The 72,089-nt window shown below is 39.5% G+C and overlaps 3 protein-coding genes and 2 long non-coding RNA genes across 5 annotated transcripts; 4 read left to right on the top strand and 1 right to left on the bottom strand.

Annotated features, from left to right (window-relative positions):
• Nucleotides 1-7,282: 7,282 nt before the first annotated feature.
• Nucleotides 7,283-9,574, top strand: LOC146596310 (interleukin-8-like). The gene is made up of 4 exons (XM_085304146.1): nt 7,283-7,413; nt 7,891-8,026; nt 8,791-8,874; nt 9,415-9,574. The coding sequence occupies exons 1-4, from the start codon at nt 7,350-7,352 to the stop codon at nt 9,443-9,445; spliced, it is 315 nt and encodes a 104-aa protein (XP_085160272.1). The 5' UTR covers nt 7,283-7,349; the 3' UTR covers nt 9,446-9,574.
• An 8,290-nt stretch (nt 9,575-17,864) lies between these two features.
• On the bottom strand, nt 17,865-61,367 carry LOC146596308 (uncharacterized). The gene is made up of 4 exons (XR_014895765.1): nt 61,301-61,367; nt 21,506-21,617; nt 20,509-20,584; nt 17,865-17,917 (listed from the first exon to the last, which is right to left on the bottom strand). It is a non-coding gene; the product is annotated as an uncharacterized LOC146596308 (long non-coding RNA).
• Nucleotides 23,421-26,829, top strand: LOC146596309 (interleukin-8). Its single transcript, XM_085304105.1, has 4 exons — nt 23,421-23,586; nt 24,350-24,485; nt 25,269-25,352; nt 25,956-26,829. The coding sequence occupies exons 1-4, from the start codon at nt 23,526-23,528 to the stop codon at nt 25,984-25,986; spliced, it is 312 nt and encodes a 103-aa protein (XP_085160231.1). The 5' UTR covers nt 23,421-23,525; the 3' UTR covers nt 25,987-26,829.
• LOC146596307 (uncharacterized) lies at nt 60,803-62,873 on the top strand. Its single transcript, XR_014895764.1, has 4 exons — nt 60,803-60,893; nt 61,111-61,237; nt 61,320-61,403; nt 61,653-62,873. It is a non-coding gene; the product is annotated as an uncharacterized LOC146596307 (long non-coding RNA).
• Nucleotides 62,874-69,130: 6,257 nt separating this feature from the next.
• On the top strand, nt 69,131-71,146 carry LOC146596306 (growth-regulated alpha protein-like). Its single transcript, XM_085304145.1, has 4 exons — nt 69,131-69,221; nt 69,439-69,565; nt 69,648-69,731; nt 70,230-71,146. Exons 1-4 carry the CDS (start codon nt 69,164-69,166, stop codon nt 70,246-70,248), a joined length of 288 nt encoding a protein of 95 aa, XP_085160271.1. The 5' UTR covers nt 69,131-69,163; the 3' UTR covers nt 70,249-71,146.
• The last annotated feature ends 943 nt before the right edge of the window (nt 71,147-72,089 follow it).

Here is a 72,089-nt window from a genome sequence, read left to right as displayed (position 1 = left end):
CTAACCTCCTAGCACAGCATTAGTAATCAGAAAAGGCATATATATGCTGGAGGTGCTGCCATTGCTCTTCTTTCTTAACAAATGGGACTAATTGGGAAGAGAAAGGACCTGACTTTCCTGACTTCCATCTAGTGTTCATAACAATTGCAGGAGCAACTGGAACATCTAAGTGCAAGTGCAAATCCTAATTTGTATCTACTAACAGATGAAGCCAGGCTCTTCCACAGCAAATATTCAAAATCAACATACCACAGAGCAGAACAAACACAACTGTTAGTTAGCAAAATTTCAAGATGTTCTATGCTCAGATTTCAAAATACTGGCTTCATTCCTTTTTCCAATTTTCCCATAGACAGAGGGAGGAAATATGGACTTGAGGAAGAAACATTCCTGCCTTTAAGTGCCATCTTTTCAAAACTTCTAAATMCACCTTTCTGTATTTGTGTGAAGTCAGTTCTATACTTCTCAATTTCTCTTACCTCCGAATGTTTGCTCTTTCATAATCTCAGAAGGGGTGGAGTGTTTGCACCATGCTTAACACCTACCATCAGAGAGCAAGAGGTTTCAGAGATAGGCCAGGGGCGTCCCAGGAAAAAGGGAGAAAAAATGAAAGATAAGCTTAGTGATTATGAAACCTAACATCTAAGCTGTGAAGCTCCAAATTGGAGCAGAAATATTTGCTATCAGGTGAGTGTAAGTTCTGATGAACAGCTCTGGCAAGCCCTGCTCTCCTGCTGGAGATGTTCCATTTTGAACATTCCAGGTGAAATGTAAATAATTACTTAGACAAGGGTAATGTGTGACGGAGACTGGCTCTGTAGGCAAGGTCAATCTTACAGGAGACTCACATTCAGGATTGACTCACATACAGGATTCACATTGCTCCTCCATATCTGGCAAAGCAGGGATTTAATGCGAGTCTCCCAGATAACCTGGGAAAGCCCTCCTGAATAGCATGTGACTCCATACACACTCTCTGCTGCTTTTATGCTGCGTTTTTATCCCATGTTTTACAGACTGGTGGTCTGCAGTAATCTCTTTGGGTACAGGCTGATTCAAGTAACAGATTGTCAGCATGCTCTGGGCAAACACAAAGTCTGTGCCCCACCTGCCAGAGAGGTTTCTGTGGTCAGGTCTAAAGCTCCAAGCACTTCCAATATGTTAGCACTTACAAGTTCCCAAATCTGCCTACAAGATTTAGGTGCATTTTTTGCTTTGCATGTTCTGAATTGTGGTTTTGAAAGCAGCATGATGCTAACAGAGATGAATGGGAATCCCTGCCTTCTCTACCGCTTTCTTTCTTTCCCAGAAGGCATTCTGGTAAGATACAAAGCTTCTGCASTTGGTGAGCATTTGTTTGGTACTTATTTGCAACACTGGAGTGTTTTCCCTCAGCTCCAAAGTCAGAGATCTTTGTTTAAGGAACTAAAAACTCTGTCTTGGTTTCATATGATGTAAACATACACATATATAGTCTGCTTAATGCAGATCAGTTTCACAGGGAGCCAGAATCCAGTATGTGGCAGAGAGGGCCCTCGAGGCTGAAACGCAGTGAAGACTACCATTCCTTTCCTCTCCAAGTTTCTGTCTTCACCTTTTGCTCYCTTAGGTGCAGTCAAGAAGGATCTACATAAGCCCTCTACTTCCTGCTCAGACTAATTTTTCCTCCATACAGCTGAAACATTGGAAACAAAAAAATGCCTTGATGATTCACACACAGCAATTTGAGGTCAACACACCTTCTTCTGCCTCCTACTAGCTCTTACGCTTTCTATCTTCTTACTACATCCAAGTTCAGGATGTCTTTTTATTCATAATTCGATCCAGTATAGAAGTATGACTCCATTGATTTTAATTCATTCTTTTCACAGGGCTGTTAATTGTGCTTTGCTTTGCAAGCGTAACTAGCACTAGATTTGAAAATACAGTAGCTTGAGAAAAACTATCATTATTTCAGCCTCCTCTCTCACATTGATGATGGATACCAAGAAAATAGATTTCTGGTTTGGACACAAGTAAGGGGACACAAACTTTCAAAGAAGRGAAGAGGACATATGTGACTGACTGTGAGGACAGGAGCACACTACTCCTAAATATTCTCTGATCTCTTTCCTTAGACTCAACAACAGTTTCTGCTCAGTCCTGAGTTCACAGTACAAGATAGAAATGAGCCTACTGCAGCAAGTCCAGTGAAGGGCTGCTAAAATGATCAAGRGAGTGGAGCATCTGACTTACTTATGAGGAAAGACTGAAACTGCTGGTGTGACCACCAGGCAGGCAAGAGAGGGTTGGATGCTGGCAGAGAGAGACACTCAAGGTTAATAAGGAGTTAAACAGGATGGGTTTAATAAGGACTTACACTCCAAACTGCACAGGGAGCCCTGGGAACCATGAGGAGGGGTTGCCGATGGGAGACTGATGGAGGCACAGGTTGGATGCACAGGTCAGACGCCCCAGCAGGAATCGACTGATTGTTCATAAGGCCCCTTAAATCTACTAGTACTATTTCCTTATCTCAGCTGTGCTAACCTTGAGCAGCTTAAATGCTTAACCTGGGAAGCAGCCAGATGTTGCTGACAAAATGGGCCAAATTCCCAGGCCAATGCGTGCGTGAATGCTTGGCCCGGGAATTTGGTCAGTGGGTAGTTCCACACTGGGCCTGCTACCACATATTCTACCAGTCACCRACTCCTTGTCAGACATTCTCACTAGCAGGTGTTCTCACTACAGCTGGGATTTTTTAGTCTGGAGAAGAGAAAGCTCAGCAGTGAGCTTATCAGTGTGTATAAATATCTGAARGGAGGGTGTACAGAAGACAGAGACAAACTCTTCTCAGTGGTGCCCAGTGACAGGATGAGAGGCAACAGGCACAAACTGAAACACAGGAAGTTCTGTCTGAATATGAGGAAAAACTTCTGTACTGTGGAGGCGATTAAGAACCAGATGCCCAGAGAGGCTGTGGAGTCTCCATCCTTGGAGATATTCCAAAGTCATCTGGAYACAATCCTGGGCAACGTGCTCTAGATAACCCTACTTGAGTGGGGCTTTGGATTGGATGATCTCAAGGTTCCTTCCAACTCAGTCATTCTGTGATTCAGTAATTCCTGGAAGTCTTTGCTTTGTTCAGCTAAATAAAATATTTGTTTGAGAAGCTCTTTGGGCCATATATTGTAATTGGTTTTCTGTTACTTAAGATGATTAATAAAAAGCATTATTTAATACAAATATCTTGCAAGACAACATATGATAATACTGCCTGAAATACTGGAAAGTCCCTGAGTAATCTTACTGTAATTTTTTTTCTTAACAATGCAGTTAATGCAATTAAACCACAACGGTCACTTTTCTCTGAAAAAGTAGCTGCATGTTGATTAGCATGAATATCCTGATCACACTTCAGGCAGCATCCTGTCCACGTTTTTTTCTTAATACTACTTCCCTTTATGGAAATGATCTCATTTCCTATGCAATTACTACATACTCAGGGAAATCCCAGGAATATACAAAGGCAGATATTTTCCATCAAAACTGATATGTAAATGAAATTTGATTGTATTGTGAATAGGCCATAGGGCTCAGTAAGGATTGTAATTTTGGACTCCTTTAGATTGCTGAAGACTATGAATAAAGTTCTGAGTCAGCAATAAATATTCTGATTGAGGCACAGAGACTGATGAAGCAACACTCAATCTCRTCATCAATAAGTTTTAGGTGTCCAGGTAAAAGGGTTGGGAAAAAAAGTCCTATACAGGGAATGGGGAGTATTATATGCATTAGACTGAGATCTAGAACAACCAACAACATGAACAAGGGGAACTTAAGCTGACTAACAAAAAACGCAGAAGAGAGAGATGATTTTATGCACAGCAGGAAGTGATAGTGTTGGTTTCRGAGGTATTATATAATTGTCTGTTGCGGGAACATTTGCTTGTGCATGGGGAAGATCCACATTCCAGGTCTTCTTCTGAGAGAACTCAGGGGCACTTCTCCTGCMTCCAAAGCAGACACTTCTTCACCAGTGTAAGTAGAAAAAGACATTCACCAGCCTAGCTATTGAACATCTATTCCTCTGCAGCAAGAATCACAGGGCCATACAGAAAACACAGGAGGAGGGATCATTACCTCCTGCCGCATGCGAAAGAGTACAGTGGGACGGCAGAGTTCTGCCTCTGTTCCTGTTCTCAAACACTTTGTGCAACTTCATGAACAACTGTTAAGTCACTTCCACCCTGACCTTTGTAACACTTGCCCAAATAGAGGACAACTTGAGGAAATACACATTCTATCTATCTATCTCCAGCACTTTTAGAGACGAATGCAATTTCCACTCCAGTTAATGATTTTGAATGTCAAGTATAAAAAGCTTCAGGAAGAGGAGAACAGGAAACTATAGGAATTTCAAGGAGCTTTTCCTAAGAAGGGTTCATCAGAATGAGTTAGGCTTTCAGAATCCCATATTAATTAAACAACAACTAACGAAAGAAAACTAATTAATTGGGCACACATGTAGAAGGCTGATCCAAACACTCCTGAAGTACATCAGGAAAATCAGGTACTAAACAGATATTGAACATGTCAAACATGTATCTAGCATGTCAATTTACAGCAGTTTATCCCGTATCTTTCACACAAAAATCATTTAATGTTACAGTTTTCAAACTTGAAATTTTGACTTTTCTGTTGCTTTTAGATTAAGAAATAATTAAGTGTATATTTCTGGTATTTGTAACTATGAGATAAATGCTCTATTTGGCCATCTCAAGTCAGTCAAGTTGTCTTAGGTATGGTTCACAGTAGAGGCTATCTCACAGTCAAGAGAAAACACATATGAAACTAAAAATCCAGACTGTCAGACAAAGAAACAAAGAAGCTGAGACATTTTCTCCTTTGCAGGTCACAAGGATACATACATTTTGCATATAGGGTCACAAAAGTGTGAGAAAATAAGAGGAGGGATTTGTCAGAAGAAAACCTAAAGCTCAAGCAGAACTACCCTTTCTTGCTGAGCCTTCTTGTTAAAAAAAAACAAACAAAAAAAGTTGTCATTTTCACTGACTCAGCTATGCAGCTATTTCTAAATGACATATAAATGTTTGAATCTAAAATCATAGGCACAGAGGCAGAATTTCTAAAGACACCAGTGAGCGATCATTGAGGGAGATGATAAAGGAGTGAAAGGGGTCCCCAGGGAAGAAATACCCCAGCAGTCACAGGAGTATACAGATACGGAGAGCTCCAGGTTTACGTGCAAGAGCAGCATACAGAAAAAGATCTGAAAAGCTGCATTTTTTTCACGGTGAAATCTCACACCCTCTGCTGCCCTCTGCTATGYCACAATAAAACTATTGAAGAAGCCTTAATTAGTGAATTAGCTAATTTTATGCTTGCAGTAGGAATTACTGATCGGTTCARACTAATTTATCATATGCTAGTTTAYCAAGTGACTCAGACAGGGACTTCTATACCACACTGTACTGTCAACCAAGATGGATGCAGGATATTATATTAGTCTCTGGTCTGGATTCCTATGTGTTATATGTTACTGGTAAGTCCATCATTTCTCAGAAATCTTATCACCAACAAGTGATAAAACTCGGTAGGTGTTAATGAGCTCTTATGCCAAGAGAGTTCAAGCTTTTCAAAAGCCATATTTATGACACTTAGGACAAAGAAATTGTTTATTCAACTGGAGGCTGACAGATATAGTTTATGATACTCATATTATGGCTTATAAACTGCTCCTTTCAGTAAGWGCCTGTATATATTAAAATTCAGCAGCTTTTGTTACCTGCCTCACTTTTCCAAAACTGGAAATGAATCCAAACAACAGTTCCTTTCTTTTCCTCAAGTTACAAGTGTTTAACAAGAATACATATGCTCTTTTCATTCACAGTTCATCTTCTCTGACTTCTCTCTGTAACCATGAAAGGAATTTTGCATTTCCTGATTGTAGGTTTTCTGAAAGCTAAATGTTCCACAGAAGTATTCAACTATCTCTTGCTTTTGATTTTTAAATCACACATCAAAACACTGGCTCCAGCACTCTCTCTGCTCAACTGCTCTCACTGCTCCATATACTACTGTATCAAGATTTGTTATACTATAATCGTTTTATCATAGATAAGTAAGATATATAAGCCCTCTCTTTGTATTTGAGTAGTATCAAGATACAATAGCTACAAACTTATCTGTCTGGATCAAGAAGGTAGAAATAAAGTTTCCTTACAACAGGCAGCAAGTTTTACATGAAGAACACAATATCASCTTCGTTGCATCTATAGTCCAGAAGCAATCATTATACCTCTGAAATTAAAGGGAAAGAACATTTTCTTTTGTTCATTTTTTAAAGACTGTTCTACATGCCAGAGGCAATGGAAATTCATRCTTCCATTTTCTTTTCTGTATGTATGCATTTCCATTGATAGACTCATTTACATTTCTGTAAAATGTTTGGTGTTCGCGGTAATAGTTTGCTGGAAAAACAAGTCCAGAGGTAAGAATGAACAAGCCAAACCATGCTCCTACCAGGCAACAGGATGACATTTTGTAAAAACAGGTGATCTGCGGGAAATGTSATAGAGATCTATAAAATTATGAAGGGGCTAGAGATGAGGGATAAGGACTGATTGCTCACTCTCTTTTCCCATAAAAGAACTAGGGGGTATCAAATGAAACTAGGCTTAGAGAATGAGAATACTAGAGCTAAGTATCATTTACAGTTGACCTTTTCTTACACATTCCTAGACATCTAGCACTTCTATTATTTATCAGTTCCACAAAACAATATTAGTACATAGTTCTACTAGTTCTTGAAAAAAAAGAGAAAAAAACTTTTTCTCTCTTTAGAGAGACRGAATGTCACAGGTCATATGCCTTTCACTAGAACTGGAAAGTCATAAAACATAACATAATAATAATAGAAAAAAGTATGAAGGTACAGAGGAAAATAATAAATAATATCACAATAATCACAGTACTCAAGAAAATGAGTATTATAAAAATCTATACATTCCATGAAGCTAACTGCAGGGCAATATTATACTTAATGTTTTTATATTTCTTTAATTAATAAAGAATTCTCTGTTAATGAAAAGCAATTTCAAAGGTCATCTAGGGAGAGGGGTTTACCCACTTGAGCATGACTCATTTTATGATAGCATCTTACACGTTCAGGAGTTTCCACTGGTACTACCCACATGCAATGCTGGAGCACAGTCAGGAGGCCAAGCTAGCATATAAGCAAGGTAGGTTCCAGAGCACAGCCATCACCCACACTCCGGGCTACAGGAGCTCACCTCTCCGTATAACCAGAGCCAGAAGACGCAAGTGAGAAAAATTCTTGCACCATCATGAAGGGCAAGGTTGTTGCTGCTGTCCTAACTCTTCTCCTAATCTCTGTGGTTGGAACGAAAGGTAAAGAAGTCCTTCCTAAAACTTTCATGACTCATTGCTACTGTGAATGCTGACAGGGAGCTATATTGTGCTTTCTTAAAAATACAGTAAATAATTTTGTGCCTTAAAAATTAAAAGAATTGGGAGTCAGATCTTATTTTCAGGTGAAAGGATGTAAGTCCATACATAATCTGAYGCAGTAAAGACTGGACATAATAAAACATAGTTCTACAACTGCTGGCATTCGGTAGTTAGCATTTTTGCATTTCTCTGAACCACTAGCTGCTGTAACAGTCATTTTTGAATAGGTACTGGTTTTAGGTAGCCTAAAAGAATAAGTGAAGACAATTTTTTCAAGTACTCAGACTCCTAAAAAAGAGAATTATGACTACTAATACTGTAAGAAAAAGAACATGCTGTGCTTCCTGTGCCAATGGTGAGCTAGCCTACATATCCACCATTTTTTTTTGTTTTGTTATTTCTATTCCTGTTTTACAGGTAAGGCCTTGGCTCGTTCAGGGATTGAACTTCGATGCCAGTGCATAAGTACCCATTCCAAATTCATCCATCCCAAGTTCATTCAAAATGTGAACCTCATCCCAAGTGGACCACACTGCCAGAACGTTGAAGTCATGTAAGTACTTCTGCAATATTCTCTTCCTACAATCAGGAAATGCAATATTCTCTTTCTTAACGAGGAGGAAACAGCTTTTACGTTATTGATGATGTGGTTGTTCTCTGAGAGATGTTACAAGCTAGTAGGCCTGGAAACTCAGATTTCTATCTCCACATTTATATTTTCAATACTCAATGTAGTATGTCAACTTAAACCTTAAACTTTCTAAAATTCTGAGTTCCTCCAGCATAAGAGAGGAGAATTAAACACACTGAGCTGTGCTGATGAAGTGAATAAAACCGAATTTTAATGAACTAGGCCAAAAATGAACACACTTCTACCYCAGTCAATGAAGAAAATTCCACTAGCCTGCAAATCATAAAATCCAGTCAGTCACAATTCCTGAAGCCTTTCTGTGACAAAATTCCTATAGGAGAGCCAGCATGATTTCTGAGTGAAAATGGAAAGATTTATCCCTCAGTTAAAATCCATTATGAATACAAACAAAACTACATGAGGATTCGGGCAAATTTGAAACCGTAGAGAATCCTACAAGCAATCTAATGCATTCGAACAGACACAAGAAGACATGAAATAATTTAAGAAACCACACATTAGGCTACAGTTTCAGTTGACACAGCTTAAAGTAAAAGAGAACATGTCAGTGTACACCTGCTATCCTGGCATAAACTGAGAAAACTGCGATAACATTTAAGAGAAAAGGAGAATTGCTTTGGAATTCACCAAGTTAATCTTTTGCATTCCTTTTTTCTCTGGTGCAGAGCTACTCTGAAAGACGGCAGAGAAGTGTGTTTGGAACCCACTGCTCCATGGGTGAAGCTGATCATTAAGGCAATTTTGGACAAGTGAGTCTCTTGTTCTCAGTAAGAACTGCTTGTTGAAAAAAAACAATACTTCAGAAAAGGGAGCAAACACACACAGCACAAATTGTTCAAAAACTGAGCTCTAATCACACCAGTATGTTCAATCTCTTACTGTCAACAGGCCCCCTGTAAATGTTAGCTACGTATTTGGTAAGGCAGAAGCATATTGAAAACATGCAGCTTAGGTGCTCAGTTCTTTGGAAGTTCAGGCATTAACTGACTGGTTTTACTCTTGCTTGCAGTGGTTTGAAACAAGAACAATTCTTTCTAAATTAATAGCATTTAGATGAGTGAGGGAGAAATCAGCCTCAACAGTAATTAAGTGAGGTATTAAACCACAGAAGCCTACTGAGTTACTGAATACTTGCGGGAAGATGAGTATGTACCAGCTTCCCTTGGGTTCAGTAACAGCTTTTAAGGGGATTGGACACAGAAGCACAAACCTTTAGCTGCTGGTTTCACCTGATTCCAGGGGGTGATAGCAGCTCAAAGGGCAAGTTTTGATTGTCTCTTTCTTTGCAGGGCAAATGGCAACACTGAGACAGTGTCCTAAGGCAAAGAAGAAAAATGTCCTAACTCCTCCATGAAGGCAAAATGGGAGACATAGCAATCAAGCTTCTAGCAACTGACCTCATCTTACCTCCTATATTCACACTTTTAACAGCATCTGGATGGTATTCATTCCCTGTTTGCATACTTACTTGAAAGCAGTTCTTCAAGTCTTTTTAAGAGCTCTTATTGTRTGAAAGAGAAATCACTTAAATGTAGACGAAAAAATGACTTATTAAAGGACAGAGGGGTGATTTTGAAGCCATTTCTGCTAAACATGGCTGTATTAGTGCAGTGCACTCTGACACTCTCCTTTTTTTGCTAATAGATTAGCAACAGACTGGTGACTTGGTGAGAGAGAATGACTTCTCTCCTAGTACGCACAGTTAGGCAGCATCATTCAGAGCATGGACTATTGACCAGAARATGGTGGCTCTCTGAATTAGAAAGCCAAAATTCACGAGGCATTAGTTTTTGTGCCACCATTTTCAAGATATTATGAATTAGCATTGGGAAGGTTTGAATGCATATTTTGATGCTGTATTTTGTTTAAAAAAACCCACAAGTTTATTTATTTATTTGGATTCTATCAGATATTTAAAATTGTTTCTTTGATATTAATTACTTAAATTATACTTTTGTATAAGAATGTAGTTGCTTTATTTATTTATTTATTTATTTATTTATTTATTTATTATTTTTGGAAAAGATTGATGTTCATGTGCCTAAGATGCTTGTTTTTATTTCCATATTGTATGTTATTCATTTCCTTATTTAAATAAAGAATTAGAGGATGAATTTTTTTCTCATTTTGTATCTCTCGAATGGGTCTTAGAAGAACAAGTAGCAGCTGAGTTGTGGGGACAACTCATTACCTTAGCAACTCCTTGCATCCAATGAATACAGATGATTTTCAATACGAAGAAATATAAAGTAAAGTCATTGACCTGCTTCCTCTTTTTCTGCCAGATTCAGTGTCTTCAGTGGTCTGGGCTTTTGAACTGTCACTGGTAATAACCTTGAATACCAATAAAATTCACAAAGTAGTAATGAATAAATAACGGTTAGCCACAGAAATTCCTAGGTTATAGCAGTGGTAGTGCTCAGACAGAACACTACCCGAGAATTTGGCACTAAACAAGCTTTTTCATTAACTCAAGTATTCAAGGATACCTGGCAGACATTAAGGATGTCACTAAACATCCTCCCTAATTCAAAAGAGGAATGATCACACCAGGAGAAATTCTAAGAAATAGAGTTCAGATTCTACAGCCACGTGTCTGTGACACAGTGATGCAAAGAAACAATTGAAATGAAAGCAGCAAATTTCTCAGGGGGTCAGGAGTTGTTTGGACTTGTCTTAAAACAGGAGGATTTGCTGGTTTCTGATTGATTTTTACAAGCTGACTTTATCCAGAAATCTAATTCAGAGGCAAACATGTCAGAAATACCAGGAAGAGGTGGGAAAGAACCACAGACAGACCCACTTTATATGCATACCCATAACAGCATGTGTGTATCTTCTAGGATTGGCACCGATTTCAGTGTTACGTAGACGTATACAGTAAGTGCATACAGGGGCATCCCAGACATGTTACTGGGAGCTGAATCAGGGCCAAGGGCTCTTGTCACAAACGCTTCTGTCCAAAATGCCTGCAATGGCTGTGCTGCCAGGACCCCAGCCAGGACATCTGCCTGCACAGCAGCTGAATCATGACTCTTCTTTTCTCCATAGGTTTTCACTCACCACAGCAAAATGATTCACTGATTGGCTAGAAATAATTAAATATTGTATTTCTATTCTACATATACTTACAGGTTACATTTCTTATGAACATACTAACAATCTTCATGCTTCCAAAAATATGTTTCAGTGCTCTCGGACACCCAGCACAAAGAGAAGCACTGCAAATGTTCTGGCTTGATGAATGCCTTTGTCAAATGTGGGCTGAACTGTGTTGCCTCTTTTTTTGCCACTTCTTTCTTTTCAAAGTTGAACTTGGAATCTATGAAATGAGTAATTCACCAGGCAAAATATTTTTAAGTTGAGACACTTAGAAGTCAACCAGTTGGCTTTAACTACCTCCTGCCTCTAAGCAATATAAAAGCAATAATCATGAAACATATGCAGCCAAATTCAAGCCAATATCTGGTTATGGGTAATAGAACTGTACCTGTACTAGATGACAAAATCTAGTGCATGCACAGTATTTTTGCCCAGCCATCTTCCTTCTCACTAAATTCAGCTTACTTTTTTCCTCTACTTATTGCTACAGCCTGTGTCCACCCAAATTTTATGCTGGGCTACTGCTAAGCATTTAAATGTGCAGTCTTCAAAAAGTACAGATGGTATATAGATGTCCCACTACTGCATTATCAGGGTAAAAATGACTGTGCATTACCAATGGGATGGATGTGCAACACCATCTCAGTGTTTGAAATCACCTGCCATTATATCAAGTGAGATACTTTTGAGCTGTAACTTACCATTTAAAATATTCTGTCCTCCAGACTTTGCAGATTTCTGTGAATGGCAGATCAGTGCCATCACCTTTATGAAAACTTAAGTCTTAGAAGGGATATCCACAAGTTTAAGTGCATAGTTTGTATATCCTTCCCTCACATCCCTTCAAAATAGCAGCTTGTTTGTAAAACAGAAAACTTCTACCTTCATCTCAAAAGAAGTCTATGTAGTAAGACTATCGGTATGCTGTTCTAGCACAAATTCCCGTATTGCAAAGGAACCATAGCAACAATCATATATAGTAAAAATCTGCAGAATCAATTTATGAAGTCATGTTATCACAAAGATAGAGAGCTGTGAATGAAAATGTCATGGGAAATCAGAAGAAAGGGCTAAAGAAAGAGACTGGAAGGACAGTGAACTCTGAAGGTTTGCTTTATAACTGTATAAAAAAATCTCTTTCAATAGCAAAGACATTCCCTCTCTTCTTGTCTCGATAACTCTGCAACACTTATTGCTCAAAGCTCTGGGCAAATGGTACAAACCAGCTTTTGACATAATTACTTCTTGGACAGCTTTGAATATAATGGCGCCTCATTAATTCTAAGGGTTTTGAAGAATAATTCCATCAAGAATGCTTTTCTCTTGCTAATCATTATTTCTGTAACTGAACGCTACTACCTGAAGGGACATGAAACAAAAACTGAATGAGACAAAGAAAAAGGTTACATTGTCAAGCTATAGCACATTCCTCAAGTTGTTTTAATCTGATGGCAGTAATCTTGTTAAGAAACTAAGTGATACAGCAACTGACTGGTGTTCCTTCAAGGCAGCAAATTTCCTAACAAACTGTTATCAGGCCTGGCCTGGAAACAGCCCTTTCCTCACTCTGTTGTTTATTCTTGCAGGAGCATCAAAATAAAAGTCAGTCAACTGAATAATATGAACTAATGAAGCTTTGCCTTCACAAGACACTAGATAAACTGCTTTATCAGAGGCATATCAAAATACGGTCCACAATACTAGGATGAAACATATCATTAACTTCCATTGGGTCAAAGTTTTTGCTCAAAGCATTTAAATGCAAAGAATTCAACAGGAGTTTCTGTTGAATTCAGAGAAAAAATAAAGTTTCTATTTTGAGCTTTGGAGGATCAAGTTGTGCTGTACTGAATTCAAAGTGCAAGCTTAGCAATACTGGTTAAAATTAACATATTCCACAAATAAGCTGAGTAATGTCATGAATAATGATACAAAAGAATATAAAGAAATATTTGAGAAAATATAGCAGCAAAGTTAAGTTATGGAATTCCAAAACTTACTGAATGGACTACACAAAGATTTTGATTTGTTATGAAATAGTCTCACATATTAGGAAATTTCTTTGTAGAAAATCCACACAATATGTTCGAGTGTACTTGTTTAGTATTTAGGCTGGGAGGAGGCTGGGAGCTTTCTGATATAAAGCTAGATATGAAACAGGACCAGAGCAGAAGAGTCGAGAAAAAAACTTATGCACAATAATGGACAGCAAATTTGTTGTAATCACTTTGTTCTTTCTCTGGTCTTGAATGGCTGCATTAGAAAGTAAGAAAATAATTTCTTAAAGCTCTCATGACTAATGAATAACAACAAATTCAAGCGGACTTATACTATGTTGATGTCTACTTTTTGCAGGTGATCTGAATTTTAAATAAACTTTGTCATTCATAAGTAAAAAGCAGTGTTTGTATTAGAATGTGTTTGGATACTGTGGCAATTTCTGTGAGGAAAATTCACATCTGTCAGGAAAGCAGTATTTAATGTATGCCTAGACGTAGATTTTAAGAAACATTCGATTCAAAATAGGATTTTTTTTTTATAAATGTGTCCCTGTATCTCTTCCTTTCTGAATGGCAACTTTTTCCTACTAGTGCTTTTATTCTTGGTAGGTAGGCCAAGGACAGCACTTCTGAAAAGCAAGAATTAGGCAGTTTGGAGGAGGGAATAAACAATATAACAGATGATCATGGCAGAAACTAATAAAGAATATGTGGACATCACTGATGATGTTAATCTAGATTTTAAAGTGATTTAATTTAGGTGCAGAATCTGGCCATGCACACGTGCACTATGTACATATTATCACTTAAACAGGAGATGTAAATTTAATTTTAAATGCATCTGCATACCGGAAGCTCTGAAAATTAAACTTCTGTTGCTGTGCAGGTTCGGGTAATTCTTTTTATCTAAAAGTCTTCAGAAAATCATATTGTCTACAATTAGTAAAAACAGGATTGACAGAAAGTAATGTTCTTTGCATCATAGGTTCAAAAAATTGATAAGATCCATTTAACCAGCCATAACTGCATTTTTCTTTCACAGATAAGGGCTTGGCAAAGACACAGGGAAATGACTTCCCATGCACTCATGGAAACACTCATTCCAAGTTCATCTCTCCCAAAACCATTCAGAATGTTAAACTAAATAGAAGTGGATCTCACTGCAAAAATGTAGAAACCATGTGAGTACTTTTGCAAAATACCACTTTTCTTTCACCAGAAGAAAATGCCTTTGTATGTCGTACCTTTGTCACTTATATAGTTTGGATAGAATTATATATTCCCTGTGATGCCTCAATAGATGCTAAATTCAAAATTAGTCTTTTATCTGAAGGAACAAGCTAGTTTCCTGAAAATGTTACAAGCTGTCTCCAGGCACAATTTTAAAAGTCTCTCTATGCTAATATCTCAGTTATGACCAATGCCAGAGGACAGAATTAGTTCCCTCTACACGTATCTGGGGAATAATTAATAACTTGTACAATAAACAATCAAAGATACAATGCTGACTCGATTAAAATGAATTCAAATAATTTCCATTAATTTCATCTATACATGGAGAAGTTTTGAAATGCTGCAAGTCAAAATTCCACACTGAGCATTTTCTTGAGAGAAAATGTGCTGGTGTGGGACTTAAACTGGAACTGTAAAATCCATGTGGGTACAAATTAAAAACATTGTAAGCTTGCATACATATAAAATCATAGTAGGAAATATTCAAATTGCTTGAAAGAACGCACATACATAAAAGGAAGAAGGGAGCTTTCATGGGTTTTTTTTTTTTTGTATTCACTATGGTTTCATAAGTAAACAATACTTGTGTGATCAAACCCTCTGTGCAGAATTGTGCACGTTGTCCACTTCTACTGCACCAGCAATCAGTAATTTCAGGCAGGTTTGATAAAAAGAAAGATGTCTCCAATATAATAAAGTTCCTAAAAGATTTGCTAAACTATGGTCAGAGAGAAGAGAGAAACTGTTTAATAATTCCCCTAGATTCATCAGAAGAAGTTGCATTATAAGCTCTTACATTATTTTACACAGTTTACACTGAAGAAAAAAAAATTATAAATGCCCAAGAATAGAAAAAAATCTATTTGTAGTTTGTAATCAAACTATAGGACACAGATTCACATGAAACTATTTTTCCCCCAGTGCTCACATAACTACTAGGTAGAAAATACACACAACTGAAATAAACAATAGTTTGGATTGGTTCCTTTGCTTATTTTATTGCCAAATATCTAAGATATATAAAAATCGTTAGGAGAGTGGGAGGGATCCACTTACCTTGACCTTCTTTGTTTCTTTCTTTGCAGAGCTACTCAGAAAGAGGGCAGACAAATGTGCCTGGAACACACTGTTCCGTGGGTCTGGCTGACTGTAATGGCTTTTTTGGCCAAGTTGTGTATTCTTTGTTAGGCCAGTTTCAGGCAAAGCTATTTAAAAAGGCCAACCATGGAATATCTTGCTTGGCATGAAAAAAATGTTCTCCCTCTGCAGGCATTAGTAATTCTTTCCAACAGTTCTCTCTTAATCAATACTGTTAAACGACTGAGAATCAACCACGGGATTAAAATCATTTCCTGGCTCTAATACAGTCCCTGTGAGTTAAGCCACCCAGAAGACCAATGTAGCATGCACACACCCATCTGTTAGGAACACAGCAGGATCTGTAAGTGTTTGACACTTCTAGAAATCAAGCTCCCAAAGACTCATTTTCTCTCTCCATATATAATATAGAGCTAAGCTGGCATTTCTAAGTTAATTATCTTTCACTGGTATAAATGGGGACTCAACTGTCCTTAGGCTGGACATAGACGTATGTCCATTCCATTGGAGTAAAGCTGTAAACACAGGATGTTTTTGACTTTTATGTATGTCAGTTGGACGATAGAGTAAAAATAKGTCATTAATAGCCTTGCACAAGTGAGCACAAATTCCTAAGTAAGTGTTGATCTTCTTGTAGTTCCTGCTAATAGTAATGGTTCCATTAGTAAGTTTCTTTACCATTCACTTTGGTAACCTCCTTTACAGGGCCAGTAACAATATTGAGTCACAAATCTAACAGAAGTCAAGGAAAAATACCCTGGAGTTTTTCATGGAACAAAAGAAAGAAAAACTTCCTGATAAAAAAGCCAGGCAATAGATTTCCTCCTGCTACATTACTAACTCTGAGACTGTTCCTAATTCCATCTACTTCCTTTGCTGTGTCTGTTTCCAAAACCATATCCAAGATAGTTCAAGCAGCTCAAACTTATCTGATGTGTTAATTAGAGTTATAAGGATCATAATCAATGAGAAGAAATTAAGTTGTAACTAAATGGCCATACTTAAAGTAGAACTATAAATAATAAAATCAGTCAACATAAATAAATATCATATACTGAGGAAGCATCTATGCAGCTTTATTAAAGAGAAGTCTTCTTTCATGCACTTGTTGCACTTCTCTGAAGCCGACAACAAGCTTGTGGATGTGGWAGATCCAATGGGTATAGCTGAATTGGCTTTCTGAAATCCTTTCACAACCCTCACCAAACACTTCTGAGATAACTACACAGCAGGACTAAGAAGGAAGTCTTGCAATGGATAAACAACAGATTAATATATAAGAAATAGGAAAAATAAATGTAATTTTTTGATGGTAAAGGGAAACCATGGAGTTCCACATTAACTGAAACTTGATGATATTAAACAAAAGATAGTAAAGAATAGGGTCAGCTACGAAAAACTGCAGAATGGCTTTATGAGACTCATTGAGAGGGTAATAGAACAGATGAAATTTACTGCAGAAGATGGATTCACATAGGGAAAGAAATCCTAGATTTATATAAAAATGAGGCATTCTAGGCTGACTATTAGCACACAGAAGAACAATCTCGGGATTATGGTAGGTAGTACTATAGGAATTTCAGGTCAGGACTCAGCAGTCCAAAAACCCTCAAAGCTCGAAATCAAAACAGCAACAACAAAAAAACCCATAATGGTAGGAATTACTAGGACATGAATAAAGAATAAACCACAGAACTTCCTTATGTCACTGTATATCTGCGTGTTTCACCCACATCAAGAACACTGTGTGCAGCTCTGCTCTACCATCTTGTAGAAGACAGAGTAGAGTTGGGAAAGATTTAGAGAAGGACAACAAGGATGTCCACAATGCATGGAGTGGCTCCATACAGAAGTAGGTGGGCACACTCAGAACTCCTCTGTTTGGAAGTGGGATGCCAGGGAAGTGGGTGAGCACAACAGAGTGAATTCACACCCATTTCTTCATGAAAGAACTATGTTTCAGAAAATGGCAGTGATCCTTCAACAGCCACTCCTGGTACCTGAAGATCAAAGCTGGCTTTTTCTATTTTCTATGTGCATAAAGAAAATATATTTTTTGACAACGTATCTTTAAAATAATCTTTTAAGAGGAGATTTAAATGTCTGTGGGACATGCCATTCACTGACATGGAAAACACTAAGTAAAATGTGATTGACTGAAGGAAAAGAAGAACATTTGGAAGTGATTTTAGCTGAAAAGCATTTGAGTGCGATGCACTTGCAGTATGGTTGCAAGCAAATAAGCACAGACTCTTTACTGCTGTCAGAAAACTGGCAAATAACTTACCACCAATGAGGTGCTTTGTTATGTCTCATCAGCAGTTCTTAAGTCACTGGCAGCCTCAGGGCAGGCGAATGACTGTAAAATAATAGCTTACAGAAGTAAGCCGCTAAAATTAGTGATACTAAATGACGTGTTTTTTTTGCAGTGATACTTATTGTGATATAGTTTCTATATATAGATAGGTAGACATAAGGAAGAGTGTGTCTCTCTATGTGTATATATATAGAGAGAGAGATTTGAATGTAGTATTTATGAAGAAGAGAACACATTTTATTTACTTTGATTTTATGTATATTGTTTTCTCTCATGTTAGTTCTACATGATGCTATAATAGATCAAGTTTTTACTGTTTTGCAAAATGATTTAGCTAGCATGGTAGCTAGCATGGAAAATGTCAATGCTCATGGGCCTAGGAGACTGTTTAGGAGACTAAACATTGGTTTAATGCTTTAATTTCCATAGAATTTATGGTTAAATTCTTTCTAAATTAAAAAATGGTGTTAAAGATATTTTCTCTTATCTGTTTGCTACACCTAGTTTTTCCCTTGCAATTCAAATCTAGTTTCTGATGATAGTGCTGAAGTGAAGATTCTACCAGCAATCACCAGATCTGAGCCATGTGATTAGAGCAATGGAGGACCATAGGCAAAAATATCATGACTGCCTTGTGGAGTTCCATCTTCTCAGCTCAGGATGGCAGAGTTGGGTTTGAGGTTTGGGGGATAGCTACAGGCTAGACAGAGCATTAGACTGCAAAAAGACATGTAAAAAATTCTCACAACTGTCTAGTTTTTAGTAGACACTGACCCCCACTGGAACCCCAAACTGGAGTAAACTTGAATTCAGATCTGAATTTGTAAGCAGACACACTGATTGTTCCCTCTTGCTGACTTTCACCTTGCAAGTTTTGCTGAACAGCAAGATTTCATCCATCCAGGCACTCGAGTTTCAATGCATTAGTAAATTTGTATATAATAGCCTCTGTGCAAATCAGATCTCATTTATAATACTACTCTATATTTTTATCCAGGACATTTTTGCATTTCTTTCCTAGGCAGGCAATCTAACTACTTTCTACTGAGTGCTACAGATCAACTCTCCATCTCTGCGCATACTCTGTTTAAAAAACACCCCCGATATATAGAGCTGTGCGCACGAAAGAGCCATCTGCTCCCATTACTCTCTGATCTGTGTCACATATTTAACACAGGTCACTTCAGTGTGCAGATTAGATCCATGAAAATATGGACCGTGTCTCCACAGACACTTCCTAGTGAGTACTACCTGGTTTAGGCTATCCTTACATTACCATTGCTGCTCTGATGGCAGCTCACAGACATGAAGCTGAAGAACTGAAGGTAGTGCAGCTAGAACATTACACAGCCCAGCACACCTAACCCTCTGCCATTTCTTGTGGAGAGTTTCAGCCTGAAGGGACCTGCTATGCATCCATTGCTGGGAAGTATTCATAGTAACTTCTACAAAGCTACGTTGGTTGTTGTTTAAGCAACAGCAAGATAGGAATCAGGGATATTCTAAGAGCAAGAGATAAATACCTGACATATATTTGGTCTACAAACCACTTTCTTCTAATTTAATCAGACATTCTCAAGTCAAACTTCTTTAAATTTATCATGTGTTTCCTCCCCTTATTTCTGTATCTTACTCCCACTGTCTGTTGGGTGGGAAGAAAATGTTTCCTGCCAAACACAAGAAGAGGAAATGCAACTAAAGAAATGAATGCAGCTTTCATATGGCAATTAAAACTGTAGTTGCTGGTCCCTACAAAATCTCTGCTGGGACTTAGAATGTCTGCTAATATCAGGTATATCAAACAAATTTGTTAAAATCAGTGTCTATTAATATTTGCGAGCATTGTCTACTAATATTAGTATCTTATTTACTTACTAATATTGATATATAATTAATACTGATATTGTAAGTGACTATTCATATCAAATTAGATCAAATGAAACATTTAATTTAGCCTACAATGATTTTTTTGTTTAACTCAAAACCACAACAAAGAATGACTGTTTTCAGGTAGAGCTGATATAATTAGCATAGAAAAATATATTGTCAGTTGTATAAATATATGCTTGCAACACTGTATTTATAGACCTAAAAATGAAAAGGCAAACAAATTAAGAAGCAGCTCTATTCTGTGATTCCAGAGGGATTTAGGGAAGTCTAGCACTTGCAGTCATCAGTCTAAGGGTACATAATCAGACTAAGAGTACGTAAGCACCTATATTTAGGCATTTATGTTTGAAAAAAACCCAGACTGGCTTGAGTGCTTGTTCTTTCTATGTTACCACTTCCTCACACAGCAAGTCAAAGACACAAAGACAAAAACGTGTTTAGGAGACATTCTGCTCTCTACCTATTGCATCATCAGAAACTTCCACAAAAGCCTGCCTAACAACACGTCCCGCTTTGCTTTTGAATAGAAGCAGTGAATCTTTCCCAACCTGCCACTATTTGCCCCTTCCACACTCCATGAGTCAAATAGAATCACTGGAGAATGCCAAGCATTTTGCAGGAAAGAGGAAGTGACTTGAAAAGACAGAGTGCAATTTTTATCTTGGGGAAAAAAAATGATTCCGTTGGTAGAAAGGACACAGAAGAGATATTGATAGAGTTCACTTTGTGAAGGCTGAACTCACATTCCAGTGAAAGCTTTGGCTTCCAGGTCTTTAGGGTCTTCTTGTGTGCACAGCTTTTCATCCAAGAGGTTCAAATCTGTCAGAAAAAAAGGGATTCTTATTTTTATTACATAGACTGACCTTGCAAGCTCTGTTGTTAGAGAATTCATTTGGAAGAGGAGTAACCTACACCAAGAAAAGACTGGACTCAGCTCTTCTACATCCCTCCTGGTGGTCCTGGTCACCAGAGAACACATGACCCTCCTCACTGTTTTACTTGTTTTTGGTCATCCCTGCCACCTGAAAAGACTCTAAATGATCACAGCCAAGAACACAAATGATTCCCTTTGACTTTTGTGTTAATTAGACAAGGCAATGAGTCATTGAAGAACAGGAAAGAAAAACTTCCACCCTGCAGCACGGAGAACACATTCTATCCCCTGCTTTAAGAGTAAAACACAGGCAAGGGAACTATTTACTTCCATTTCTTCAGCAGTGTTTCAGTAGCTGGATTATTGCATAATTTTTGTTTTGCTCGTTACACAGGAATGATTTTAACAGGGGTGAGCATGGAAGGTCTCTGCTTGTGCCAGTATCAGCTCCGTCACTGATGTTATCCTACAGAAGGAGCCGCAATTCCATTTGCATAAATCATCTTTCATGGCTGACGGGAAAACACACAGTGCCAAAATCAGATAATAGATTTGCAGTTCCCACAGGCAGGGGTTGGGATGAGATATTGGGGAAAGTGTACATGTTGAAGGGATGCAGGGAGAACTTGGGAAAAGCTTGTTCACTCCCAGGAACAGAGTTCCAGAGTGCCTGGTCCTTTGGGCTTGTACTCGTGTCTCAACCTTTTTATCTACTACCATTTCTATTACATCTCATTCATATTGTCCCAGTGAAACTGTGTCATACTGGAGAAAAAGTACAGATAAAGAAGAAACTCTAACTCTCAGAAGATATACTGAATTTTTCTTTCATTACAAATATACAGCTCTCTTAAAGTGATACTTACTCTTAGCTCAAGGGCAGGGTTAATCACATAGGTGGAGCAGGCTCTTGGCTTCACTTTTGACCTTGGGGATTTCTGCAGTTCTGTTACTGCCACATTCAGGAAGTAGCATAGTCTAATGGAAAGGAGAGTAAGGAGTCATTGATTTTACTTGGGGATTTGAGGGGGATTTTTCTTTTTTTGCCTAAGATATTAATGACATTTCAGCACACAGCAAAATTAGAAAATAAAGCTGCAAATAACAAAGTGGGATCTCTAATCAAATTTTAATTACTATATCTCTGCATGTTCATACCTATATAAAGACACAGAGCAAAAGATAGAGCAATCCTAAAATAGAAGAACTAGCAAAAAACACATTCAAAGTAAGCTGATTAAAAGTTCAACATCTACAATTTGACAACAGTGAAATCACACTGCTAATTTAAAGAAAATATAAACAATAAATATCTGGTAAAATCCTCTCCTTTCTCATGACATCAAAGAATTAAAGGTATTTTTAATTAATTTCTATACAACATAGACCTAAGGAGAAGCACCATTTTGAGTCAGAACTGGTATCTGTTGTTAACTCTTGACACTGAGTAAGCGGTAGAAGAAACAAGCTTAATAATATATCTTTTCTTGGACCAACTGATACGGTGATGGGAGACATGAATTTTCACTACAAAGTCTCTTTTATCAGGTAAACTCATGACAAACGGTGCAGAGTAAATTATAATACTTTACAGACTAAAGATAAGTTGTGTTTCAGTGTTCCTTTGAGACCTCAGAGTTTGGGAGAAGTACCTCTATACAGCCACAGATCACAGAAACATAATCTTTGAAGCTGGAGATGACAAGCAGCAAAGGTCATCATGGTCAAAAGGATAGCCATTTAACAGTGCTGAAACAGAATGGCTTCTCTTAATCACATGCACTCCAGATGGATTAAAAAACAAATCTTTGTTTAAGGAACAGATCAACATTTGATCCTCAGTTTTCCCTTGATTTTTTTCCCTTGAAAGATAAACATTCAGCATTCATGCAGCAAGGCTCCTAACAGAAAATACTATAATATTCAATGTTATCTCCCTTTGTAAAAAAACTAGTATTATTGTAACTGAAAAAGATTACAGAAAAACATTATTTAAAATTATTTAATTATTATAAAGCAAACAAAAGCAGCTGCTTTGAGTAGGTCATAGCATTTTACTTGCATACAAATCTTCTATTTTTCATTCCTCAAAATGTGTGGCACAAAAAATGCAGAAATGACTTTCAAAGCTGCTTGTAATTAAGTATCTATATCCCCCAGGAAGCTTTGAACACTGCAGCCTCAATTTCTTTGCTGAACGTGACAGCTTAGAGATTAATTTACTTCATAAGATGCTACTTCAACAGACAAAAAGAAAAGAACAAAAAATTAAAATCAGTAGCATCAAAATAATGCTGAGGTAAAATCCTGACTCCAGTGAAAAATGAAAAGTTTTGGCTGGCTTCAGCAAAAGTGCCTGATTTTCACACTTAAAATCTTACATGTAGAAGCAATCACCATAAACAGAGATAAGAAATCAAGTATCTCAAACACAGATCTGGCATTCCCATGAAAATCACATATTACCCTGAAGAAAAAAAATATATATAAGATAAATGTAACCAAAAACATCATAAAGTTTTATTGCCAAATAAGAGTATGCATTATAAACCTCATAAAACTTATAGAAATTTACAAAAGAAGTTCAATAGCACATATATTATTGACATATTTTAATAAAATAATAAATTAGTTCATTTGCAGGATAAATAATTCCTCAGTCATCTAAGAAGAAGTTTCACAACAGTCATGTGACTCATTTTTACTGCATATGGGAAATTCCTCTAACGCAATCCACATGCTAGCAGTGCAGATATCTTGGGCATAAAACAGTATATAAGCAACATGGATTACCCAGTTCAGGCATCAGCAATCCTCTGAGACAAGAGAGCTCACTGCTCCAAAGAATCAAAGCTAAATAACAAAGGAGAAAACTCTTGTCTCATCATGAACGGCAAACTTGTGGCTGTCCTGGCTCTTCTCCTGATCTCAGCAGCTACGTCTCAAGGTAAGTAAATCCTTCCCAAGACCCACATGGCTGTAGTATTTTCTAGGCATCTACTGGGATGCATGTCTGCAGAGAGATACTTTTACGCTTGTTTCAGCTTTACTTTATTCTGAAATACTTTCAGCAACTTCTCTTTAGTCAGAAATTTACCACGTAGCCCTCGTACTGAAGAGTTACTGACATCTTGTGGAAAAAATTTTAAGGAAGCTACTTCAAATCTGCAATGTTACTATATTTCACTTTATACATGTTTGGCAGACGTTTGGCAGCATCTGCTTCTTAAAAGTGTTAGAATATTTCCCTACCTTCCTATACAAAGGATAGTATCTTCTAGTTTATGATCTCATATTTGTTAATTGATGACTATATTGCCTSAAGCAAGTAATATACAATTGGGAATGGAGAGTAAACAATATGAACATATAAGCATAGACACACCTCAAATTAATGAAACAATAAAAGACTCTATCTTCTTTATAATTGCCTGTTTGCCAATTCAGATATTGAATGATTCAACTAACTGTTGAGTATGGTCAGGAGAAGGAACCATAAAATATCCGGCTTCATTTTAGAGACATGTGAATTTATTTTTAAATGTACACTGGCTCCTCTTAAAAGATAAGCAACTGATTGTTATACTGTGAGGATTTAGACTGCAATGTTTTAATCTCGAATGATGTTAAATAGAGCTGTCATGCTTTATGTCAGATAAACTGATGATAAGAATGCCTCTCAAACTACAATATTCCTTTTCTTCTCAAAGGTAGGGCCCTGGCAAGGATGGGAAATGAGCTCCGGTGCCAGTGCATAACCACTCATTCGAAGTTCATCCACCCTAAATCCATCCAAGATGTAAAGCTGACGCAAAGTGGACCTCACTGCAAGAACGTGGAAGTCATGTAAGCATCCTTGCAAGACTCTGTCTGTTCTTTAACTATACTCTGTGCTATGCTGCTGCAGGGACTTCATGTTTCATGAGGAGTAAGATAGCAAGCAGGTGGACGTGATTTAGCCAGAGCTGCTTACTCTTATAAAAGACAAAATATAAGTACTACATTATGTTTTTCATAGTTCTTATCATTTTTCATATCCTTGAACTGATCATTATTTATCTATCATGGGACATATTGAATAGTTATTCTAAGGTGGTAGAATATGAAGTACAAAGACTGCTCAGTTTTTAATAGACAAAGTAACAATTTAGTTTAAATCCTGCAGGCAAAACTCTCACTAAAACAGTTTTGTACCAATCTAAGAAAGAAAAATCGCTATGAATGGATTTAGAGAAATGCTGAGACCAATCTGGTCTTGAAGTGCACGGAACAGAGACTAAAATATTTATGCTATCAAGCTCCTTTTTTGTACAGAGGTTTCAACCTTTCTTTAAAAACTCTTTACTAATATAAACAAAAGAAAAAAAGATTTTCTATCTATATATATGGAGAAACATTTTTGGGAATCCATCAGTGATTCAAATGCAGGCACACAGACTCACAAACTTCTGTATGATTTTACTTTCTCAGCTACGGAACACATAAAATATTATGCCAGGTTCTGATCTAGAGCTGAGTGAGGTGAATTTATACTAAGTTAGTACATCTAAAAATGCAGTATTGCATTATGAGAATAAAACAGATCTGTGTAGTAGGTGCCTGAATTTTCCTWTTTTCTTTATTTTGCAGTGCTACTCTGAAGGACGGCAGAGAAGTGTGTTTGGAGCCCACCGCTCCCTGGGTTCAGCTGATTGTAAAGGCAATTTTGGCCAAGTAAGTCCCATTCACTCTCAGTTAGGGCAGTTGAGTGGTAAACCTCCCCCCAAAAGCCAACTTACAGGATTTCTTAGCAATAGTTTCTATTTTCTCTTACTCGAATTTAAAGAACAGGGAGGCTTGTTGTTTAATTATAGGATTAGGCTCTTTTTCTGGCTCTGCTGTGAGGTCCTTATTCTAGAGCTGGTCCCACAGGAATATGCCACTAGTAAAGATACAAGTACCAGTTATCTCCATCTGGAGGCAAACGCCCACAGAAGTGTTTGGTTCCCATTGAAAAATGAGTCTTTAAAAAAAATTCACCTTCCTCTTGCTCGCAGTACCATGCGTTAATAATTCTTATTTCCAAGTTAATGAAGTTCTTGATGTGAACAAATAGAGAAACTCAGGCCACGGAAGTTTCCTACCTAGACGCCCAGACATGCAAACCCTGGAATTTCAGGAATTACTTCTGAAACATTGTCTTTATTTTCTTTGTGCCTCAAAATAGCAAATAGGGTTTGAAACAGACCACTCATCCTTAACTGTTCATGTAATGCTAAGCAATGATAATTGTTCTGTGAACCTTCTAAATTATCTTCTTCCCTCAACTCTTAACAGGGCTCAATCCAATACTGATACACCACTCTAAGAAAAGTCAAGACAGAAGAATCTCAGAGCTGCTCCCACTCTTCCATAGAGAGAAACATGTTGGGGAAAGCGTCAGTCAGCTCTCAGGCAGTGTATCACCTACCACCTCCTGCCTCACTGTTATTAAGCGAACTGCAGATCATTATATTTACTTATTTATTTATTTATTTATTTAACTGCATCTATTTAAGGAAGTCTCTCAGAATGTTCAGTGTTGTGTGTGGGACATGCTGTTTCGTGAAAATGAAGACATTAGATAAGAAAAGTGGTTTGCTAAAGGAAATGAAGATCTTTTGGAAGCCACTTCAGCCAAACACAACTGATTAAGGGCAATGCACTTGCAGGACAGCTTATTTACATTAAGCCTAACTGCTTTGCTACTACACCAGCAAATTGAAAATCCTCCTGCTCCCCCGGAGCGCACTCGTATGTTGTGTCAACAACAGTTTCCTCAGTCACAATCAGCCTGTGTTTAGGCTGTTGACTGTGACTTTATGATTTTAGATATAGCCTACAGAATCTGTAAGACAGTGTTTTTGGTACTTATTTATTGTGATTTACCATGACATTTATTTAATAATTTCTATGCAAGAAAGAAAAAAGCTGATAACTTATTTCATTTCTACTGGATTTTTTTTTCCATTCCTAATTTCTTAAGTATGTAAAATTTCTTAAGTATGTACAATATTTCACAGTCCCATTGCTTTGTATAAGTAGTTAGTTGTATGTCTAGTTAGTTATTCTGCTAATGGAAAAAATTGAAGCTCACATACCCACCCAGAATTTGCTTGTGAGAATGTCGTTATTCCTATCAATATACTAATAAATTTTTTACATAAAATCTGTTATCTATTTGCTGTTTTGGGTGTGTTTTTGCTTTATTTGGAAACAGTTTGCTTTGTTTTCTAATCTCTTGTTTGCAATCTAAGCCCAATTCCTGCAGCTGAAATGCTGATTTGTAGCAGATGGAGTTAATAACTCACCCTGTTATGGTAACCTGACATTACTGAATGCAATTGCGAACTCTGAGTTCTGGACAGAGTATAGGGTAAAACACTCACTCTCCTACCTCCAGACTATTCCCAGTCCTTTGCCTTTCTCTCTGTTGGGCTGTAGGGCAAGGCTACTTATTTAAGTTTCCTAAACAGAAGAGGGTTTTATCCTCAGATGCCTAAACACTGCAAGTTTCCAGACCAGCCCCAGCKTTCTAAGTCTTCACTATACCCAAAAGGCCACTATCTGACTGTCAAGATGGGAATTTGTGGTCTGTACTTTTGGTACCAAATATCAAGTATTAGCCCTTGCGTAACAACTGCTTCCTATTCTGTTTCCTGAAAGTCCTGAGTATAGTATGCCTTCCTTTTTTAAAGGCCAGGGTATTCCTCCCTCTTGCACACAGTGGCTGATGCTTAGCCCCTTTGGAAGAGAAGCACTTATCCTGTATGGTAATACCAAGGAAGGATTCTGGCAGATTAACTGCTGATACTTCAAACTATTTTCACTCCCATCTTCTGTCCCACTTGGGATGTTGGGATTACAGCCCCCATAGGCATAATGTACCTTCCCATGAAGAGTCCTAGCACTGTATATGAGACACTAGTGCAAACCAACCATCTTTAAAAATTCCAGAGAATTGTCAGCTCAAAGTGTAGCAACAGCCAAACAAAAGCAAACAAAATGTCCAGCATCATCAGGAAGGGAACTGAAAATAAGAAAGGGAGGGTATTGGTTTGCTGCTTTATACAAAAATTTGGTGTGCCCGTATCTTGAGCGATTTGTGCAGTCCTGATCTCTGTATCTCAAGAAGCAGGCAGCTGCAGGAGAGGACAATGGTAATGATGAAAGGGATGGAACAGATGCCTTAAAGGAGAGACTATAAAAGACTTTCAGTTTGGACAAGGAGGTGAGAGAAGAAAGGTCCTTTTACTTTACAGAGGAGAAGGCTGCAGGGAATCTGAGCAAGATTTAAAAAATCAAGATGGCAATGGATAAAGTGAACACAGAACTGCAATTCATCAATCCTCAGTATGAAAGCTATGAGGCACCTGATGAAACATGYAGGTTAGTGTAAAACAGACAACACAGTGACCAGCTGGCAGAAGGTTAATAGGATCAGTTATGCAAAGGAATATCCAGTGACATACTTCTCTCGTTGCCAGTACCTGCTACACCGTGGTACTGTAGGTAAAAGGGAGTTCAAAGGCAAAGGTTGTATGGTTGACTACTGTCCCTGCTGGCCACAGATTGGTAGGTTAGATGGACCACGGCAGTGGCCTATGGGCCATTCCACTACAGGACATTTTGTAAATTCTGTATTCTGGCAAATCCAGCACTTGTGAATAATTAGGTCAAGTTTAGTTGATTTGAAAACAAATTGTTTATGTTTTTCTCTCTTCTTCATTGTCACTTGCTGAAGTTAACGGCAGGAAGCAGAAAATTATGGAAGGAACAGTCCTCCTGATGTCACTGCAGCACAGCTGAGCTGGCGTCATGGTTAACATCTGTGCAGAGCAAATGCTGTTCTTTTCTGACCCACTGTCCATCTCTGTTTGCCCACTTCATAATCAAGGGCAGAATGCCATAGTAGCAACAGATCTACTTCTTCTTTTGGGAGAGGAAAGGGTCTCAGATTTGGGGGATTTGCCAGATGGCTCAGTCTGTTTGGCTGAAAGGGTCTTAACACATAAATAGTTGCTTGATAAAACAGTAGCACATCTTATCTGGACCAAGCTGTGCAGCAGAAGACAAACGCTCAGGAGATACAGAGGGAAGTCTGTTGCATTACAGCCAGCAGTTCTAAAGTAGTTGTTACCTATTTACCTGATGCATGCACACTTTTATTTCAACTTGCCTATGATTTAAATATTTTTAAAACAGCAAAACAATATCTTCCAGGTAACTCCATGGTCATAAAATACGAGAGCTGTCTTCAGCTTGCTTCTTCCCAAGATCACTATCCAGTAAGACTGGTTTCAGTCCTGTCCCCAACCCATATTAGTTTTGCCTCAGTTTGAGGTGTTCAGTCACTTGAACTGTTGACCTGGACAGTATGCAACACAAGCATCCAAATACCAGGTCATGCAGCAGCCATATGAAAAAAAACAATTTAAGTGTTTATATGTGCATATGTGTGTATAATTTATCAGAAAATGGACCAGAACCTGAGGAACAGTCAGGACATTTGCACCATAATTAAAGAAAGACTCTTCAGATTTCACCACAGATATCTATATATTCTTGTTCATCCTCTCATCTTCCAAATTGTACATAAGCTGCTTTTCTTCTTGGCCCCTCATACCGCATCTAAATTGTATTACTACAATCCTATTAACAGGCCATTCCATGGTGCGGCAGCCATTCGTATTCACCTCCCATTCATTGCTCTACTGCCGTCCTCGTAATAAATGTAACACAGGTGTCTGCACTGTCTTCCTGTCCTCAGCTGATTTCCTAGTCCCTCATTTCATCTTCCTTTCAAATCACTTTCACTTCCTCCTTCACCAATATTTTCAGCATGGGGGCAATAGGGCAGTAACAACAACAAAACAGCATCAAAACAACAACCTCATGTCATTTCCCTTATTTTTGAACTCCCCCCACTGCTTGCTGCAGTTCTGTTCTTGTATTGTGAGCTCTTTGAGCCTTGAACTGTAATTTGGTCCACTGAGTTTCAATTATATTGTTCTTAAAATAACAAAAATACATTGCTCTCTAATACACAAATGCTGAAAAAATATATGAAGACACTGAAAGAAATATTGGAAAATCCCTAGAAAATATTTTTAATTCTTCCTTAAAAGAATACAGAAAAAACAAAGAGTGGTTTGCTGGCCCCAATTTTTCTTTCTGTGGTGAATGTCAACTAATACAAACATCCTGGTTATCAGGATGGGTATCACCCAGTACACCTGGGTATCAGGTGACTGATGCATTAACCTTGTTTTACTTTCTGCTTTATGCATTCCCATTTTGGAAATGATTGCATTTCTTATGTTATCACACAACATGGGAAAACCCCAGGAAAATGATGCATAGTGTTGGCTTGATATTGCAGACTTGTTCCAAGCTTTGTATTTATTCTTGTTTATAATAGCATATTATGACCGACTCCACAGGAAATGGATCCTTTTGAAATCATACAGACTAAAAATTCCACAGACATTTCTGAGTCAGCAAATAGACACTTTGGCTTAGTGTGCGAAAGTGAAAAAAATAAGAATTTTGCCACAGTAGAAGTCTGTGTTGTTTATTATTGAAAATCATTGTGAACACTTATTTTTAATATTAACTAGAAAGTTAGCACACAGATTTCTATTAATTTCTGTATCTTGTGACAATGTGTAAGCACACTTTGCTGGAGAAGTAGGCCCATTTATTTGTTTTGAACATGATTCAAAGATTTCAGGGATTTTTTTAGTGACCCACTTCCTACTGAGTATGAGGACTTATGAAAAATCATTGTCTGTTCTTATTTCACATAACATTCATGATTTTATAAATCTCATCATATTTTCTTTCATTCATGTCTTTTCCAGGCTGATGAATTCTTGTCTGTTTAATTACTCATGGCAAAAATGTTTTGCATACCTTTGAGCATTCCTGTCACTGTTCTCTGTATGTTTTCTAGTTCTACTATATCTCTTTAAAAACGGGATATGTGAGTAATACTCAAGAAGTGGATGCAAGATGAACATAATCATATTTTCTATTTTTTTAATAACTCCTTCCTGAATAGTTCCCAAAACTCTGCTTGCCTTTCTGACTGCCATTGAACACAGTTCTCTAAAAATTGCAAAACAGTGACACCTACATCTACTCCTTCAATGGCAAAGGCTAAATTACAAATCTTCCTATGCATGTACAGTTAGGTTATATGTAATTAGGCTTACTGATAGTGAGTTACACCTGCCCTTTCATGAAACAGGCAGTATTGGGACATCTTTAATCACTAGTTGCAGGTAGACTTTGATATACCTATGCTCAGTAATTTTGCATCTTTAACAAATGTCACTAGCACCGTATTTTCTAAATAGTTCATGAATGTGTTGACCAGGAGAAGACCCCATTGTTGGCAAGCTCAATCAAAAATTATCATCTATTCATACCGTTATTTCCCTCTATTTTAACTGATTATTATCCTCTACTGGATATGAGAAGTGAGACTTTCCCCCGCAAAGGTCACACTAGCTTCTCTAGTCCTGTCAGCTTCTCCTATTCTGTACTAGAAGGCAAGGAAATGGGAAAAATCTGTATGTTCTCCCTTTAGAGATCACTATTTTTCATAGATATACATCCTAAAAATTTGTGGAAATAAAAACTTATTAGACAAGTAGCTTGTTCTGAGAGCATATTTGGACTGAGTTAATCATCTTCCCTGTGCTGAGCCTTCAGTTTCCAGAGAAGGCTGTGGAATGAGGAGAAGTAAAGAGTGTGTTTTCTGACTCAGCTAATACAATTTGCTAGAATTTCAAAACCAATTTTTAAATATTGAAGCAACACTCATACTGAGTGAAAACTACTGCTGCTGATGTTGATCTTTTCTGGGTTTTTTCTTGCAACCATTTGCTGGAATAGCAATAGCTCCATAACTCATAAAAGGATCAAATGAGTAACTTCACTGTCTAAACTAGCCTTCTTTATTAAAAAAATTAATATTGCTCACTTCCACAGAAATCATGAGATTTTAAACAAATTGACCACAGAGACAGTTCTCTTTTTCCTCCTGTTTTTTAGTCGTTGAGGTCTGTAGGTGAGGCTACACTGAACCCCATTGTTATATTGATTAAATACACCCGCTTCCACAGGCGGCCCTCCAGTCACTGTTACTAATCTGAGCGGATACCTGAGGGCTGATACAACTTGCTTTATTAATAGGACTTGGACAGCTGCATTTTCCCATGAGCAGAACTTGGACAGCTGCATTGTCCTGTGAACAGGACAGTCTGCCAAGAACTGACCACCTGGAACCACATCTTTGTTTCATCCGAACCACATCTTAGTTCCACCGGCTGAACAAAGCTTTGTCGTATGACTTGTGGTCATCGCTGTCAGGTATATCTATAGGTAAGGGAAGGGGACTTACTCCAGGAGAGATAGATGCAAGTTGCCTCCTCCCTGGTTAGGGGATGCCTGACCAGGAAACTCCTAGAGGTTGAGAGCCCAGATTGTTTGGTGGTACGTAGACTCCGCTTTATTTGCTAACTATTGATTGATCTTTCTTTCTATCCCTCTGATACGTGAATAGCCTATGCCTGTGAATTAATAAATTGTATCCTACTCGTTGCTTATTTGTGTTGTGACATTGCTTATAAGCATAACAAGGTCACATTTTTAAGACTGAAAGCAGACAAGAGAATCAGAAAGATATCAAAAAAGATTCTTATCATCATTATGCCTTCAGATAGGCCTGCTAAGAAATAAGCTGGCAATAAAATTGTGAAAGCTTGAAACACTCCACACTTCTATTTACCTTGAGAGAACCACTCCAGAAATATTCCTATTGCCTTTTTTCCCCTATTTATTACTTTATTATTTATTATTTATATGGTTATCACTTAGAATACAGTCTTCTCTCATATCCAGGGACACGGATTTCATCCTCCTCTCTGCCTGCAGTTTAGACAAAGTTAGGGAAATAAAAGTATTTACGGTTCTTGGTTTCATATCTGTTCTTTCTTAAAACCTTTGTTTTGCTATGAAATTGAGATTGAGGCAGAGCTGTGAAAATGAAGAGAGGAACTGGAACGAATGACTTGTGCTCCCAGGCTTAGGAAAGAAGAAAGCCAAGCTTGCGGGCTGGCACCTCTGCCCTTTGAACTATCCCTTGGTCGATTACAGACCATTCAGATAGCCCTGATGGCACGAACCAGATTTGTATTGTATTTCAAAGCAGCAGCGAATCCAGTTGTGCCATTAAGCCTTTTGGGTGGAGAAAGCAGGTACTGTGTGGTAGGCGCTAGGATTACATACTTGGAAAAGCACAGGTATTTGGATGCTAGAAGTGTGATTGATTTGAGGATGCTCCCCGCAATACAGTTGCGGGATGTTCGGCCTTTCAGATCCTGCTCAAGCCTCTGCCCCTTAGGCTACTCTCTTCTTCAATGCATCTCTCTTCAGTAGTGGTGTTATCACAGGATACTTGATAAGTTACAGGAATTGGGTGGTGCCAGGCAGAATTTCCCTCCAGGAAATACTGTATGACTTAAGAGAAAGATAAATGTAGCAGATGATAGGAAAGCAAGCCTTAGTTCTGAGAAGATTTTTTTATTGACTTCTTGCGGTGTGTTCTTTCCTTCTCTACTGTTTGATGAAATGTATGACACATACGGGACACACATTTGCCTATCCTCCAGAATATCATTTCTGTTCTCCCTTTTGACAGACTTTCACACACTCAAAAGAGAAGTGGTATCTTCCAAGCACAAAAAGGGATCAAAGAACATAAGACAAAACATCATCTGCCACCATCCCAACCTGGCTGATGACAGAACTGTGCTGTATCCCTTCCCATATACCCATCCAAACTGAAATTTTCCAGGGTGTCTAAGGGACTTAAGATTATAAGCTCCACTGATGTTTCAGCTTGGATTTTTCCATTAAGATAAACTACCCTAAATTCATGTGAATTAAAACTAAAGAGGGTTCTTCGGGAAAACCTGGAAGTATGTAGCTAAATTTGTAGGAAGCTTTGAAAAGAATAGCCAAAATCCATTTGCAGAGACAGTCAAGATGCTTATATTTACACAAATCATCTCCTAGGCTGACAAGAAATGACTCTTGACCACAGGAAGGGAAGCAGTCATAACAAAAGAGAGGCCTAATTTCTTGATTTGTTTAGGTGGGCCCCTCTTTCCTTACAATGTGCTTAAATCAAACAAAGCGGGTCATTGTAGCTGCTTTTTTCACACAGGCAGAAAAAAAAACCCAGAAATTAGCTTTATAGTTAAATCTGCAACACTGGGTTTGAAACATAATTGTAGCATTTCTGCTAAAACCACACATCCCATAAAAAGCACAGAGTCTTAAAACTTATCAATTGTTATTATACTAAAAATTCAAAATATTAAATTGTAGAAATATGAAAATATGTTGTCCAAGAAAATGTTACTGAAATCACTATGCAAAACTATACTGCTGATAAATTTTGAATTATTTCTTTCTATAAATTATGTATCTCCAAAGTTCTATATCTATCATTCTAAAGTGTGTATCTCACTTTTTTTACATTTCTTTCATTGGCAAGTTTTCTAACGCAAACAGTAAGTTCACTGCAATCCAGGATGAGATATCACTCACATGAAAATTTTATCTTTTACAACATTTAGGAATTTTCTGTTACATAAATAACCACAGAATTTAAAGAGTGCAACGAATTACACTTCTCAGATGTCCATAATCCTCTAGATCAACAGATAGCCCCACAGACTGAAATTTTTTATCTAATCACGAAGGACATTGCTGCTGTTCTCCTGATCTCAGCAGTTGTGTCCAAAAGTCAGCAAATTTTTCAAAACCCTTAAGACTATAACCAGAGTAGCTTTCCAAAGCACCAGTGAATTACTTGTCAAAACATGAATGTGTGTTTATACGCATAGGCAATGACAAAAACACTGAAAAATGATCTTCAGTTTCATCAGGTTACACTCATTCAGAAACTCTGACTTACTCTGAGCAAACACTTGATACAGATTTAAAGAAACAGTATATTCATATTAGAAAGTTATTTCTGTGTCCTATTTTTTATTTGTCTATCCTCATTCTCTGTAACTTAAGTAAGATCTTTCTGTATCTAGTGTGTGTCTGTTCTTCCTCTTTGACTTTGGATAACTGAACCACAGTTTATTTCATCATATTTCTTATCTGTTGCAACAATTCTTCTACATGAAACAAGACTGTRCAAAATGGAAGAAGCATCCATATACATGCCTCAAAGCAATAAAAAATACATTTTTGTAAAGGCATAAATCTAGATTTAATATGACATAATGAACCATAGAGTGTTGAGGATGGATTTAAAAATAGATATATAATGTAGAAAAATTACTTAATGTTTTGCTTTTAGTTCTAGGTGCTTGAAAATAAACCTTCAGATTTCTTAAATGTTTAGGCAGTTTAGAACAAGGAACAGAGGTAATCGTTCAGTCAAGTTTGTGGATATGAGAATAACTATAATAACTACATGCCTTACCAGGTGCAGCTGCTGAAATATTCTGCTTAACAGCCACAATGCCATTTCTCTTTCACACGCCTGGTAAGGGTGGGCTGTGAGTTCTGGTGCCACTGCCTCTGCATTTCCAAGGTCATCCCTGGCAGGGCCATTCAGGTTGTGTGATGGATCGACAGCAGAACGCACTGCCAAGTGATAAAGTCATGTAACTGCCTTTGCAAAATCTATTTCCTCTTAATTTAGCAGAAAATAGCTTTGGGCTGCACTGATGAAGGAAATTCTTAGAGCTGCAGGCAGACTTCAATAAGTGGAAGGATGCCTATCATTTTAAATATTATATTTCAATATGAACCTAGATTTTCATAGTCTTCAACTCTTGCTATTTTCCTGTAATAGGGATTATATATCCTAAGGGATGACCACTGTAAAACTTTATAATCTTCATTAGATATACTGGTGAGCTTTTCAAACATTCAACAAAAAAATCTAGAGCCATTATATAGGCAAATCTTCCTCAAAATTTCCTGATTTATACTGACTCAGGAGAGAAGTATTAGTTTCCCTTAATAAGAATGCAATAGCTCTGATGAAATACCAACTTGTCTTAGCACTAAAATTCTCCTCAATCTAATGAGAACCGCCTTGACACCTGAGCATACAAGATCGAATGCCAGATACTGTCACCCTTGTTCTCACAAATTCTGTTAAGTAAGTACTGTGTTTTCCTGAGTAGGACTGAAGAATGCATTCCTTTGCTTACAGTTCAATGAGAAAAAATAACGCAAAACGGAAGTAATTATACTTATAAAGTCATGAAACATCCAATAAACTCAAAGACTCAGGAAGGGGGAAAGCATACAAGTTTGTTTTCATTTCATTTCTTGGTGGATTTCTTGGATAATACATTGCTGAGATCCTGACTGGTCTTTCAAAAATTTTTAATGACCTGACATGTAGTCAGGTCAGTTTCCCAGTCAGGTTCTGTGCCACGGCTACAAAAAGAAGCAGGGAACATACAGATATGGCTGGCTGTATGGCTAAGGGAAAGAAAAGAGTGAGAGCTGATATTCCAGCAGCAGTAACTGTTTATGCAGGCTTAAAATGACAGCCTAAAAACAATCACCAAATAGATATTTGGCCTTTCATATTTCCTCTTCTTTGCAGTGCTGCTTTGAAGAAGTGCAGGGAAAAGTGCATAAACATTACTGTACCAGGGGTGCAGTGCATCAGAAAAACACATTTGGTAAAGTGAGTCATCCATTTTCTATTAAAACTTCTATTAAAGAGCCCAACAGCACAATTCCATATACACCTCATTATTTCAGGCAACAAGAATCTTTCTCAAATTTGTCTGTCTATTTAAGGCTAGAAAAAAAAGGAGAAAATAACACCATAAAGTCAAAACCTACAATCAGATAACTGACATTTCTTAAGATGAACTTCTCAAAGACTGATCTCTCCTCTTGCTCACATGCACCTTTGATGAGAGAAGGATTCTACTCCCACGGCTCTCCTAATTGAGCAGAGAGTTGTAAAATTACGCTTAAGTACAGGATAGTTAGGAAAGTGTGATTTTTGAATTAGCTTCTTTAGCCTCTCCTCTTTCTTACCTTTCTTTACTAGTTTCAAACAAATGTTCAGACACTACTTGAAGTCAAGAGAAGAAAACCTCATCTCATTCAGTAGGAAATGTTCTGTAACAGTGTAAATTCTCTTAACTTCCTACTACTAAAGCATCCTTTCAACAACATCTTAATAGAAGTTTTAATGGCTTTAATATATGCCATTCAGTTTAACTGGAAGAATTAGACTAGAAAAAGGGTGCTGCTAAGCCAGATGGAAACACTGGAAACCATTTAACAAGTTTATCAGTGCCATGTACTTGCAGGGCAGGTGTATTTATATTAAACTTTGTCTTATTGTTCTTAAATCAGCAAACTGGGAAAGATTTCCCTTTCTGAAGTAGCCCAGGTACACTGAACCAAAAATATCCTGAGTCTCAATCACCCTGAGGCCAGGCTGCACAATACTGACTATGGAAAAAAAATCAGCCAAATTCATGAAACAGCAGTTTTGATGCTGTCATTTGCAGGTACTATTTACTGTGTTTTAGAATAATGTTTTTAATATCTTTAAAACTTCATAATTTAACTGGAATGCTATTTTTCCCCTCTTGTTTTAATTTTTATTTTTGTTATCTCATTTCTGTAAGCATTCAAAGTTATTTCTCTTTGTGTGAGAATTTGACTGGCTGGTCAATTTATTTATCTGTATACTTATTTTGTTCAGCTACTATAATGTACTGCAGATACTGTGCCTAAGAAATGCTTGTTCTAATTCAATCATCACTTGCAATAACTCATTAGATTTTCCTACAGCAAAATGACACAAAGAGTAAATATGGACATGTTTACTTTCTTAATTGGTCTTTTTTTACTTGAACTTTTCTGGAAATAAGAAGAGATAAACTGTGCATTTAGAGTAGTTTGCATTAATAACTGTAAATTAGTAATGTTTATCTTTGGTTCACAAAATTTCATTAGATCAGAGCTTCACAAGGAGGATTAGACACAGGATTCCAGGATAAAAAATGTTGTTTCCATGGTTTGTCCCTAACCCTTTGTTTCCTTAGATGAATGTTCATTGGGGTTTGGACTCTGAGGTCCAACAGAAGTGAGTCAATGCTGGGGCTTGGGAATGACACATTACAGTTTATTCAGGTCCAAGGATATAGCTGAAAGGCACAAGTGACCTTGAGCAGCCCATTTTCTTTAGGAGTGAGACAGCCATGGCCATACAGTCATGATTGAAACTATAGACTATATATATTGACCAGAAGACATCATACCTTGTTCAACTTATTCATCAATGACCTGGATGAAGGGACAGAGTGGCTTCCTCAGCATGTTTGCTGATGATATCAAGCGAGGAGGAGAGGCTGACACACCTGAGGGCTGTGCTGCCATTCAGGGAGACCTGGGCAGGCTGGAGAGCTGGGTAGAGAGGAACCTCATGAGGTTCAACAAGGACAAGTGCAGAGTCCTGCACCTAGGGAGGATTAAATGCACCAGCACAGGCTGGTGGCTGACCTTGTGGAGAGCAGCTCTGCAGAGAAGGACCTGGGAGTGCTGGCAGATGACAAGTTGACCATGAGCCAGCAATGTGCCCTTGTGGCCAGGAAGGCCAACAGTATCATGTGGTGTATTAGGAAGAGTGTTGCCAGCAGGTGGAGGGAGGTGATCCTGCCCCTCTCCTCAGCCCTGGGGAGGCCTCATCTCGAGTACTGTGTCCAGTTCTGGGCTCCCCAGTACAAGAGAGACATGGGGCTACTGGAGAGAGTCCAGCATAGGGCTCTGAAGATGATCAGAGGGCTGGAGCATCTGCCCTGTGAGGAATGGCTGTGAGAGCTGGGCCTCTTCAGCCTGGGGAAGAGAAGACTGAGGGGGGATCTTATCAATGTGCATAAGTACCTGAAGGGAGGGTGTCAAGGGGACGGGCACAAACTCTTTTCAGTTGTCCCGTGTGACAGGACAAGAGGCAATGGGCAGAAACTGAAGCACAGGAAGTTCTGCCTGAAGGTGAGGGGGAATTTCTTCCCTGTGAGAGTGATGGAGCACTGGACCAGGTTGCCCAGAGAGGTTGTGGAGTCTCCTTCTCTGGAGATCTTCAAGGCCCGCCTGGATGCAACCCTGTCTACCATGCTGTAGGTGACCCTGCTGAGCAGGGAGGTTGGACTAGATGATCTCCAGCAGTCCCTTCCAACCTTACCCATTCTGTGATTCTGTAAAGAGGATACATTTTGGCTTCACTACTGGAAAATGATAACAGCAGACAAAACAGTCTTGGAAGCACAATGCACAGTGCATAGTGACAATTCTAACAGGGTTTTTACAAGCACAGATCCGTGTTAGGCACCTAATGCTCTTTGACGTAAGAGATGAATAGCAGTTTGTGGAAAAGGACATGAAGGTTTTAGCTGTGATCCACAAGGTGATGCTAACTGGCAAATGACAGGCAGAATAGTTCACGTACAGTGAAAAATACTTTGTTCTTTCTGCACTGATGAGGCATCCACTGGAACATAGTTTTAATTCTGGGCACTAAAACAGCAGAGAAGGCTCAGAAGAGAACAACATGAATGATACAATTTTAAGGAAGTATGATCTATGGAGAAATAATCAAAGAATTGAGTTTTAAATCTAGTTTAGAAAGGAGAAGCTGGAGGGGAAATACAATATATCTTCTTATATGTAGGAAGTTTGTAGAAAGAAGACAGAGGTAGGTTGTTTGGTTGCCCACTGCAAGGGTAGAATGAAAAAACAGCATACCTTTCCATGAAGGAGATATTCCTCAGACATTAAGAACTTTCTAAAAGGAAGTTAGGAAAAATTCAGACATTGGAAGTTACCCAGGAAGGCTGCTGAATCATTCCTAAACATATATCAAGGAAGGACTGGGGAGACTAAAATCTTCAAGTGGAGGTTGGACTGGGCCATCCTACCAGGTCAGTTGCACGCTGCATTTCTGGCTTTCTGTGGGAAAAAAAAAAAAAAAAAAAAAAAAAAAAAAAAAAAAACAAAAAAAAAAACAGGGGAACAGGGGAAAAAAAAGCTTTCCAGATGCTGCTTTGTACATTTTCTGCACATTACACACAAATATATTTTCCTCTAAATGAGTTCCAGGAAACTGTTTGCTCTGGTTCCTTACTGCTCATTGCCAGCACACATAAGGAACATTAGCAATTATGGAAACACATCAAATAAACATTCACAAGTAAGTTCCTCAGTCCACTATACAATTAATGAAGCCTCATCTCCTTTAGAGTTGCATTAAGCTTTGAGCTCTGACAGCATTTTCCGTGTAATTAGGGCATAGGGTCTCTCACTTCTGGATTTTAGAGGGCCCAATTCAGAATGAGCTTGTGCTGCAGTTTTTACTCCCTGACAGTACAATACTCCCTGAGAGAATTTTTTACATCTGGCTGCCTATTTCCAAGAACTTCCTACAAGCTGTATCTTTTTCAAGCTCCTTCTTTTCTGCCTAATTAAATGACATAATTAAAAAGTAACTACAGGGAGTTGGGGAGACAAATGGTGAATGCAAAAGGTATATTCCCTCAGGAAATCAGCTTAAAACAATGTCTTATAAGAGATAATAATAAAGACAATACTAAGGTGGTGCACATGGCAATCTTAATTTGCCAAGACTTAAAATTTACAGATACTGTCAGAATCTGAAATGGTATGTCCTCAAGGACAAAATGCGCTTTAAAAAGCACTTGGTATTATCTATGTAGAGGAGTGTTGGTGATTATGTTAGTGCCATAAAACAAATGTTTTATGTGGATATTCTCAAAAATATCACAAAATATATGACACATACAGAGTCATATTAGCTCTATATTAGAAACATTTCCTAGCATAGATATATTGGGAAAACGAAAAGAAGTTAGGGCCTACAGGTTGAGGTCGCTATAAGACATTTAAGGATGTGATTATTTCAATTATTTTCCTTGATCCTGACTTGCAGCTAAATGAGTAGTTTATATAAGCATGCCTATGGGTGAAACAACTCAAGACCTTTCCACTTGCCTGGCTCCATTCTCCATATTACAGTACTTTTCAAAATTAGACCCCAAGTCTATCAGTTAACAGATCTGACTAATAGTGGAAGTTATTTTTAGCCATTAAAAACCAACATAACACAAAACAAAACAAAACTGAACACTTTAAAAACAGAGTTTGCATAGAAGGATCATATGGGCACTGTGAACAATGAAAAACAGATGACATCCAAATAAAGGCCTTTTAACACCTTGAGTGAGTTTCAAGTTGGTAGCACTCCCCTGAACAAATCCTATCTGGGTTTTCTACAAGCTAAAAAGCAGTTCACATATAGTAATTCATTCCCCACTTATTTGGGGATGGCACTCAAAAAAAGAAAAGGTAAAAAGAGGTAGCAGAAAGCTATACTTCATCCCTCTCACTATTCAACAGCTCTCAGAACTGCCAGGAAAAGAGACAGGAGCAAGCTGCATCTCACAAAAGCAGTCCATATGGGCCAGGTAGCAGTTGAGTGACAGGGAGTTTTACCATTTCCACTGCTCTTTTTTTGTTGTGGATTCCATCTGACATGTTGTTTAGAAATAAGAATAGTTTTTTCTCTTTATCGGGTCTGAAGTTATAAATCTCTTGAACTTTCATATTGTATCTCTAAAACAAAGTGCTTCCAATCACATGAAGGAAATAGCAAGGACATTCAAAACTTAGGGAAAATCCATAGATGCACCCAGATACCCAGTGAGGGAACTCCAGTATTAAAATAATAGAGCTATTCAACCTGGCACTTCAAATAATTGGTTACTACTGTGAAATAACAAACAACAGATGATCACTCAATACTCCACGCTAGTTATTTCTAAGCAAAAATAATAATAATAAAGAATCTGATTTATATTTCTAGAAATTTTAAAGCAGTCACAAAACTACAAATGGAACATGGGATGTGCCCAGTTTATCATCAACAGGAACCAAGGTCTGAAGTGCTTTATGTGAGAGTCAAGACCTTCACCCCCATGTAAGATGACAGTAACTGGCTTTGGAAGAAACAGAAATTCTATTGCAAGGCAAATCTGTTTCCTGTGGAATAGGAAATAAAATAAAGGATATAGAATTGTTTGGTATTTGAACCCCAGCCTGTTTCAGGTGAAACCAAAGAAGTTCAGTCTCTTACTTACTCAAGGAAACTGAGCCATCATTCAGAAGACAGCCTAAGTATAATTAGCAGAGCATATATACTCTTTTACTCAGTAAACCGCACTGTTTCACTCACTGCTTGTCTGTGCTGTTGTGCGTTTGGTACTTCACTCGCACACTTACAGCTGACATTTTCAGAAACTTTCATAGTTTTGGTTCCTAAAAGCATCCTCCTTCCCTCCTTCGTGTTTTGAATGCTCAAAACATTTTAGAGAAAGTGCATAAGCCCTTTTCAATCCATGTGTACTGCCTAAGGACATTGTTCAGGGATGATTAGGTCCTCAGAGGTTCACAGCTTCACGGAGCTGAAGATCAACACAACAGCTGTCTGCTTTTTTCTTTCAAGGCTGACACAGAAGTAAGATGCAGCTAATCTTAGCTCAGTCCTTCTCTTCTTTCCAGCAAATATTCTCCAATAAAAAGGAAAGGCATAACACCACAAGAGGAGCATGGGAGAACATGGCATAATCACAGCAGCATTCAGGCAGATCTACCCATAAACCAAACAGACAGAGGTGCAAACAATGCCAACCTTGTGGCATTATGCTTCAGAAGTAGAGAATAATATATCCTGGGAGATCTGGCCTTCATTAGCAGTCAGGTTTTCTTTCTCTTCTCTCCTTTATATGTCAGTGCTTAAAGTTCAAGCTTTTTCCAAGCTTCTACCCGAGCTCACAAGTCTTGTAAGCATTGAATAATGACGGGCTCCTAGATAGTCATGAGACATGGGTATCTGCGTCATTTTCTTATTCCCTATGGATATTTCCCTTTTTCTGAGAAGTGCTGAGTTACAACACTGAGCAACAAATCCAAAAGCAGAACTGTGTGGCCACCTCAGCACTGCCACTTCCTCACAATCCTTAATTTTGATCCTCTCTGCATCCTGCTCAACATTGCTGCTGCATTTATGGTAGAGAAGCTGTGTCACCTATGACCTCAGTGAGCTCCTGAAACACCCAGAGATGTTTGCGTAATGCGTGTGCTACAACTAATAATTTATTGCTTTCTTATTGCTTTGGCCAAGATGTAACTGAATAAACTGAGAAACTGAGAGAGCTAAGCACTGCTGATTTGCAGTTGATCTGTCCAGAGACTCTTCCACCTCAAAGCATGATAAAATACCTTTCTGAGCATTTCCCAGGTATGTACTTATCCTAACAGGTTACAGGTATTTCAGGTGGAGAACATGTTTTGTGTGGTTTTGTACGTCACCTGTGTGTTTCCTTAAAATCTCTATTAGTTATTTTTTTCATTATCTACATACAGAAGTGAGTAATAGCATGTTTGCTTTCTGGAAAAGTTTAAACTGGAAGTACAATCCATTATCATCACAAATTTAAATGTTAATTCAAAGTATAAATGTGATTTCCTCCTAAGAGATTGATGAGATTAAAGCAATTTAAAGTTAACAAAAGGACTTCTTATGCAGAAGTTATTTCCCAGATGCTTTAAACTTTAGTGTTTTATTTTCCTCCTCAGAAATAATGCCTGATATATAAAGAAATTACTGTTTCAGTGAAGCTACAGAAAACCTGCAGTGCCTGTCTATATTAACATACAAAGCTTATCTATCAAAATCATCACATTCTTCACATTTTCAATAATCCATTTTTGAAATTTTCTACAAATGCAAGATTATCACCTCAGAATTCCAAACTTCTTGCCAGAATTTCACTTTTTAATTTCAGATCTATCCACCTGTGTGATTTCTCACCAGCAGGAAACCCTCAGTGGAGACATTAAAGCCCTACAGTCTCCCACTAACCAGCCCGAGGGGGATATGGGTTCTGCATCCCTTAAGCAAGAATGGTCTTGGAGGCCCCTTCAGCACTGTTCTCCATTCAGGTGCAGGCAACTGCTATTCTTATATCAAGGACAGCTGCTTAGACTGAAGGACATCTGCCATTTTTAGATCCTCCACTATTTTTCAATCCTACCATTAGTGTTGAAATTAAATGACTGCATATTTTTATTGAACTTTTTTCCTTCTGTCTGCCTTACCTTCTTATTCATTCTTTTTTTTCATTATAAAAAGTTACCTATTTTCATCTCAGTTAAAAATATCAGAAATACAAGCTTACATCCAAATACATTTCCTCTGCAGCATAGGCATTCATGGAGTAGTCTCACTGAGAGTGAATTGAAGGAGGAGACTAAGGGACAAGTCTCAGAATCCCATTTGTCACTGCAGAGGAATCACTGAAGCTCATATTTTAGGAGGGCAAAACAGAGCTTCACTGAACACCACACTTCAGTGATTCCATGGCAGGAAAAGGATTGTGGAAAGCATGCCACTTCCTTTCTCTCTTCCTCATTTTCAATTAGTTTATTTAAAAATGCTCTCTTATCATTTGAGTAATGATTAGTCATGACCATTGCAAGAAAGAGAAGTACAATTATTGAAACTCATTTAGATTGCTCAAAATGTCATACTAGATACGTGGAGGACATGGTGCAAACCAGAGTCTCACATATGGTCAGTTCCTGATTGTGTAGCCTGTGGGGCTGATGTTCATCTACAAGACAACACTCCAAGAGGAATTGTGTGGTCCACCCCAAGAAAGTCCATTTATGGATGCTTCTAAAGTCCCTTTCACTGCAGCAAGAACTGTCTTTTTCCATGTCAAAATCTTTTCAGACTGACATTTGAGCTGTTTCACATTTCCCACTGACCAGCCTGATAATCAGCAGCCTGGTTACAATGTGGCAGTTTCCTCTTCATGTCTTCAGTTTCACACTTTTTCACAGTAACTTGTTGAGGACAGATTTCAAGGCATATCCTATAGCATTACACAAAATATTCAGTATATAAATATCTGGAGTAAGCAAACTCATAATAACATCTTAGGTACATTTAGGTACATAACATTTATTCCATTCTGTAGAAGTTTTTGGAAACAGGCAGAGAAGTTCATCTGCCTTTCACTGATGACATTACTATGAGACTTACGCACTTTACTGATTACCTACATAACAGATAACACTGCTAAAGATATGTAAAGGATGACATGGACTCTTCTCCATATGAATTTCTGAAAAAAGGCTTATTTGACAGCTTTAAATACTCATCAGAAGAGAAGCACCAGCATCCTTTAACCAGAACCCTGTACATGATCAGTTCTGCTTCTTCTAAGCTATCTTGTATTATGCCATATGCTCTCAGAGGAAATAAAGCAGTCCCAGGATCTTGTTGGGCAAAAGTATCATGAGATACAGTCCTGGTAATAGCCATTCATTCTTCTTTTCTACAAGTAGATATATCTGCTTCTCCTACTTCAGGCTCCTACCATCTGCAGCCATCTACACAACCGTACAAACAGGATTTGTTCCTTCTGCATTAGGAATCACTGCTAGGTCATCATATTAACATAAACCCAGAGTGAAGCATCTCACAGTAACAAGTCAGACTGAAAATTGCAGAACCTCAGGAGCAGTCTGACAAGTGGATCAGATATCCCTACTTTGAGGATGAGAACCTCTGTCACAGTGATATGATAGATGGCTGAACAAGCCCAGCAGCCCAGTTTTGATTCACTACACAAAGTCTTTCAAGACACCTGGTCCAATCAAGCAGATAGGAAGCAGACAATCTCCGCCTCTGGAACATTCATTTTAAAACAGTGAATCTTGCCTTATGAGCAAGGCTTGCTTGATTTGTTTAATCCACAGACTTCTTGCTTCCATACAGAACAAGTGTCCAAATACGTACTTCCCTTCTTGCAACAAGTACATTCTTGGACTATTCCATCTTTAAGCTTCTTAAGACTGGGTCCAGATTCCCGTTCATACCTGCTGTGTCAATGGCACAGATACGTAACAGATATCAGTCCACTGCAGATTGGACTAAGATTACTCAATCCATTTCACAGAGGTGACTGAGTAGGCAGCAAGGTCTTTTATATTAGTATTGATTATTTCTATCTTCTGCTAAGGATAAGAGATAAAAAGCTAAGCTTTTTTTTTCTTTTTTTCCCCTCCCCAATCTACTGCATTATGTCTGCATGTACCATTTCTACCATGCACTTTACTAGTAACTGCTGGCACATACAGCAGAATACTACAGCAGAACACATACTACAGAAACAATACATGAGAATTCTGGTTCTCAAAAAACCCACCATAATTTACAAAGAGATCTAGATGCGCATGAGGATTTCCTCAACATATGCGTCTTTACAGCACCAGGTGCCTCATGCTGTAGAGACTTGCGAAACCAACATAAAAATTGGTATGAATGGAGAATGAAGAGGAGCATCCATGCGAAAGCACCAAGAGGACTAATCACCATTAGCCCCAAAAGGGTACAAAAAGGCACATTCAAAAACAGCTTATGATTGCCAAACTAAGAAAACAGAAACATGATGAAGACCCGATAGCCACTGCCCCTTTTCGTCCATGTCCTTGGAAGAAATCCTGAATACTGGACAGACCTCTTGGACATGAACCTTAGTGTTTGCAAATATGTGGGCGTGAGAGTGTGAATGAGTGAAATTGTTTGTTTTTAAAATAAAATCACCTTCCCCTCCTGTAAGATCTTTCACGGAACTTTCCTACTTTGCGGCATAATGTTGTGACACTTTACTGTTACTCCACAGTAAGGAAAATACTGGAGGAAAAAAACAGTAAGTTATCATCTGGTACTCTTCAGCCAGGGAAGTGGCACCATGGTCAATTGAGGCCTCTTACCAGTGCTCTCCAAGAGTCCGCTCAATTCACTGCAGCTATTTGGTTTACTTCAGCTTCACTTCATCGTGACTTTCTCGTGTTTCCTGAATTTATCCTGAACCCTGAATTAGGCCTGTCACTTGGCTCAAAAACTGGTGCTACTATTTTCAGGTCCCAATAGGTTAACTATAGGTTCTACAGTGAACTAAGAAGGGAGACTGGTCTTTTTGGTGGATATACAAAAAGAACTTGCTCATTTAGCCCAGGAAACCAGAATCATGAGCACATGGATTGTCAGTGTCAGGGAATGAAGACAACTGGGCACCTAAACACTGGCACATTATGAAAATTCTGCTTTTAGATCTGACTCTTAGAAATTGCTCAGATTCAGCCCATCTATTTGATACAGAAACCTGAAAACAGAAGGAAAGTATTTTAAATGACAGAAAAATGTAATGTTTTGTTCTTCCAAGGTCACATTAGGTGAAAGGATTATATAAGTTACAAACACCTTTCAGCATATGATGACTCTCTCAAGGGTTACTAAAAATCAAAAAAAGATAAATGGAAACATTTTGTATGCTTACATATAAGTGGAATATCTGAGGTTATTAAAGATCTCACAAGTGCACTGACCTACGTTTTGTATCCAGAGGAGAAAATAGGAGCCAAAGACAGTTTTTAGTATTCTACAACACAGTAGTAAACTTCTAGCCCATGTCAAATATCATCTCCACCTAATTTGTATCTACTGAGATAGAAACATCTAAAACATGTTCACTGAGTTAGATATAAAATGGCATTAGCTACAGTTACAGCTCTTGTTCTGAAATGTTATAAGCTATTTAGGATTTACTTTAATTAGGGATTGGCAGATATGTTTGTTTGTACCTATTCATGATTTGTTTAAGTAGCACTCTCAGTTTTCCAAACCTCAGCTGGTCATAAACAACAGCATAGCTGAACTTTTCCAAGCCAGAGTTCACTGGAAGCCGACAGTATCTTAGAGATTTGGTAAAAATACATCTGCTTCCTGCAGCCTAGACAGGTGCCTCAGGATCTACCCACTATGCAGTAAGAGAAATTGTGAAGATTTTCTAAGAAGTTAAAGTTGCTGGGCCTTTCCTCCAACTGCAACACACTCAGCGGGGAAGCAGACTACTTGGTCTTGCTTCAGAGGCAAATCTAGCTGGAGATCAATGGTCCCATTCCCAGGATCAGTGTGAAAAACGCTAATTCCTCCAGATCATACAGCATTGGAGGTGTAATGATGTAGGTAATAGGATAATTACAATCTCATAATGTTTTGTAATCCAAACACAGGACACCAGAATATAGAAATGGTGACAAAGTATCTGCAGGAAGAAAAGCTGGAAGACAGGCCTCAGAGAACTATTTTGTGGTTTAGAATAAGATCCAAGCATTAAAACTGCAAAAAGCAGTTGCTTTAGGCCAGTACAATACTTTTGTGACTCAGTAAGAGACTTGGCAATATTTTGAGTTGCACAATAGGACAAAACAGGCCACTCCACCATGTCAGAGCGAGGACAGACTGCCGTAACGTGCCAGGCTTCATGCACTATAGCCATGAGAGCCAGTTCAAAATTCACTTTTGCATCAAGACTTTCTGGCTGGCTGGACATTGGTGGGGAGTGCATGCACAAAACATGGGTGGATAAAGCACACAGGCAGGCAGGCAAACACCCAATAATCTTGTAAACAGAAGAGCCCAGTGCAAATGGAAGTAGTACAATAGAAATAAACACCAAGAAAGGGCTTTTGGCAGTGGCTAAAATGGATTTAAAGCTGAAAAACTACCTGTGGCTGCTTGGTTCATGAAGAAAGGAATGTTTTATAAAAAAACACATGGAGTTACATGAAAAATACCTAGTTCCATCACCAGATCTTTTTCCTGACTGAAAAAGCACTTTGGACCCCCAAATTTTGACTAATCAGCAATAGTAAGAAAAGATGACACTGGTGTGAGAAGTAGGATCCAGTTTTCAGAGAGATACACTGTCAGCTGGTATTCCTAGGGAGCAAGATGAAATAAGTAAAGGAACTGGTTGCAAATGGATGTAGGGAAAAAAGGAAAGAAGGAATTAAAATAAAATCAGGAGAAAGTGGGACTTTATGAAATCTAAGAGATGGAGAACGTTCAAAATAAGCTATGATGTTCTCAAACAGAGGCTGGATGTTTTCCAAAGAAAACTGAAAAATATCTGTGGTTAGAAGTGAATTTCTTCTTCTTTTTTTTTTTTGGTATAGTAAATACAAAGCATTTGTTCAGAGAGTAAAGGCTAGCTGCAGATTTGTCAGTTTACAGTGGTGTAGAAATTAAGGAAGAGATGGAAAAAATTATCTTCCCCTCAAAATCATGGAGGACAATAAATTTTTGTTTAGTCTAAATACCGCCAGATCGAAGTTGCCACAGAGATATGAAGAGTTCATGAACACAAAAGGTCAGAGACACTACAATGGAAGTCCATCTCTAGGATGCGGAACTGGGTTATTTGGCATAGACCAACATGTCTTGATTCTCTGAAGAGAAAGCTTCTAGAAGAAAAGCTCCTTTGGGGTATGGCAGCAGATTTTGCTCCCAGAAAAGACATCATGTTATTTAGAGCTGTCATGAAGTCAGTCTGAGCAGCCCAAAGCAATGCGAAAGCTAGCAGGGCACAAAGAAGCGTCTGAAGCTGAAAACCATCGCTGAGCGCACTCTGGTACATCCAGTATCAGATTCCCTCAAGAATGTCCCCATTAATGGAAAAATTTGGGGATACTATACTGGATTCTGATAGGGAAAAATGAAGTCGGTGAAAGGAGGCAATGATGCTCCAAAAATCGTGGAACCGGAAGTACAGAAGCACTGTACTAATACAGAAGTAGGGTCTTCAAACATGCACTGAAAGATGCCACAGTTGTCACTGGAGGAAAAATAGAGCTGACTGCTATGCCTTATTAGTACAGTTCCATTTAAGACATTTGATGAAAAAGGGAATCCTAATCAGGATCAGAAGATCACTGAGTGAATAAAAATATTGATGCATTAGCTCTGTAAAAATAAAGAAAGTTCCCAATAATGTAACAGTTGACTTTATTAAGGCTGGCATTATAAAAAAAAACGGCCATCAAAAAATGTTACAAAATTTGAGGCTGAGCAGCACAAGCCAATATCATGAGTGGAAAAGAAGGCAAGAAGCTGGCAAGAAGCAGCCCATAGGGAAAAAAAGAAAAAATCTTCTCTCATCTCTGGAAACATGGAGATCCGAAACTGAATGGTCAAAGCAGCAAGGCTTCAAGATCACTCCCACAGTCTAGTTTAGACCTCAGGAGCTAAACAGAAATTATAGGAATTATGTACTAAAGTCTGAAATTTGTAGAGTTATCCAACCACCCGTACAAAGACATGAGTGACTAGACTAAGTATGCTACAAATGTTAGATAATGGGACACCCTAGCCTAATAATCTGATTCTTATTCATCACCCCAGGTGAGAGATGTTCTGACAATTTCAGTCTGGCTTCCCACCATGCCCTAGCTGTAGATAGTAACAAACAGAAAACAGGTCTAAGGTTAAGAGAAAAAGTGTTTTCACAACAGAACGAGACTAGTGGCAATTCATGAAGGCTTCTGGTTTGCGCAAGATATCTGCTACACTTGAGAAGTTCACTGGAAGAGAACATCATAGAATACTTTTATGTGCTGTTTTCTTAGATCCTACTAATGCTCTAGTACATACTGGTGCTTTTGAACTTGAACTGATGCACAGGCAAACAGTCAGGGAGAAACCTGCAGCTCTTAGCTTGAAATTGAATCCAAAGAAACATAAACCATTCCAAAGAAAGGTAATTTACCTCCAAAGAACAATCAATGAGAAGAGGATTTCCACTACCAGAAGGAAAACTGAAGCTATACAGGATTGGCCAAGTCTCCATACATGAGACGCAGAGATGCAGCTCAGTAGGTTTCTCATCCTATTACACAAGATTTATTTTAGGCTTGCTTTTACTGCAAAACTGCAAAACACTGGCTGGCTGAAAAAGGGAGGTACTTTAATGGTCAACAGTGTGTTTACTCAGCATTTTTACAGGCTAAAAGAGCCTGTGACTGCTCCTGCCTGGACTTGCCCACGTTTCCAAATATCTTCCACATCAAATGTAGGTGCAAATGCCTATGGTTAGGGACAGTATTGGCAGAATATAAACCCCAAGTCTAAGTTTTCCTCCACAGAATAATTGAACCCAACAGAAGCTTCAAGTTATTCAAATTTTCATTACTATTTGCATATTAAAAAAAAGCTTATGAGGTTAGAATAAATCATGCTTCCCTGCATCAAAATCCTGAAGGACATCCTCCCTAGAAGTTACAAATTGCAATGCCATGATCTCAGTATTACTCACAATCCTAAGCACAAGTATGACAGTGCTGCTATCTTGCCCAAATGCAATGCTGTGCTAATGGTTTCACAAAACGTTCTGGCACTGACCCTCCAAAAAGTCATGTTGCTGTGAGAGTAGCGGGTGCTCTAGGAAAGTAATTTTTCATCATGTCTTGAGACCTAGGTGGCTAAACAACTATAAGAGGTATTTCAGCAAGTTGATAGATTCTACAAAGTTCATAAAACACATCTCTTGTCAGTGCACCTACACTTTGATCAGCCAACGGAACAGCTCAATACACACTGGGAAGAGCAAACCAGTTGCCTTTGCAGAATGAAAATATGGGAAGAGGGACCAGCATATGCCATTGCTTTTAAGACCTTGGTGAACATCAGTCAGTAAGAATATAATCTATGCATCAGGACAGCTTGTGTCTGGACTTTGCCTACCACCATATGACTATGGCATCAGCATAAAATAGGTGCAAACGAAATCTGAATATAGCTTACATGCTTTCACTTTCTTCCTTCCAAATCAGAAAAAAAAAATCATTTCAAAATTTGCCATCAGGACACCAGACTGAAACCCTCATTTCCACATCACCGTGCCACATGGGGGCTGGGAGAAGTCTGTAGATAGCATACTGTACTGGAAATGAAAGGACATGTTTAAAATCAAGCCCAATCCACACAGGCTTTATTCTCTTTCATTAAGAGAACCTTACATTGCATTTTCTCCATAAGGATCTGAACGGAATTTGAACTGTACTTCCTATAGACTTTCTGGACCATGAACCTACTCAGTTTTTCTTTAAGTACTAGCTCTTATTTAAAGGAGCTCAACTGCTCTAATTCAAAAATGACAGTTGTCCACGTAAATGTCGAAGCTTCATCAGACAGGCACTTAGTCACCCAACATAAACAATGAACAGTGAGCAACTTGTCAAGAATTCTGACACTCTGAAAGCTTCATGTTTAATTATTAATAACTAGTAAACAAACACAAAGTAATACAGGCTGGTTCATGGGTGACTAACCTAGACACTGCCAGAAGCAGAGCAGTAATCATGCCAATAAAAGCACATTGCCTGACTCACTGAATTTCTATTGTCAAAATATCAACTCTTCTCCTTCTGATAACTCCTTTTCCAGAAAGTTATGACAGGTGCAGTCCCAATCTCCTTAGGCTCCTCTTCTGAGAGGTATAATGTGCAACAGCGCACTAACTTCCTTTAGTTAGGGCTTGGAGTATAGTTCTGAAGTCTCCCGCTTCTTTCTTCTTCCCCTCTGGGCCTTCTCTGTGTGGTACTTCAACTCTTGAGAGCAAGGACTTTGATTCCACAAGCAGTAAGCAATGATTTACAGGAGTACTACTCTCTTTGAACAGTCTTTACAAAAACAAGGCCCAAGAAAACAGACGTTGCAGGTGCTTCATACTGAACACTCTATCTTCACTCATTCCTCATTAAGACTAATATCACAGAAAACAGTGTTCTTTGCATATCCAAATCTTAAAACTGAAGCTAGTGTGGCACTTGGTTGAGTAAGAAATGCAGGAAGGAGCTAAAAATGTGTTTGCACCTGTTGGCAGGCCAAATCTTGCAGAAAAATGTCTTTGTTGAAAAATTCTTATAATACAATTTCTACTTGGAGGCAAGGTTGTGAAGAAGTGTAAATGTGTTCTATTTCTAAAGTAGCTAATAAAAGAGTAAGTTAGCAATTGGGTAATGCTGGATTAATAAGGTCTCTGAGAGTGAGCTTTCAGCGAGAAGCATGGAGATACAGCCTGTTTCAAATGATGTCTAGCACGAATACGGCCTTCTAGATGGAAAGTATGTCGAGGGAACTGTGGTCCACTGGAAAATGAGAATTCAAACAAACTGGAAAATGTCACTTGAATGCACTGATTTTATCAAATTCAAACATACATTCAAATACCAATGGTAAACTGTTTATCTAAATTAAACTACTCTGATATTACAGCAACACAGCATTTTGAGAAAAGCTAAATGATTCTTTTCAGTCAATGTCTTGATTGATTTAATTTTCTGGGAATTTTTACAATTTAGAATAAAACCAAGGTAAAAACCACTGAATTTCAAGCAAAGCAGAAGTTACTTTTTTCAGCAGCCTGTTTTCTAAAGACCCCATGCAGCTTATTTCTGTCTGCACTGTGTACTCCTGATATTGGCACTCACTAGCTCTTTTGTTTAAGAGAGGGAATATGGTGTGCTCACATTCGTTAGCATATTTTTTAGTATTCATTACTCCTGTACCTTTTTTTTGTATTGGAGACATTTGAAGTCAAGCAAATGTTAGGAAATTTTATTTTTAAATCTGAAAACAAATAAAGTGCAAGATAGTATTGTAATGGGGAAGATAACCATTCACAGCAACCTCAGTGATGATCATATTCATTTCATCCAACAACTTCATTAAACTCCTTCCCCTAATCGTCCTAAAGGAATTCTCTTCCCTCTTGCTGTTTGGTAAGCTATTTTACATATTTATTGAGAATTATGCAAACTTATCAACATCACTTCTTCCTTCCTGTGAACTAAGTAGCTGGCATTATTTGTTGCCAGGAAAAATGTGAATGATTTTGCAATAGATTCCAAATATGCTGAAGAACAAACCTGCATGCAACACTCAAATTATTTTAAGAAACTATTCCCTGAGTTGGCCACTTCATTAGCTTATAGTGTGTAAGAGTCAAGCATGGTTTCTGTATTTTCCCTTCATTGCAACACAAGCAATGAAAGTAGCATGGAGGGTCAGTGTGTGTGTGTCGTAAGAGAAGACTTACTTCAAAGTTTTCATGAGGATTCCAATGAATTTTGCCATTTTCACATGCTCACACGTCTCGTGTCACTGCTTTCTCAACTGATGTCATCACTTTAATCAAAAGACCACAACTATCCAAAGCAATCCCTCAAACATTGCTCTGCTCCACTGAACCTGAAAACTTCATCAGATTGAAACTGGTTTAACCCAGGTTTGTGGGTTTGTTTTTCGTYTGAGTATTTCGTTTGCTAAAAGACTCATGTTTGCTTTACTTTAAACTACTTGCAGATTTGGAAGTAAATATGTAACAAGGATTTTTTTTTTTTTAACAGTTCATTTCCCATTCCAGGGAAATCTTTGCTATCTGGCTTAAGGTATAAGGACAGGAGGAGGACTTCGTTTTTACAGTTTCTTGAGGGGGTCTGCTTGGGAAGCAAAACTTTATCTTAGGCAACAGTATCCCAAGATGAAACAGGCATTTCACAATGCATGACTTGCTCAGCTTGAACTGAAAATATTGTTTTAAATTTTCAACAAACTGAAAAGAAAAACCAATCTTTTCATCAATCATTTGATTGTGCTCCCTGCAGACCCTTCCATGTTCATATCCATCATCGCAAAACATTCCTACTTAGCAAGGGTCAGCACAAAGGCAGTGTAGGGGCCTAAGTTGCTACCAATGGCTTTGCTTCCTTTCTCCCATGCTTAGATATCCCCATTGGAGCAACTTTCGGTTATGCTGTATCATGCCTCTACAGGCCACTGGCAAAGAACAAGTCCTGCTGTTAGATGTTAGAACCAGATATACAGGGTTGTGCACCTGGGTCAAGCTTTACATAAGCAACAGCAACCAGCTGCACATTCACTGGAATTAGAACTGAATTGTAAACCATGGAATCAAGACCTTTCCAAACATTCACAAACCTGCTTGCTTTTGACAGACAACCAGGATCTAACAGCCATCTCAAAAAAAATCCTTGTCATCTTTCTTATAAAGAGCTATTCTTGATGTTTTTACAGATCCAAAGGCAAAAAGCTGCAGGGCAGTATGCAAGTTCAGAAGATGCAGACCACTTTCAGTGCCTGGTAAAGTCAACAGGAGCTCTTAACACCTTTCAGGAGTTGTGATGACCTCAGGGGCTTATCAGTTGAACAGCAAAGTGAGGTCATCAAATTCTAACCTTTATTCAGGATCAAGTCTAMGACCAAAAGTCTGAGTGTTCTTCCCACCTCAGTGGGGCATAGGATAAGCTTGAACAAACAGCTCCCAACCTCAGAATGAAGCCCCTCTTGCCCTTATACATAAGGTATAAATTCACAGAATCAGTCATCCCAACACCTGCCAGTCAGTTTAAGCACCTTTTGAGAGGTCTAACAGTCGCCCAAAGTAAGGTTAGGGTGTGGCAATAACTGAAATCACATTAGCTACCTTAAAAAAAGTAAGATTGGCCCTAGAAAATGAAATACATGGAGATATGATTGCCAAAAGAATTGATGACAAAACCAGCCCTTTATATTTGTTAAGTTAATGCTTGAGTAATGCAAATACATTCCTTTGCAGCTATTAACAGTGTGTTTGTTCATGCTCTCATTTCCACCATGGAGCACAGGTTAAGGAAAATCTCAAACTCTGCTGAGAAGAAAAGAACTAAGGACTTCAGATTTTTGAAAATAAATGAAGATCCATGAAGACAGGTAAGAAAAAGCTGACCATTGTTTGCTACAGCTCCTCCTTTTTGAATGCAAACATTAATATCTCAAAAGGTATTACAGAAACATGAGCATACAACAGTTGTGTCAATGCAGATGTCAGAAGCTAAGATCCTTTGTTACATAAGTTGAATGATGGGACATTTGTGTTTCTTACACGTTCAGGTATTATTTACAAAGGAATATGAGTTCAAACTAGCAAATTCAAAGAAATAAAACATCTGAAAAATTCAAAACAGATAGAAAATTGTAGGATGGTGTTGAAGCTTGGTTACAGACTCCAGGAAATCTCCCCGGAAGACTGAGAAGCCACAGTATTGGCTCTCTGTGAGCAAAGATTATTATTTGTTTGTACCTCATCACAGAGCCTGATCCGCAGGAGGGCTCATAGAGGATATCATCATAGTACTAGTACAGAAAATAACTATAATTCAATAATGATGATATCGTCAGCATAAGCTCTCTGACTGTAGAGACTTGCAGGCAGTGGTGGTTTGACATTTTTGTTATCCTCTGTTAAAAATTAGAACAGACAGTGTTCAGTAGAGGAGGCAACGTCTGACTTGTTAGGAAACACCCCTGCTTCTTTGGAGATTGCCCATGTCAAGGGGTTTCTAGGTAATATTAAAAAGCTGACCTAAGATATGTATCTGTGACATATCCCCTAAAACTCTTCTTGGGAAAATCAGGAAAAGGCCTCACTTGTTGAAATGAAAAAACCATTGTGTCTTGTTTAATTGTCTTTTAACTTTTCTGGCCTGCTGCCAGTGAACGCATGCTCTCACTACAGATGCCAAACCAAATACCTGCTGTGGAAAGGCGACTAGCCAATGCGTGCAATGAAGCAATGCAATCGCTTCCTGTGCTTAAAGAATTAACAACTGGATAACTGGAAGACAATTAAGTCATGTGGCTAGTAATACTCTGTATGCATTTTCTTAGGGCCTGTGTAAGTTGGGAAAGCTTTCCATGTTCCAGTTAGGCCCATGCTAAGGATGCTGATGGATTTCAGAGTATCTTCAGACAGCAGCTCCTACAAAAATACCTGAGCTAAGGCCAGTAACTTGAGTGGTAGGACCAGAGCTACAGCTATACAACCTAGGTAGCAAAACCAGCTCATCTTTCCCTAACACTAGACAAATACACACTCTTTGGTGAGTTCTGTCACAGCTATGTTACAAATAGCAATAAAGACAGCCAATCTTAACTTAACTTAGGCACATCTCTGCCACCTGCAGCCAACAAATTACAGACACATCCCTAATGAAAAAGATACAGCAACATATGTGGAAGAATTCAGCCTTCTGAATTCTGACTGACACAATTCCAGCTCCCTTGTCTTTTCCTTACTTTCAAAAGCAAGACTGTCAAAGGTGGTGAGTGGAGCAGGATGGAAAAAGAATCAGAGAGAGCTCATCCAAAGCTCAGTATGTTTGTTGTGGTCAGTTTGGATTGAAGAGTGCTCACCCACATTCTCACGAAAGGCAGCCAGAGGTGATCTGGAAGTCCACAGTTACAAAGCCTTGCTCATTCAAGTGGTCTCAGCTTCTGAGAGAGTCCCAGAGGTCTCCATTTCACGTGTGCCAAGCCCGCTTGCATGAGTATCGACTCATAGAATCAAGCTCTGTACTGCCTACTTCAGCTCAGCATGTTTGTGACCTGATTACTACTAATTTCAGCACATGCCTCTACTGCATAGCCAACTGCTGAGTTTCACGCATTGCTGTTCTGTGTCCAAAACAGCCTCACACTTCAGACCCAAGGGATTTCTAGAATTTCCCCAGCAGTAACCACTATGGAGTTACTCTGCCAGCCCAAGCATTGTGAACAGTCATCTGAGCATAAAACCAAGCACCATCACGTAAACTGTCCTTACTCATGTGTACTGTCCAAGAACAATATGTAATATGACTGTATACAAATGACAGTTGCTTAATCCACAGATCAGTTCTCTGTATTTATTCAGAGTTGTTATCTTCCAATGTTATCTTCAATGACCTGCACTGGCTTCTCTGTGCACCATCCTAACTGCCTATTGCCTCAGTTTGCTACACCTGAGCAGATCCCTCTTCCTGGTAATACTACAGTGCAAAGCTCAATTTTGCTGTTGAGCTTGCAAGGGCTGTATTTAGGAGAAAACTAGCAATAGGCACACAGAAATATACGAGGGTGGACTACGGTATTTGATTCCCATAGGTTAAGTTTGTGTGTGTGTATCAACATAGCAATGCACCTAAGCAACTAAAATCTGTGTTCATTAGTGTTCTCCTGCACAGAATGTGGCACTTCCTTGAGACAGCCACATTAGGAGCACAGCACCATCTTTGTGGTATTATAGCCTGAAGGGAATGGCAGCTCCATCCTTATGGTCTCCAGGAATCCCAAGAAAGATTCCTAGCTTTTCTGCTCAGTGATCACGACTGAGCACCTGTAGACTACTGCCCACTCTTAACGGCTGTATTTCCTATTCTTTTCCTTAGCAATTGCTCTAGTGGTCAAAGAGACCATGCCACCTGCTATTCCCTGGCTCCAACCTCTTCCAACATCACTCTACTGGTTTCAAAAAAAATACATGCAACTCTACCTCCTAGGGTCTACTACTCATATTACCATTTAGAAGGGTCACTCAGATGCAAAAATAGTCTGAAACAGCACCTCTACTATATCAGTGGAATATTCATTTTAATTAAAATTAATAACTAGATTAATTGAACTAATTAATTCATTCTTAACAAACAAAAAATATAGCTGGCATTATATGACTCACCAGAAGGAAAGAGGCCCTGATTTAAAAATAAATGCTTCCCCTAATATCCCCACTGTAATACCCTCTGGACCCCCACAAAACCTTTATGTTCTCCAAGAGACCTACAGGTCTTCTTTATGTTGACAACTTCTGTTCTTGTAACATTTCCATTTCTCCCAATGGTCATATAAGCCACCTCACATTTCCCCAATTTCTTTCATGTTTGAATCGTAAGCTGGACAAGAGGCAGCACAGGAGGTGGCCAGCTCTCAGCTGTGCAGTGGCCTTCAGGCAGGAACATGGATTGGTAGCTGGCAAGGTAGACAGAAAATACAGCTTGTGCTGCAGTCTTTCCCTTGGTGGCAATGCTAGTTTGGTTCTCTCTCCCTCTGTCCACTACCAACTCTCCACAAACTTGTCGGAACTTCATACCCTTCAGACCCACAGCCCTTTCTAAAGATGGCCAAAAGATACAAACTGTACTGGAGGAGGGGAACTGGTGGGGAGGGGAGTGACAAAGCAGGCAGAAAGACAGTCTGATCGCCTAATTTCATTTTAAAACCAAGCTAAACACCAACAGCTTGAAAGGATGACACTAGCAAACTGCAGTTGAGGAGTGCAAGTTAGTCATTCCACATTTCCTGATTACATGGAGCAATCACCATTCGCTTATGACATACAATCTTCCCGCACTGATAATCTCCCGAGGGGCTGTCTGGGCCAGAAGCCATACGTACTATATGATCTGTAAAGAGGATAAAGCTCAGGAATGAGACCCTCTGTGCACCATCAGGTTGTCACCTAATTAAGCTCTCACTTGGACTGATTCATCCACTACCTCTTATCTGCTTTGAGTTCTAAGCTTTGTTTTGTTTTCAGACAATAAATCTTCTAATGGGATTTCTGTACTGTGATCCTCTGTGGTTTTAGAAATCACTTTATTTTGCTTTCCATGTTGGTATCCCTGCCAATACAGTTTTACCTACAGTTAACTCTTGTTCTGCCCTGTGACTGTCCTTACAATACAATGATTACTTGGTTTTCTCTTAAAAAAGTAATGCCTTAGTTACAAGAAGCTACCTCTGTGTCAACAGTCTTCTAGTAAGGAAACTATATTCATTTTCCCCTGAAGATCAAGTCAAGCCAGTTCAAAGTAGTAACTGTAGCACTTGGGCTGAAGTCATTTTAATTCATGAACTCATCTCTCCTTCACAAACCACAAAAGCTTCCCCGAAATCTGTCTTTATCTGATTTTTCATTAGCTCTTACAGTTTGAGATATAAATTCCACATCAAACAAATATTTATTAAGTAAATAGGATGAGAAAGTTGGGGAGCATGAAAATCCAGGAAAGCACTTGCAAATCCAACTTAAGAATAGGGCTTCTACATAGAATCATAGAACGGTAAGGTTGAAAGGGACCTCTGGAGGCCATCTAGCCCAACCCTCAGCATAGCCCTGTATAGGAATTGAACCCACGACCTTGGCATAAGCAGCACCACGCTCTAACCAACTGAGCTAAACCTGCCCTCAATTCCTGAATAGCTATCAATATTTCATAAATTAAAGTGACATTTGGGACAACAGTACCGACTCAGAAGCTCTAGGGATATACAAAGTGTGCAAGCTACTTGGACAAAGACCACAGCAGATTGACCTAGGAACAATTTATTTTGGTGAACTCCATTCATTTTAACGGGTACTCGGGGAGGAGAGATAAGATCAACTGCAAAAAAAAAACACAAAATTTTATTTCGTATCAAAGCTAAACATAACAAAATGTTCTGACCTTATCTGAATTAAACCTAAGAGTAAATAAGTATCTCTGAAACTTTCTCTCTAACTGAAAAGCTCCTACAGAACTACATTTTTGGTGGTTTTTTTGGTAACGTTTAACTAGCAAAATTGTTTGACTGTCGTGAAGACAGAGTGACCTATCTGTACAATGTGGCTTGTAAGAATGGAGTTTAGGTAAGGAAATCTGCGAGACTCTGAGTTGCAGGTAAAACATACTCCAACTTTCCAAAAGACAGATGCAGAGAGGTATGCTAAAGGAAACCACCTCCACTGGGTGAGAGTGAGCAGTTGCATCATGGGGTTACCCAGCAAGGCAGGCTCCAGAGCTCAAATAATCCTTCTGCTTAGCACCCTGCACCAGGACTAACTGAAACCAAACTAAACAGAGGCCTCTGTGAATACAGCTACGAAAGAAATGCAGGCTCAATCCAGGCTCGCCCCCTTCCAGAAGATGGAGTGAGCATCCTGGAGGTCCCACGCAGATCCCAGGGACCCTCGGGCCATGTAGTACCCCACTGCCCTCCCTTGCACCAGAAAGGGCAGCTTTTCCAGGAGCCTCTCGGGGCAGCAAGAAGGACAGGGAGCTGCTCCCTGCCCTGCTCGTGAAGGGTAGAGCCCCAAGAGGTGGAAAAAGGCCAGCGGGACCACGGGACCTCTGGTCCAGCCCGACCCATCTGGCCCAACAGCAGTCAAAGGAGGGCAGTCGTCCAGGCCCCCCCGTGCCCGCCCTGCCCCACTCCGCGCACGGGAAATCCCCCGACAGCTCCCGGCCGAGGGATAAAAGCCCCGGCAGACAGCGAGGCTGCACACACAGCTCCCGTAGCGCCTCCACTGCCAGCGCCAGCCATGAGCCCGCACCTCTCCCTCCTCCTCCTCCTGGCCGCCTGCGCTGCGCTCTGCCGGGGTAACAGCGCGGGCACTCGAGCCGAGCCGACGCGTCCGGGGCTGGTCCCGGCCGGGGCCGCGGGGCGGCGGCGCCCCCAGCGCCCGGGCGGTGCGGCAGGGGGGTGCTGAGGGCCGGGACCCGGGGGGCTGCGGGAGGCGGGCCGGGGCCCGCGCTGGCAGCCGGGGCGGTGCGGGGCCGCCGCCGGGACCCCCGCTCAGGCCGAGCCTCCCCGCAGGGGCGCCGCTGGCCGGGGAGCTGCGCTGCCGCTGCGTGCACGCCGTGACCGAGGTGATCCCGCCGCGGCGCCTGGCCCGCGTGGAGCTCGTCCCCGAGGGGCCGCACTGCGCCGTGCCAGAAGTCATGTAAGTGCCTGACCCCGGCCCCGACCCCGGCCCTGCTCCTGCCTCTGCGGCCCCCTCACTCACCCTCTCCACTCGCCCCCAGAGCCACGACGAAGCAGGGACAGATGATCTGCCTGAACCCCTCCGCGCCTTGGGTCCAGCTCATCATCACCAAGATCCTCAACAGGTACGTGCCGCGGGCCGCGGCCGCACTCCGCTGCGGGCGCTGCCCCGGGAGACGCGCCGGGAGGGAGCGGGCGCCCGGCGCCGCCGCGGCCAGCCCGGCCCGCGCTGCAGCCCGCGCACGGCAGCAGCTCTCGGCAGCGGCAGGGGAGCCTGCTCGAAGGCCCCTTCTCTTCTGCTTATAAGCAAGTTGGAGGCCTGCAGTTGGGGATAGTAAATGGTGATATCTGTGCTTTTGGATTTTTGCTTTCAGCTGAACGCAGAACAAACGGTGAGGAACAGAAACTTTCTGGAAGGAAAATGACTCTCTGACCCTGGGACTTAAGGGACCACTGAATTTTTTCTCAGAAGGACACTGTATTGGAGATCACTCTATTTATTGCGTAGTTTAATTTAATGTAATAATATTAGATTGTATTTATTTAAATGTTTTAAGTACAATATAAGGTCTATCTTTAGTTTGGAGATTGTCTTAAAAGCACAATTTAATGTGTCATATTAAATTAGCAAGTATTAACTTGCTTTTGCAGAGAAGTGCAGGAGGGAAGATACTGGGATTATTCTTAATTCTCTCAGTAGAAAATCTTTGCCTTGGTTCCAGCATCAGTGAACCACTGATGGAGCTTCAATATTAGCATGGAAATTCATTTCCATGCTACCCCCTTATATAGGGGGTAATGTCTAATTCACATGTAAATATTTATTTTACATAGCAGCTATGAACAGAGGAGGAAACTGCTGCCTCTCAAAACATATCTTAGTTTTGTTCTGCACATCTTACAGACATGTGACTGGAAAAAGCTTTCCCAGCTACCACGGGAAAGCTCTGCAGTCAGTGTGCTGTGCCAAAGCCAAAGTTTAACCCAGCAGTGCAAGTTCACCATCAACATCAAATTCCCTTCTCCTGCAAGACGTCCTGGTATAGGCAACACTGTTTATCTCCAGGTTTTGAATTTTGAGAGAGCTGGTGTTTTTTGCTCTTTGCAGCCTTAGACATCTTATGTCTTTTTTTTTGTATGGCATAATGTCATGATTTATATGTAAGTGAAAATGAGGCTATGCTGAAGAATGTTTATTTATAATAGTCCATATTCATTTTTGGAATTGTATGCTTACAACTTCCCCTGCTCTTCATATTTCTGTCCAGTCAAAATTTAATGAGAAGGGGAAATCTAAACCACTTTAAGTGCTAGTAATTAAATGTTATCATGGTTAGATCATGTAATTTTTATTAAACTTCTCACAGTAATCTTTCCAAGCTGCCAAAGAAACCCTCTGGGTTATACAGTATGTGTAATTATATATTAGGTATATTACTGTAACATTCAAAATTCAGAATAACTAAAGCAAGTAAATAAATTAAAAGCAAGATTTCTGTAATGGTTTATTACTATGTATATTCTAATTAAAGGAGTTTCCTTTTTTGTTAATTATATTTAGTTTGGGGGGGGGKAAATAAATATTTAGTAAAATATGCCTAGTGTCTGTTTCCATTTACTAACACATCTTGCAACAGCAAATCTTGTCAACTTAGTTAATGATTTGCATAAACTGTGCCCATCAAGATACTTTCACCACTCTAAAACTGCAACTGTGATTATTGATTCGCCCCGATGGGAGTTCTGAATTTGAACACTAGGACTGAAACTGTTTTGTTTGGTCCTATTTGCAGTAAAATGAAATGATTTGAGAAGCTGATGTGAAAAGCACCAGAGCTCCATTTTCCYCTCTTTACATTTCACTGCAGTGATCTCGAAGTGGAAAATACAGTTTGAGACCCTACTGTTTGGAGCAATGGAGCATTTCTTTCCTGGACACGAACTTAAATTTTTGTGTCAATTTCTGAATCCTCTTGAAACAAGGAAAAAGCAGCATTTCATAAGGCAAAACAGCATAAATCTTTTCTTTGGCAAGGCTATTAGGAAACATTTTCACCTGACAGCCCCTTGCTGTATTTAAAGCAAGCTAATGCTGCCACTTGGAGAGGCAGCACTAGCTTTGTAGCCCCCTGCTACAAAGTCTCTTGCAGACTGCTTGTAGACCAAGGCCAAGAACAGCGTCTGTGAGATGTTTCGGGATGAAAGCCAGGACACTGCAGTCTGGATTGCATGCAGATCAGATAACATAGCTTCATCACTGATAATGGAGTTAGATTTGTTTTTGTGTGAAGCTGTGATATCTCTGGTATCTCAGATCTGTGATATCTGTGATATCTGTGATATCTCAAACCTAAGAGTCTCTTCTTTCTGTCTACCAACATACTTCTGTATTTTGCCTACTGCAGATGAGCAACATGCTATTTTCACTATATTTTTAACACATCTTCCATGAAGGCACAGCCAGAGGCAAGAGGGGGTTGGCTGTGGGTAAAGCAGAGGAGATACTATTTCAGCCCTGATTAGCTTGCCACTAATTCATTTTTCAGTCAGACTCAGACAGATACTGGTCCTGCTAATGTGTATGATTATTTCATAAAGTAAATCCCCAGCCTCTATGACAAATGTGACCAGGGCTGGAAGTTGTCATTAGTGAAACTGTTGGAGCACGGTATTTAAAGTGCTTACGGGATGTGCTTCGCAAATCACTTGATTGTTCCAGTAACAAACCTACCCTGCAGACGTGCAATCTGACCTGTGCGCATGTATTACAGTACCTGTTGTGGGCAACACCTGACATTGCCATTCCTAGTTCACACAGATGCAGCACTGCGTGCAGCTGCTTGATGTGACTCAGCTTTGCAAACCTTTTTTGGACAAGAATGATCCCTTTGCTGTATGTTTGCAGAGTGCTTAGGACAGAGGCTCCTGTCCCTGTTCAGGACACCAAGGCACTGTCTTAGCACAAATCTGGCTGCAAGGCCATCATGCCAAGCAAATTCTTGTGCTGCTGTAGGAAAGGAGGGCACATTCCTCCTTTCCTCATAATTATATGGGCCAAGAAAGACTGGAGAGCTGAAAGTTCATAGGAAAGAAGCTCATTTTAGGGGTGTCAGCAGGATTTCCAGGCCACTCCCATCTCTCCAGTACACATATACATATAAATAGCCCCTCGATGGCTAGATGTCCTTTTCACACTATCCTTGCTACAGGTCTGTAGCTGCTTTGGACAACAGAGTGATTTTTTGTCTGCACATCTATTTTGCAAATCTGACTAATGTATTTGGATGATTGCCTGGGAATGGAACATTACAGAAATCCAGTTTGACATCTGTTTGGCAGCCTCCAGTCTGGTTTTCTTAGAAAATAAGGCTTACTATGTGATGGAACTGCCTGGATGGTTCTGCATTCCTCTGTTCCCCCAACAACTTTTGAACATGTTGGGCATTTTCAAGGTATTAGGATCAAAGATACTGATTTTCTGGAAGTTTTCTGAAAGTCTATGAGTAGCAGTGGAGATTCCTATCATGCTCACACTAAGGAAAAGACTGCAGTGTAAACTGAACTCTCAACACACTAGAGGACCTACAGCACAGGGAGACAGAGATGTTATGGATGCTTTAACTGTATGAATTTCCAACGCATTCTTTGGTTGGTATACATATCTAGTTAGATATCAGAGAATCCAATCACAAACCGTAAGTCCATAGAAAACCATGTTTCATTAGTTCTGGTACTTGTTTTCTCAAAGCATCTTAATTGCCTGTTGCAATAATATTCACCAGTGGGAGCAGGGGAAGGTATACATTTCCACAATGCCTAGGAAGAGCTTAGCACTACTAGGTCTTCTTTCAATATCCTAGAAGGAAAACATCCTGTCATCTGTGCAGAGTGACAGGATGAGCTGTGCTGATTGCACATTTTCCTTATGTCACAACACGCATTTTTGTTCTCTTTGTGTCATCAGATAGAACTCTTGACACACTAACCTCATCACAGATAAATGCTTTTAAAGTTACTCCTTCTCCTTGGGCTTCCCTGATTCATACTTACTGGTATGAGTAAAGTATCTGATCTGCTTCCCTTTCTTTTCCCTACTTCTAGGAGCCACCAGTGCAAGAGAGGAACATACCTACACCTTCTCATCATGCTAACAGGCAATGGACCTGTCAGTCTACCCTATCCCTCACCAGCAACTAATGACCAAGTATTACTAACTAGTTGGGTCAATCAGAAAAGGGAGTGGGATCTCCTCATATCCAGAAAAGTCTGGCCAGGAGGTTGGGCTAATCCCAGCAGAAAAAATCAGCTAAGTGCCCAGAATGACGCAGACATAATGCTTTGAGAAGTTCATTCCTTCAGGATGATCCCAGATTATGTATTTATTTTCCTCTTAATTTTTTGAGAGTGTCTATGTAAGAGTGGCAGTATGGATTACATATTAATAATTTCTTCCGCCTCCTAGCCATAGCCTTCATGAAAGATTATTTTAAAGATTGTTTTATTAGTTCTGGAAAAAAAGGAATGATTTCATGATATTCTGAGCACCACTGCAAACTGCACGAAGACAGAGTGAATGATGCTCATCTAATGATTTTTCATCATCTCCTTTTTTTTCTAAAATACATTACTGGTAATATTTCTTTGAGCATATCCTGGTGGGGCCAGACAGGGAGGGCTGGCCTAATACAGATGAAAGAGAAGCACCTGAGCAATATTCCTGGGCAGATGAGCCATTTTTTCAAGTCTTAATACAGCTCACATTTCTTTGCATTCAGTTCGTATAGCAACTATTTGCACAAGACTTTCCCAAAGCTCTAGCTTGGACTAAAGTTCAGGCCAGCTTTGAGGACTTCGATATGTCAGAGGATTAAGACATTCTAGACCATCACAAATGTTCTTGTGAACGTCAAATGAAATGGTTAATTACACCACAGGAAAATGACTGAGCAAACAGGCTTCTTCAGCCTCGTAAGTACTGCAGATGTTACATATTTGTCAACAAGCCACGGTTGGTCACTGAAGAACATTTCCTTTTTGGCATGGTGAAGCAATCCCAGGGCTTCTTTCTGCAGTGAGCTGCTGCTTCCCCAATGCATCACTGAAATTATTTCATTGTTACAAGCTACTCAATGCTCAAATATCCCTTAAAAAAGTGTACCTTGAACAGCTTATCTGCTGAATTGATACTGAATCAGATTGTAATTCACATTAAGAAAAGTCACTGACGAATGTATGTGAATGAAACTTTTCCTAGCTGAAGAATAAAAAAATTAATTGCTTTGAAAATCTGAACTGGCACAGACAGGTGGTACCAGGCCGAGGAAAACATGGGCACATTTTCTACTCAATTCTGTGAGACCTGAACAGATTAAGAACCACATCCCACTAACAGCTGTCCTCCAGAATTTGAACATGGTTATTTTTAATAAAGGGATGGAAAAATTCCCTGTTCACATCAAGTGTAACTTTCCTTGAAGATAGCTTGATTTTTTTTAGGGCCCTCTCAGTTTGGTTTCTTTTTTATGAAATCTCCCACTGGAAACAAGAAAGACTAGCAACTAGCTTTCCACACGTTTGAGAAGGCAAGAAAAAGTTATTTAAGAACATACTACTGGAGTTGATGATCTCAAACTAACAGGACAGAAGTCACATTGAGGAGATTCTTGCTGTAGATGGAGTTTGTCACTGCTCTTTTACGATTTGCATATTTAGTGGCCAAACTAATCTAGTAATTGATATTGCAACATATTTTACTTTGCTCGGCCTGTTCCTGGATATAAATTCCTGTTGAAAGATTTACTTAAGAGTGACATAGTTATCCTAATGGAATATGCTCTGTCCATGCAGATTTCTATGTGACACAAGGCTTTGACCACTCTCTAACAGAAAAATGGGCCCTTACTGTACCATCTGTAGTGATTTCTTAGCAGCTCTGCTACTGCTGACCACCATGAATCACCCCAAAAAGGGGTAAAAAGTAGGTGAGCTCCTATTGTTCTTACATCTCTTGTCTACTTAAAATGGCATCCAAAGTCAGTGATGTAAAGTCGACTTGATCTAAGTCTTGTCGTTGACGTCAATGTGATGAGGACTTCATGCAATGGGCTTACTGCTGCTGAAGTCCAAGAGGGCTTTGCCTTAAATTTCAGCGGAAGAAGGATTGAGTTTAGAACTAGGCTGCTATTGAGCTGGTGCTTTCCAAACCAGAAAGCCTGTTTGCATAGAACATTGCTGAAAAAGAAAAACAAAATGACACTACAGGAAAGATTTCCCCAAATAAACAAAAGTCAGTATATAATGTCATATTTTATAAACAGTCACAAGACAGGAAATGTTTGTTTAATTTTTTCTCTGCCAAATACCTCAAGTACAGGAAGAAAAAAAGAATGCCAGAAAACAATTCACACAGAGACTATTCTTCTTACATATCTGATGGATCTAGAGCCACCAAGATTGCCAGGCCATAATGTACATAACCAAGGAAAGGAGCTGTACCAGAAGGCTGAGCTGAAAAACTGCATCCTCACAGTACTTGAATCTGGTCATTTGCAATATGCTAGATGTTCAGTTCTGCCCCAACGGGAATGTGAAGCTGGGCACAGGAGAACAGTGAGTTCACATCAAGCTCCAAGAGGAAAAGAGTCAGCTCACTAACTGCAAGGCAGACAAACTGGTCAGCATGCACAAAAATACCTGCCAGCCTAATCGTGAGTATAAAGTTATAATGTTCTCTATTCTCATCTTCTCTCTTCTTGGGAATATTTTGCAATTAGGGAATTGTTTTGTGAGTTTCCAGATACCCCAGTAATAAAATAGTCCATGGAGTCATCTCCCCCTACCCCAGTTAAAGGAAATGAGGAGTCTATTGCTGCTCAGATTAAAGAAAAATGTTAAACTATTAAGTCTTCAATAAGATTTTAGAGGAAAATTTTTAAATCACTCTACACAGCCCAAGAAAGGACAGAAGCAATTCAAAGAGTTGGAGGAAATGAAGCGACATCCAGACTCTAAAGACTAGGAAGAAGGGGTGGGATTGCTGTGTCATCTTTGGACAGCACCTGCTCCTCATACTCGTGCCAGGAACGTCCAGCAGAATTTGAGCCTTGGCATCTTTCATTTGAGCATGACTGGGAGCACCTACAACCATTCATCCCTTTGCATAGCATTCAGGGCTCTTCATTCTTCAGCTAAGAACTAAATCAATAATCAAATTATTGTGTACTTGGCAGAAAACTCCAAATACAAATATTAAATGTGAACATATCCTCAGATGCACAAGACAAGTGACTTTATATCCCAGTCTCCACTAGCCTCTTGCAAGCTTAAGAACTTCAAGAGAACCTAGAGAACCTTTAATCCCCAAAATCTGGTGTGTAAAAACCAGTCCATTCCTGTATAAGTTTCTGTCCCTGGGTCACTGACATTGATGGGCTCCCTAGCAAGTGGAATAGGCTCTCCAGACACCTCCAGCCAGAAGCACTGGAGTAGGGACAGTGGCTGGGGAACAGAAACTGACCCCATAGCCTGATCCTGCTGTCTCACCCCAAATGTCTGTGCCCACATACATCCCCACTCAACACATTGTGGGGACATTCATTCTGTTGCTGCCCTGGGAGTGGGTTCATTTGCCACAAGAACCACCAGGTGGGCCACTGGAGGCTGCCTAGTGTCGGGCAGTGCCGCACCGTGCCGACCTGTTAGGGCATAGGAAAGAGAGAGGGCGAGCAGTGGCCGCCCGAGGATGTGCGGGGAGGAGTGAAAGATACGTGACACGTGTGAATCACATTTCTCCTGCTCGACAGCTCCCGGCCGAGGGATAAAAGCCCCGGCAGACAGCGAGGCTGCACACACAGCTCCCGTAGCGCCTCCACTGCCAGCGCCAGCCATGAGCCCGCACCTCTCCCTCCTCCTCCTCCTGGCCGCCTGCGCTGCGCTCTGCCGGGGTAACAGCGCGGGCACTCGAGCCGAGCCGACGCGTCCGGGGCTGGTCCCGGCCGGGGCCGCGGGGCGGCGGCGCCCCCAGCGCCCGGGCGGTGCGGCAGGGGGGTGCTGAGGGCCGGGACCCGGGGGGCTGCGGGAGGCGGGCCGGGGCCCGCGCTGGCAGCCGGGGCGGTGCGGGGCCGCCGCCGGGACCCCCGCTCAGGCCGAGCCTCCCCGCAGGGGCGCCGCTGGCCGGGGAGCTGCGCTGCCGCTGCGTGCACGCCGTGACCGAGGTGATCCCGCCGCGGCGCCTGGCCCGCGTGGAGCTCGTCCCCGAGGGGCCGCACTGCGCCGTGCCAGAAGTCATGTAAGTGCCTGACCCCGGCCCCGACCCCGGCCCTGCTCCTGCCTCTGCGGCCCCCTCACTCACCCTCTCCACTCGCCCCCAGAGCCACGACGAAGCAGGGACAGATGATCTGCCTGAACCCCTCCGCGCCTTGGGTCCAGCTCATCATCACCAAGATCCTCAACAGGTACGTGCCRCGGGCCGCGGCCGCGACTGCTCTCTGGGATGGGGACTCATGCCATGCAGCAGCCAGCTCTAACACAAGTACTTTGGAAGGTTAAGCTTAGCTGTAGCCTGGATTTGAAACCAGCATCAACAGTGCTAGACTAACAAGCCGTATTCTGCTAGTGATTCCTATGGAGAATTCTGTTCAGTTACACCACAAATTGGCCCCAGAACTGACTTCTTTGGAAAGAGAAACCCTAGAAGGTCAGGCAGGGTATCCACATCAAATGCCTGATCAAATGTGAATCCACCTGCCATCATAAGGGCCAATGCAGCTTCTGCCTAGTAGACAAAGCCAATGCCATAGTTTTACCATCATCATCATCATCATCATCTTTTGCAGATGACCTATCTCCCATGGGGCTTGCAAAAGGTCTCAGGTATCTGGGGCATGTAAAAAGCCTTAGTGAAAGGTTTTCTAATTTTGCTTTAAATGTGATATGAATTCTGTCTGTTGCAGTCCACATAAGCAGCTCTGAGGAAAGAAGAAACAACTCTAAATGAAGCTACCTGTATTTGGAAGAAGATACTGAGAAATGGATGCTGGAAGGAGATAACAGGCGAAGTCTCTGCCTTTGATGAACTTGTAGACAGCAGTTCTACATTCAATCCCTTTAATTCTCTCCACTCCTCTTGTATTTATTATTGCCTATTTTTATGTATGTATTTATCGACTCAGCTAAAATGATTGAATCAGTTTGATAAGAAAGCACATGCTTTGCTAGGCACCTCTCTGGGATTTTGATGCAGTTTTCACTGTTTAAGAAGTCTTCTCACCTTTGTGCAAGCTCCTTCTCTCCTAATATTTTTTTCAAACAAGTTCTTATAAATAGCATTAATATAAAAAAAGATGTGTCCTTTTTGAGGACCACTGTTTAAACGACATCTCTGTTCAGACAGTCTGATAGAGATTTGAATGGGTAGTGTTGTTATTCTGAGTGCTGTTTCGCACTTGCATTTTAGTCCATATTCAAGATTACAACAAAATAATAACTGATTAAAGCAAGCATAGTACTGTGCTATCATGCTAAATCTGTTGCCTCAGGTGCACAAATAAGCCTTAGGCTCAGAATGCTTTGCTAAGTCTTTCCCCCCCCCCCATAACTTACTAACCTTTACCATATAATATCTAGGATCTTGTTGTACACGATAATGTACAATGAAATCACAGAAAGCTTGCTCCCAAAGTCTCCATCTATTCTCTTCTTGCAGTTTTAGGAATTTGCATGAAATTGTGGGGTTGCATAGTTGGTTAGTATGCTTCAATTTTTTGTTTCTAACAGGATTTTTTTTTAGTTAAATGAGTTATTAATTATTTGGTATTTATACATGAGATGTAAAAGAGCAGTAATGTTCTGAAGAGGCTTAGATATTTTATGTCTTACCTGTATGACATACTGTCATAATTCACGTGGAATAAGTAATTTTCCTTATTCTGCTTTAAATATATTTATTTTAAAAGGTGGATTTATGTAATGATAACATAATGAAATCCAATGCAATAAAAATATTTACTTGTTAAAAAATGCTTTGTGTTTTTCAGTTAATCTCATGCTATAATGGGCAGGTGTGCCTGTGTAAGTTTGGCTGTCCAAGAGGCAGGGAAGCAGTCACCTATGTGTATGCGCAAGGATTTTTAGGCACAGGTGTAGTCCAATTTTATGGGAAGTGTTGGGATACTTTGTACTGAATAAACATGCTTTTAGATGCAGTGGTCCACTATTTTAATCCTTCATTTGCAGTTGCCTTTGTGAAAAGATACTACCATAGAATGGACGTACTGAATTAAAGTAAAGCCTGAGAGACTGCAGGAACTTGTACTCTGCTTTAACTTTAATTGGGGTCATGCTTAAAAACAAATATGTTTTGCTGTGTGGGAAGGAACAAAAGTCTCTGCTGCAGTAGGATACCATGACAGTTTTCAAGTGAAAACTGTAAATTTGTTTTCACAAAAAAAATGATCTGATACCAGCTGTAATAAGGAGTCCATACACCATTTAAAACATAGATTTTCTGTCCCTGTTATTTTCCAAGTGTTGCTGCAGGTATTTTTATAAACAATAGCTCAGCCAATAGGTACATCACACTATTTAGCAACAGCAAACTCAGCTGTTGTTCGCTCATGGAATTTCAACAGGACATTATATGAAGATATAACCATATCCTGGCCTTGCTGACAATAGGAGTCATATAGTGTTCTTCAATGAAAATTGAAGAAAGATGGCTCATCTAGAACTACGTATCTTCTTAATATAGTCTAGGTTTTGTTTGAGAGAATTCACAGAAAAGCAAATTCTTGTGAAAAAGTTTTGTCCTTGTT

This window comes from Rhea americana, unplaced genomic scaffold, assembly GCF_003343005.1.
Source record: "Rhea americana isolate MKP2758 unplaced genomic scaffold, rheAme1 scaffold_203, whole genome shotgun sequence".
Lineage (NCBI taxonomy): Eukaryota > Metazoa > Chordata > Aves > Rheiformes > Rheidae > Rhea > Rhea americana.
This window is presented reverse-complemented; position numbering and strand designations above follow the sequence as displayed.

Coding starts and splice junctions, on each gene's coding strand:
- LOC146596310 (XM_085304146.1), top strand. CDS start 7,350: ATGAAGGGCAAGGTTGTTGCTGCTGTCCTAACTCTTCTCCTAATCTCT. Junction 7,414..7,890: donor CTCTGTGGTTGGAACGAAAG/GTAAAGAAGTCC, acceptor CCTGTTTTACAG/GTAAGGCCTTGGCTCGTTCA. Junction 8,027..8,790: donor TGCCAGAACGTTGAAGTCAT/GTAAGTACTTCT, acceptor TCTCTGGTGCAG/AGCTACTCTGAAAGACGGCA.
- LOC146596309 (XM_085304105.1), top strand. CDS start 23,526: ATGAACGGCAAACTTGTGGCTGTCCTGGCTCTTCTCCTGATCTCAGCA. Junction 23,587..24,349: donor CTCAGCAGCTACGTCTCAAG/GTAAGTAAATCC, acceptor TTCTTCTCAAAG/GTAGGGCCCTGGCAAGGATG. Junction 25,353..25,955: donor GTAAAGGCAATTTTGGCCAA/GTAAGTCCCATT, acceptor AACTCTTAACAG/GGCTCAATCCAATACTGATA.
- LOC146596306 (XM_085304145.1), top strand. CDS start 69,164: ATGAGCCCGCACCTCTCCCTCCTCCTCCTCCTGGCCGCCTGCGCTGCG. Junction 69,222..69,438: donor CTGCGCTGCGCTCTGCCGGG/GTAACAGCGCGG, acceptor GCCTCCCCGCAG/GGGCGCCGCTGGCCGGGGAG. Junction 69,566..69,647: donor TGCGCCGTGCCAGAAGTCAT/GTAAGTGCCTGA, acceptor ACTCGCCCCCAG/AGCCACGACGAAGCAGGGAC.